Source organism: Pteronotus mesoamericanus, unplaced genomic scaffold, assembly GCF_021234165.1.
Source record: "Pteronotus mesoamericanus isolate MK-2021 breed Mesoamerican mustached bat unplaced genomic scaffold, CSHL_Meso_final contig_78, whole genome shotgun sequence".
NCBI lineage: Eukaryota > Metazoa > Chordata > Mammalia > Chiroptera > Mormoopidae > Pteronotus > Pteronotus mesoamericanus.
The window spans coordinates 4,404,616-4,465,563 of NW_026555258.1; the positions used below are offsets into that span (position 1 = coordinate 4,404,616).

Genomic DNA, 60,948 nt, shown 5'->3' on the forward strand with positions numbered 1-60,948 from the left:
TCTGTCTTGAAGCTCTTTTTCATTTGGAAAGCTGCCACCCTTGATGGCTTGTTCTCATTCTCCGAGGCTTCCAAGGCCCAGAGATCCGGTTACAGGTGGCCCGGCCTTACCTGCCTCCTTCCTCCCACAGGGCAGGGGTTGCACAAAAGGCCATGTCACTGACCACTGCGATTGAGTGACCAGATTGCAGGGGTGACAAGGGGGGCAGGGGTGCCTGTGTAGCTCTCTTGTCTTCCTCTGGGGCGGGGCTTTGATCAGCTGCTCCCCCAGGGCAACCTTTTGTCCCTGGTTTCTCTTTGTGGCCCGGGAGTCAGGGTTGCGGCTGCTGCCTGGCCCTGTGTCCCAGCCCTGGCCACCCCCTCCCCAGCAATCTGGCCCGGAACCCAGATAAAGCTGCCTTTCAGAGCTGAACGCAGGCGGCTTCAGGGGGCCTGGGGAGGAGGGCTGGGGTCCTTAGGGTTGCCAGACAAAGCAGCCTTGTTGGTAAGGCTCCAGGGGAACAGGGACCCGTCCCTGGTGAGACAGGGCCTCTCAGGGCGCATGGGGCAGCTGCTCCCAGAAGCAGGACCATTGGCCTCACCAAGCCCCGGGCACAGGAGGGCGGAGGGGGCGCGGAGGGGCCTGGACCCCTGAGAACAGGACTCCTGGGTTTGGGGGTGATCTGGCTCTTTCCAGCCACAGAGTCACCCATGGCTCCTGATGCTCTTAGACTAAACTCGGCTCATGAGACCCTGGGTGACTTGGCTACACCCACACCCCCAGGCCCCTCTCATTCTCTTTGTGCCCTGCTCCCGCCCCCGCCCGCACTGGGCCAATTCAGCCTCTGCCCTGAGCTTCTCTCAGGGCTGTCCTCCTCACTCCCGTGTCCGCAGCCTCCGCCTCTTACCCCGTTTACTCCCCTCCACGTGGCCTCTAGTATTATACACGGGGACTCGTGGACTTCCTTCACTCAAGTCCCAGTGCCTAGCGCGGCGCTGAGTGCATCAGGCCTGTGCAATAAATAACTGTCCGATGAATGAAGTGTCCCTGTTCCCCAAGGGGCACCACACAGCGAGTGGCGGGACTAGAGCCTACCCGTGTTTAACCCCGGAGCTTTTCTAGGGCCTCCCCCTCTCCCACGGCTGCAGAGCATTTCCCTCAGGCCACGCCCACCTGGGAAAGGGGGCGTGGCCGTGCTCCTCCTCTGCTCAGCACCAACCCCGCAGGCTCCGAGTGGTGCCAAGGGGCTGGGGGCTGCCTCTGTTGGAGCCAGGGCCCAGGACATCTGTCTTCATGAACGGGGCCTGGCAGGGACAGGGCGAGTCCTGGGGAAGACGAATGGGAGGTGGGGCCGGGCCTGTGCGGGTGTAACAGGGACATAAATAAATGATGGCACCAGGCGTAAACAGCCGGCGTGGAGGGGCCTCCAGGTCCACACAGCGATGTCTGGAACCTCGGGCGGGAGCGGGGTCAGCGGGTCCCAGAAGGAAAGGCCTCCCGTTTCACAGCCGCTTCATTACCGTCTTAACTGAGTGGCCGGCTGGGTTCCTGCGAGCCCCAGTGGGCGTGGCTTAAATCGTCATTAGTCACAACCGGTGCCTATAGAATTGCACACCTGAAACCTATGTAATTTTAGTAACCAATATCACCTAATAAATTCAATAAAAATTAAAAGAAAAAAACAGTCAGTGCCAGCCCCCACCCCAGGGTCAGAGTGTGGGGGAGGGACCAGGGAGAAAGTGAGTGTGTGGCGTGCTGGTGGAATCTCAATAGCTAGCAAAAAACAGCAACAACGCTTTTCATTCTTTTTTTAAACATTTATTTATTGATTCCTCTTTTTTTTTTTTTTAGAGAGACAGAGAGAAACATTGATTTATTGTTCCACTTATTTAGGCATTCACTGGTCGATTCTTCTCTGTGCCCTGACCAAGGATTGAACCCACAATGTTGGCATATCAGGATGACCCTCAATCCAACTGAGCTACCCGGCCGGGGCAACCGTTCTCGTTCTTGAGCAGTTACCATGTGACTTGCTTCGTTTTAAGCCCTTTATGCACATGATATATTCCTCAGGACAGGCCCATAAATACTGCTATTGGACCCATTTTACAGATGAAGAAACTGAGGCTCAGGGAGATGAGGCAATTGGCTTCACATCCAGGTCTCCCTGGCTGTTCACCGGAGCCTGCAGCCACTGGGCTCCGCAGTGTCACTGCGGCTCTGCAGCAGCTCTGGTTGCCCTCCCCAGGGCGTCTTGGGAATGTGGCCGGTGTGGCCGCGCCCACACAGTCCTGGTTAAACACGTTGGTCCTCGGCCTGCCCACCTCCCCTGGAGGCGGGTACTGAGCATCCATTGCGGAGCCTGTGTATCAGGCCTCCCTTCCGGGGATGCAGTCAGCCTCCCCCGCTCCAGGCCTGCAGTTTGCTCATTTCAGCGGATGTCAGCATCGCCCAGGCGGCTTGCTAAGTCGGTGCGTTTCTGGGCTCCAGACCCAGGATCCTGCCCTTTTAACGAGAAACACCCCACCCCGTGGCCAACACTGCTCTGCCAGTTCAAGAGTCACAACGGAAGGCAGCCCAGCATCTGCCCAGTTTGGTCTTCCTGAGTCCATTCCAGAACTCAGACACGTGGGTAGGAACCACATCTCAAATTCTATGCCTTGTCCCCAGCGAGTTCTCCAGGGTGTGTCCCGCTGGGACCCTTGGAGCTTCACGAGGATGATGCTGGAGAGGCTTTTGCAGCCTCACGGGCTGTCAAAAGGACATTCGAGGGAGAGAGGAGACCTGGAAGTCATTAAATCCAAGCCCTTTGTCTCACATCTGGGGACACGACGGATGGTAAGTCACCTGCCTAAGGTCACACAGCAAGTTAGAGGTGGAGACAGTTTGGCGACTTTCTATGATGTCACGCTGCTCACAGTAACAGGCGTATGGGGTTCCATTCCTTGAGGGTCAGCACCGACTGCCAAGTTCCCAGAGGCATGTCTGCAGCCGTACAAATAAAGGCCTTCGTGTCAGCTGGGCTGCTGTGTCCCCAGGGCCGGGCCTGGAGCAGCTGCTCAGTGAGGACCATCGAGCTGGGCCCTGAGCGCCCCTCAGGGTGGTGGGAAAGGTGGGCGCAGCCCTGCATCAGGGGGCTCACGGCCCGCTGGACCTCTGTGGGCTGCGAGCCCCGGCAAGGAAGTCTGTGTGGTGGGCCCCGCTTCTCCAGGCGGGTTCTCTCCCTCCCTACCCCATCCTACCTCAGTTTTACTGATCCAGGGTCAGACAGGGGACGGAACCAGTGAAGCTGGCTGAGTGTGAGACCTAAGGGCGGGGTAGGACCTGCGGCAACATTGACGGCATTTGAAATGTAGTGTTTTCGAGAAGCATTGAGCCAACCAGTAGGAAACCCCAACCTACTTAAAGGCCAGGTTTGGCCCACGGCCACGGGTTTGCCACAGCCAGCATTCTGGGTAGCACTGGGCGAGGAGTTTGGAGACGAGACTCTTTTGACTGAGTGTGTGACCTTGGACAAATCACTGGCTTCAGTCTCCCAGTGTGTGCTTCGAAGGACTGGGCCGGGGCCACCTCGGAGGCTTTGGGCCGCGAAGTTGCTGGGAAACTGGGATGGACACCAGCAGGCTGTGGGGCTGCTGTGGCTTTAAAAGTGCCTCGACAGCCCGGGCGGCAGCCGTGAGCCGCGCGGGCCACCTGCGGAGCCCTCCACAGCTGGGGAGATTAGTCTCTTCCACTAGAGAACACCCATTACCCTGTTCCAATAGCCATCACTTCCGCTAGGAGAGCTGCAGATGAGATATCGATTGCGCTGACCCTGGGCGAGCCCTTTCCCCAGCCTGAGAGGCGTGCAGATCAGCTCCGCGCCTGGCCCCACTGCTGGGGCTCCGCAACCTCCCCCCACAGCAGCTGGGTGCCTCCAGGCCCAGGTGACGCTGGCAGTGGCCCCACCAGGTGGGCCGGTTTGGGCCGGCTGAAGCCTGGCCGCTGAATCTTTGCTCTACGTGCTCTTTGATTTCTAGAAGGGCACAGGAGCAAAGGGGTGAAGGCAAGAAAGGACGGTCAGCTTGGAGCCTCCAGAGGGGACATCTGGCTGGGCCACGGCGAGTGGGAACTGCAGCTGGCGGAGGACAGCCTGATGCCAACACTTGGGTGGACAGTGGAAGCTTTGCGGTCAGGAGGTGGCAGATCTGAACGCCACGCTTGCCCCTTGCGACTCTAGTCTCCATCCCAGCAGCCCAGCCCGCTGGCAGCTCCCAAGTTCTGCTCCCCCTCCCTGTATTCAGGCCCCGGAAATGGAAAGGCCTGGCCCTGGGGCAGGTCTGTGTGCACCCCTCCCTGCCCACACCGCCATGCCACCCCCTACCGTGGCACAGGGGCGGGGCCCACGGCCCATGTGTGAGCCGGAAACCTTCATAGGAATCAGCTGAGAGTGGGGGATTGAGGCAGGCGCAGCCTCCTTCGTTCATTCCCTGACTCCGTCACTCAGAGCTCCCCGCCGGGCAGGAAGCAGGCCCCACCCAGAGCTCTCACCAGACAAGCAGGACATCCTCGCTGGCCGCTGCCACCCGTGACATGACAGGGACATCCCAGGAGGCTCTGAGCTATCTTATTTGCCCAACATGCTTCACATGTCTTTTAAAAGAAGGAAGGCATTCCCTTTCCCTTTTTAAACCCTGTGATTTCAAATGGCCTAACCACGTCACCAGGAGCCACTGGGGTCCTGGGCATGCGCCCTGTGTCCATCTGCGTGGTGCTGACACTGGAGGATGCACAGGGGAAAGCTCATCGAGCCGTCCACCTGAGATCTGTGTGCTTCACTGAGTGTGCAAGCGTGTATGTGTGAAGTGTACATACGTGTTTGTGCGCATGTATTTCGTGCCTCAACACAAATCCACTCCACTTCTGCCTTTGAACAGGAATGCCTTGCCTCTCTGAAGGAGGCTGGAGGCACCTGGGGGAGGGGCCATGCTGGCTGGCTGGTGGCTGGGACCCCTCCTCGTCTCCCCAGCCTCAGAAGGCGAGAGGGATCTGGGGTCCTCGTTCAGCCTGTCCTGCCAAAGGCCATCCTCCCGGCACCTGACTTCTCAGGACATCCTCTGCCCCGCCCCAGACAAGAGAAACTCCATCACACAGCCAGCAGCTGGGAAAAGAAGGGGGATTTAGAAACAGTAATAAAATGATAGCCAATATAGGATGAGCCCTTCCATCTTACAGCACAATTGCCTCGAGAGCCTCTTATCGCCAGGCCCCATGCTGAGTGCCACGTGACGCCAACAGTGGGCACAGGACAGTCACCCTCCCGGGCGCCGGCAGCCCATGGGGTAGGCGCACCCATCCCAGGGATGTCCAGGGATGTCCAGGGCTGAGGGTCTAGGCACAGCTGGATGATGTGGCCCTCAGCCTCGAGGGCCAGGAAAATGGCCCTTCTCTTGACCCAGCAATTCAGAGGCAGCAGCCACCAGTAAAGAAAATGCACCCAATCACCAGGCTGGGACTTTATAACAAGAAATCAAATGGTCGCACGGGCCCCAACTCACACGTCAACAGAGCACCTGTCCCCTCGCAGGCTCACTCCCCAGGCTGACAAACCACAGTGGGGGGGGCAGGTGCCCCGAGTCCCCGAGTTGCTGCGCTATACAAGGCCCCTGCCACACGGGCACTATTATTAGCCTGGTTTTAAAGCCAAGGACCCTGAGACCAATGAGAATTCCCGAAGAAGCCACCCCAAGTCACTGGCTAGGAAGTGGCAGAGGTAATATCTGAACTGAGACCTGCACAGCCTCCCCCCCCAAAATGGGGGTCCTCCTTTCCCCTCCTTCCTCCACCGTGATGGCGGTGGGGCTCCCATGGCATAACGTGTGTGGGGGATCGGGGGAGAAAGGGTCCTCTGAACAGAGGGCACATGTGCAGGTTTTTATTTGCCTCGACAGCTTGTGTGAGGCAGGGCCCTTCCTGCGGAGGAGTGCCGGAACTGGACCCAGCTTGTGCCTCGTGTGTCCCTGGCAGGAGGGGCTCGTTATGAGCCCATCTTACAAATGGAGGAACTCAGGCTCAGGGGGGTGAAGTCCTTGCCCAGTTCTCACAGTGAAAAGAAAGTAGCCAGGCTTTAGTAACGGCAGCCTAGGCCAGATCCCCGAGACACTCCCCCCGCCCCCCTCCCCACCTGTGCACCCGTAGCTGCCTTCCGAGGGTCCTTCGCTCCACTCGGACTGGACACCCCACCCCCGCCCCCAGCCTCGCTCCCGCCCAGCGCTTTCCTGGCCCATGCTCTTCTTAAATCCCACTTTAACACTGGCCATAGTCCCCCCATTACATTAGAAAACAGTGATTTATTTTAACAGCTTTATGAAGATATAATTTACGTCTTGGACAAGATTCACCCATTTTAAGTGTACAATTGAAGTTTGTTATGAAGCCGATCGACAATGTGGAAAATTAATTATGCAATTATGCTAAGTGAAAAAATGAAACGAATGTGTGGGTAAACAACATAAACAAACTGCATCACATGCCTGGAAATAAATGTGCATGTGCAAAATCACTGGCTGGAAACATGAAAGTATTAACCAAAACATTTGGTTATATGTTGGATTCAGAAATAATCCTAATTATTTTGCAAAGTTTCTATAATTTTTATTTTTTAAAATTTATTTATTTTAGAGAGGCGGAAGGAAAGGAGAAAGGCAGGGAAAAAATCATTGATGTGGGAGAGAGACATCAGTCAGTTTTTTCTTGTACATGCCCATACTGGGGACCAAACCCACAATCCAGGCATGTGTCCCAACAGGGAATTGAACCAGTGACCTTTTGCTTTGTGAGATGTTCCCCAACCAACTGAACCACATGGTCAGGGCTGGATAAATTTTTTTTTTTTAAAGCAAAACCATGAACATTATTTATTTATTTATTTATTTATTTATTTATGAGAGACATTTGTTGTTCCACTTATTTATGCGTTCATTGGTTGCTTCATATGTGCCCTGACTGGAGATGGAACCTGCAACCTTGGCATAGCGGGCAGATGTTCTAACCAACTGAGCTACCTGGCCAGGGCAAGGCTCCATAATTTTTAATATCACTCTATTAGGTCACTCAGGCCGGTAACAGTGAATGTGAGAGTCCAGCACCTGCATCTACATCCCAATATCTATTTGAATTTCCTAATTAACTTGAGAGCCAAGAACATGCCTAGAAAACTATCTCCAATGTTGGGAGTGACCTGATTAAGACGTACCCAACCTTCCATGCTGGTGTGGAGGCAACCTCATGGAAGTCTTATAGCTTATAGCTGGGGTCTCCAATGACAGAATCTGCCCTGAGAGAAGGTAGAGTCAGTCCTAATGAGCTAACACCTGCCATAGGACCTGAGAGCTGGAAAACATGGTGGTTCTAGTGGTTGAAACCATTGCCAACCTACACCACCTGGCCGCACCTGCATATCCAGGTGGAGCAAGACTGTGTGTATGAAAAACACCCTACCATAGATCCCCTAAGGTGGTAGTTTCCTATTCACTGAGTGGAGTTGGGATTAGTGGTCTGAAGAACAGAGGCAGTGGCATGCCACCATCGTGGGTAGTGGCTGGAATGATGTGACAGGAGTAACAACGAGGTGATTGGAGGCAGGTACTGGGCTATGGTGTGAAGATCAGATTGGAATGGCTCCTGAGTGCCTAGCCGCATTCCTTAGGCTTCTAGAGAAGGGTGGGCCCAGAATTTGGGTCTGTTTCCACCTCTGTCCAATACGGAGTAAAATGGTCTAGAATTATTCTCCCACTGTAAACAGCAGAGCATGGAACAACTATTTTCAGACATTCAACGACATGCAGCACATGGCTGCAAAAAGGGAAACAAACAAGGTGAGCCCCATTATTGCCAGCTTTCTGCCAGGAGGTAATTCCCAAACTGCGGAATGGGAAGGGAAGACCAAGAGTCCAGTTGTCTTGCTGAGCTGAGAAGACAGAGGGGGTTTTAAGGAGGCCAAGGCAGCTAAAGTATGTGGGACTGACCATGATCAGAGGGGAAGGGGCTACAAAGAGGAAGAACGCCAGCCATCCGCACAGATATCCAGCTGAGTCTTGGTGAAGTCAATCTTCTCAAACATAGAGTCATATCCTCAGACTGCACAAGAATCAGTTTTGAGGAAACATTATTGGGAATCACATATAGGATAGGAAATTGTCCAAGTTTCCTTGGGTAGAGTGAAGAGACCATAATGAACACAAGTCATTAAGTAGAAACTCTAGAAAGGCCACACCTTCCAGGTAGAGCTAAATTATCCCAAGAATAAAGGCTAGAGGTACCCTGAAAGAGCTTAAAGACAAATCTTGAAAGAATCAAGCTAATTCACAAGTAACTAAACTGCCATTCAAAAGAAGTCCAGCACTTTAAGGGAATACAAGAAAATCACGGATCCGACAATGAAAGGTTACAATGCCCATTGTTAAATTTTAAAAATAATGAGCCATATGAAGTAGAAAATGTGACCCATAGCTGGGAGAAAAATCAGTCTATAGGAGCACAAAGCAGAGACAGAGATGACAGAATGAGCAGAACGGGACATGAAAGCAGCCATTCGGAATGTGCTCCATGTGCTCAAGGGTGTGAAGGAAACCCTAAGCATGGTGATGAGAGAAACAGGGTATAGAAAAGTGACCCACGTTGTGATGAAAAAACACCTGAACTGGAAAACATACTTGGCAACTGTGTTGACAGCAGATTAGACAGTGCAGAAGAAAAGATCGGCAAACTTGAAGACATAGCGACAGATGTCATATAAAAAAAGCTCAGAGAGAAAACAGACTAAACAAAGAAGAAAGGAACTGACTCTCGGGGGCCTGTGGAACAATTCAGGAAGGAGAGTAGGGGAGACAAACACACTTGAGGGGAAAACTGCCAAAAATGTTCCAAATTTAATTAAAATCACATAAGTAAAGCATAGCAAAGCACACCATAATCATATTACTGAAAATCAGCAATAAAAATAACACCTTAAAAGCGGACAGAAAAAAGAGACATTGCATATAGAGGAATAAAATATGGTAAGTTTTTAGTTATATTGATCAAATTACCAGAGTAAATAATGAAAGAGCGACACTGCTATTAATCCTACAGACATTAAAATAATAATAAAAATACGAAAAGCTTTATGCCAATAAAATTGACAACCTAAATAAAGTGGGCAAAATCCTCAAATGACACAGATTACCCAAAGTTGACCCAAGAGGAAATGGACAACATGAAAAACCTTATATAATCAAAGAAACTGAATTTATACTTTCAAATCATCCCACCAAGAAAATTCCAGGCCCAGATGGCTTCACTGGTGAATTTTATCAACACTTATATAAGAAACATCACCAAATCCTATACAAGGATAAAGATAAAACACATTTTTCTCATTTTTAACCTTTTAAAAATACTTGAGTATCTAAAGCAAATAGTAATGTATTGTGGGTTTGACAGAAATTTTATATATATATATATATATATATATATATAAAAAACAGAAGTACAATGTAAAATGTTCTAAGATTGTAAGATTCTTCTATCACATACAAGGTAGTATTGATGTATTAATTGAAGGTACACTGTGGTAAGCTAAAAATGTTTATTATAAACCCTAGCAAAATCACTAAAAAGGCAAAAAGAAGTGTAGCCAATAAACCAACTACTAAAAATAATAAAATCCAACAAAAGGTAGGAAGATAACTTAGAATGTGGAAAAAAACTAAATCTATGAATGGGAAAAGGTTAAGTAAGGAGGTACCAATACAATGGAATATTATATAGTTGTTAAAAAATGTTTTAAGAAGAATTGGTAATGATGTAGGAAATTGTGTATGATATAATGTTAAAATTTAAGAGCAGGACACAACACCTGCTTTTGAAATAGTCCAGCCTAATAACTCTACAAAACTATTGGTAAGCATAGAAAAATGTGATTGAAAAGAAATATCCCAAGTATAAGCAGTGTCTGTAACTGGGTGGTTCGACGCTGGGTGGTAGTTTTTTCGACAGGATTGTCACTTTTCTAAGGATGATGCAGCCTACCACAACGATTAAGGACATAAATACACAAGATTTGGGGCATCACCTAGCCCAAGATTTGGTTCTTGGCTCTGTCACTTGCTAGCTGAGTGGATGCTGGCAAATCAGCTTCTCAGCATCCCAGTTGCCATGGAGATAAAAGCATCTACCTCACAGGATGGTTGTGAAGATTCAATGAGATCATACGAATAAAGTATACAGCAAAGTGTCTGCCACAAAATTAACACTCATAAGGTAATTCATTTATTACTTTCATAATCAGAGAAAAAGCAGCTTTCAAGGTAAAACTTCTTTTGAAAGAAACCCTCATTGACAAAGGTAGAGGTGTGGAGGTCAGATCCAGGGTAGGGCCCAGAGCAACCAGCACTGCCTGCCCAGTGAAGGTGCTTTTGTCTTTAAGTAGCAGTAACTCTCGCCCAGCTTCAGCCCTCAGTGGTGACTGGCTATGAAAACAGCGGGGTGTCTCAGATAATCCATCTTAAGAAACGCCACCAGCTTCCGTGCCATGTGCCAGGACGAGAACTGGGATTCTAAACCCTAGACCACCCTTCCCTTTTCTTCCCTCTTGCTCCTGTCCTCTTCCTCTCTGCTCGTCCAGGCACGAGGCAGCCCGCCACGCCTACGTTTACGTGTCTCAGCCCGGCCGTGTTTCCTGGTGCAATTCCTGGCCATGAGATTCGGATTGGCCCCGCTCCGCTAGGGGGTCCAGGGTGCTCCAATCAGATATGACCAAGGGGGCGGGCTCACAGTACAAGCATGATTCTGTTGCCATGCGTTTTGTGAAGGAGCAATAGAAGGACGCTTGTAGGCCAGGTGGACACCCAAGGTGCCACCCATTTCTGTGCCTGCTCTAGTCACCCTTCTCCTCGGGCTTCCCTTTTGACTTGGGGTTCTTCCTCCTCCCTAAGCTAGGCTCCTGAAGGCTGCCCGGCCATGGTGGTGAAGACTCATGTGGCCAGTCATGGTCTTCACTGTGAGCAGGACAGCTCTCAAATATGTCACCTAAGCTCTCCTTGGTTTCCCTGGCACATGCTACAGGGCCACAGTTGGTGACAAGCGCCAGGCTGCTGGGCTAGGGTTGGACCCAGGTGGGCACTTCTGCATTCCCTGTTTTTTGCTGGAGGACAGAGGGGCCCATTCTTCCAGATAAACAGATTCTCAGGCAAAAGGTGGCCTTCGGGAGCACTTAGAAAACACAAAGGTTGGTCTAAGAAAAACATGATTGACTACACACGCATGCACACACACTCGCATTCTTAACCCTTGTCTCTGCAGAAATAAAGAAACAAAAGACTAATGCATCTTCTTTTTAATTGTCATTTTATAGCTCCCCACCGTAGCCAGCCCCCAACCTTCCCTTCACTGGCCACTTTTGTAGGCTACAGGGGACCAGGGAACAAAGCTGGGGCCTGGCACCCCTACAACGCTGCCAGCCCCGCCCTGGAGAACAAGTCACAACTACAAATTATCACGACAATTAGCGCTTGTACTTGGGAGATGGACGAAGTGAGGAGGCCCAGCTCCTCATTGTCAGCTGGTCTATTTGCCGGTGACCTTGCTCTGGAGGCGATGATATTCCTTCAGCCTGTAAACCGGGTTCAAAACAAAGAAAAATGTAAATTAACAATAACAACATGCACTCAGTTCAATTAATTCAGGCAGAGCTGGGGTGGCGGGGGCAGCTGTTTGTTAAGATGTGTGCGAAGTTGTCTTTTTTTCCCTCTCTCCATTCCCTCTCCTGCCCTCCAATCAGGATAATGTAATTAATTTATGTTAGGGAGAAAACATTGCTTGTCATTGTGGAAGACAAAGCATGTAACTGGCAATGGGAGAAATGAAGAGGCCATTATAAAACCCAGTGTGTCTGGAGCCATTTAAAAAGGTTTATAGTCATGAAATGCAAACAGAGGGCGAAGGAGACAGGGCAGTGGAAGGAGGTGACTGCCGGGGTGGGGGTGGGGGCGCTGAGGCTGGGGGGCTGGATTCAGAGTCTCTCCCATCTTGGCTCCAGGGACAAGGGACCGGCTCTGGGAGAAGAGGGTGGCTGTGTCCCCAGGGCATGTGTCAGGGAGAGGAGAGACACGCGGGCCTTCTTCCCGACTCCAAGCCCCACTAGAAGCAAGGTGGTGATTAAGAACCCAGAGCAGGACAGACAGCCGTTTCGGACTCAGCTCCACGGCTTCCCAGCTGTGTGACCGTGGCCCAGTTACTTAACCACTCTGGGCCTGTTTCTGGACTTGCAAGTTTGCGTAAGAATTAAATGAGGTGACCCAGGAGTTGCCCTGAAGTGGCTTAGTCTTTGGTAGCTGCTGGCAGTAAGTGGCCCTGCTTGCCCTTGTGCGTGACAGCCCCGGGTCACGCCTACACTGGGCCAGGCGCTGCCGGGCCCCTCCTGCAGGCCGGGCCCCGGGCCCGATGTCCACAAACCCCTATCCGTTCCCTGCACAAGCCCATGCGGGGCTCCCACGTGCCCTGGAGGGCTCTGAGGCCAACTGCTCTGCAGTCGGGGTTTGAACCCCGGTTTGAGTGGCTTCATATGCGTGCCACCCCACTGGGTCGTGGGGATCCACGTGGCTAGGATGGCTCCCAGCTGGACCTGCAGCTCAGGTCGGGTGACATGAAGGCAGGAGCTGGCTGGGTGACCTTCCGAGGGTCCTCTCTACTCTGCCTGGGAAAGGGGCTCCTAGTGGAGCCCCTGCAGCGGGAGAGGGTGCCGGTAAGGGTCGGGGGCAAAGGGCAGGGCCCCAGCACGCGGTGCCCGAGCGCCCGGGACCCTTTTGGCTGTCACAGGTGTGCCTCTGGCCCCGCTGGGAATGGGAGCAGGCTGGGGCCAAAGCAGGCCCGTGGACAGAGGGGCGGGAAGTGGGGAGGCGGCTTGTGTAGGGCAGGGCAGCAGTGAGAGTGGTCGCGGTCCAGGCAGCGTCTGCTCCCCACCCCCGGGGGCCCTGAGGACCCGCCAGAGCCCAGAGCTGCTCACCTCAGGGAGTTGATGTTGATAAAACCGGTGGCATCGATTGGCTCGTAGTCGCCCTGCACGTTCATGCTGCAAGAAGAGAGCAGGAGCCTGTGAGCGCCCACGGCTCCCAGGGGACCTCGGGGACTGGAAGGGCTGCCGCCCAGGCGGGAAGGGCAGGTCCTGGTCCAGCCAGCGCTCACACCGCACGGGTAACCCGGGGACACGCACGGAGCCAGCTCTACCCTCGGGGCCGTAGGGGCTCTGAGGAGTGCCCAGAACAGCTGATGCCGTCCAGGGGCCCGAAGGCCCGGCGGCCAGGGGCTGCCCACGGGACAGCCTTGGGTTTGCGAGCCGCAGGGTGGCCTCCAGCGTTCCCGGCGGGCTTTGCCCACTGTGTTACCTCCCGCCTTGTTTGTCCAACCAGGAGACCCCGTCTCATTCACTCGCACACCCGGACGCCCACCCCCTGCAGGGGACCATGGGAAGTGCCGGGCCAACCGCAGCCATATTCACGGGACAGACATCGTTTCCCTGTCTATGGTTTCCATCTTCCATATTCCACAGTCTCCATCTTTGTGGGTGCTCCCACTTAGCTGCCCCCCGAAACCCTTCCCAGCTGCAGTCATTCAAATCCGACCACCTCTGTTTGCCTCCAGCGCCACCCCCACACCATCGCAGAGCTCAGGGCAGATACCCTCCCTGCCTGCTCTCCCACCTCTGGCCTTGCACTGGAAAACAGGGCTCCACATGAAATGATATCGCGGGCACCTGGCATATTGGAAAGGACTCACTATTGCTCACACCGTCCATTCACTCACTCACTCATTCATTCAGGTATTTATTAAGCACCTACTACCTGCCAGGAGCTGTGTCAGGTACCAAGGAAACAGGAGCAAGAACAGCAACCACGGGGTGGGGTGGGGGAGGGAGCAGACATAAGCAATCAGTCACCCATCTGCTGGTTACGACTGTGATAAGCGTTTTGAGGACAAGTTCAGGGCGCTGTGGTCCCAGATCTGACTCCGCAAGGCCACCCTCCATGCCTCTGGGGGAAAGGGGGACCCTCCCGTTTCTCATGGACCCCTTTACGTCCCGCCCTGAATCAGCCCCTTGTCCTCACGTCTGCCAAACTCCAGCCTCAGGACACAACGTTCCAAGGAGCCTTCTGGGGGAGGGGCGAGGCTGGGGAGGGCAAGGGCAGAGGGGATGCCCCGTTGGTTTTCTTAGCCACCCTGAGGCTGTCTGTGTCTCTGACTGGCTCTTTGTGGACTGTGGACTTTTGTCAACAACAAACAGGGCCTCTGCACCTCCCGTCCCCGCCCCAAACATGGTGGGACTTGGGTTCTGGGGCCCCCCCTCCACGTCCTGCCCTGACCTTCAGGGGCCCTTGAAGCTGGTGCATGGGACTCCCACGCCCCCACCCCTCCTTCCTCTCCACCTCTACTGGCCCCTTCAGGGCTCAGGTGGCTGAAGCCACCAGCAGCTAACCAGCAAGTGCCCTGTAAGGGGACACGATGTCAGACTTTAGAGGGGCTGCCGTTGCACACCCCTTATCGGGCAGAGGAAAAGCCGGACCAGACTAAAGCATCAGCCTACGGACACCCGCCTCGCTCCCGCTGTCTGAACCCCCTGGTCCCCTGGGCAGGGGTCCTCGTGCTCAGTGCCTGGGCGGGGCGGGGTGGGAGAGGATGAGGGGGGAGGTCAGGGACCCCCTCCCCCCTCCCAGCCTGTGCACCTGTCCTTCTACCTCCATCTCTCACCCGTCAAAACAAACGCCCTCCCCTTCCCCCAACGGCCCCCCAGACTGCCCCGCGGCCTTGCAAGGTGAGGCCACGGTCAGGGGCAAACTTGTCCCACGAAGCTGCCGAAATGTTGCCAGAGGTGTTTCTCAGGAACTGAAAAACCTCTTTTTAAAACTGTGGTTTGGGGTTGGGGGGGGGTGTGTGGAAAGAGAGTTTACAATGATTTTTTTTTTCGCCTCCCCTGACGGTCTACAGAAAACCTCTATGCTTTTATTTCTGTTCATTCGAGTGGCGCTGACCTGCTCTATAATTACGTTACTTTCTACCTACTGCGCCGCGGCATTTCCAGCTCTGCTACCTCTCGCGGCTTCCTCGCTGGTCCCTGTGACGCTGTCACTCAAGGGCTTTCAAGTCAGCGATGTAGAAATCAAAAAGAAAAGGGAAATAGTCGGAGACACAGTGAGAATAAATGCTCCTGCTTTTCTCTCTTTTTTTCCCCTTTCCCTTTTTACTTTATTCATTTAATCTCCCTGAGTGAGACTCTAAGGCTTAATGAAGGGTTGGACAGATTATTAGAGGCTGTTGATTTGGAGGGGGAGGGAAGAAAGAGCCAGAGAGAGAAAGAGAGAAGATAATTTGACATTTACCCCGACTGATCTAAACTGATTCGGTTATATTTATGGCTTATAAAGTGTTTAGAAAGATTGAAGGGGGGGAGAAACTCAACACAGCAAAGAGAGGGAAAGAGAAAAATTATATTGACTGCCAAACAAAACTCGCACTGTAATTCTCACCTGTCCCCGGGGGAGGGGGAGAGCCGGCCTCAGCCTGAGCGAAGCTGGCCTGCGACCTGAGTCAGGGGCAGCTGTCTGTCCCTCAGGGGTCTGTCCCATCCTCTCGTCGGGCCAGGGGACCTCCACGCAGGCCCCTCGCTCGTCGGTCAAGACCAGTCTCTCGTTCACGGTGCAAACACAGGCGCCGCTGACGCGCACCCGTGACGCAGCCCGAAGGCCTAGCTCGCCCGCCGCACCGTGAGGGAAGGCTCTCTGCTCAGCTCCTTTCTCACCTCACTGACCCTCCCCCCCAGTCCCTTCTTGGCTTCTGAGGACACTGAGATGCCTACCACTCCCTGGTGGCGTCAACCCACCTTCTGCTCCCGCCCCGCCCCTCCCCCCTGGGCCGGTCTCAAAGAAAACCCACCCTCAAGAGCACGAGCCTTCCTCAAGAATATCCTCAACTCAGCTCTTGCCACCAGGATGCACCCAGCTGCCCGTGTCTAAAAACCGGGGGTGATTCTGGACCTTTCCGTCCCCCTCCACATTCCACCTTCTCAATGTCTGCTAAATCCGTCTGCTTCTCTCTGTTCTCCGAACTGTCAACGTGGTCCAAGCCACCACCGTGGCTCCGGGAGCCCTGGTTTCCACTGTTGCCCTCGCTCACCTTGCTCGGATGCATCCCCGAGCACGGCCAGAAGGACCCTTGAAACACACATCCGATCACGTCCTTCCCCTCAAGACCTGGCTCCAGGGCCCTCGCGCTCCAGCCTCTTGCCCCTTGCATTCTTGTAGTGACTGGGAAGCTCTGGATTCTTCCAAGGCTCAGAGCCTCTGCGCATGACGTCCTCTTAACTTTTTGAGATCAGCTCAAAGATGACTTCCTCAGAGACTTGTCTCCACATCCCTATTACCGCGCCCAGCCAGAGTGGCCCACATGCTCTCCCAGCCTGCAGCCGCCTTTCCTAATTCTATACCCGGGTGACGGTCTCATGGGTGCCTGCCACCCCCTTGACCCTGTGCGTCCCACCAGGGCACGGGTGGTGCTGACGTGCTGCCCGCCCCTCGCCCTGTGCCCCGCACAGCACTGTTGAGAAAGCCAATCAGAAGGGACCCTGGACACCTGAGCATGTGCCAGAGGGTGGCCGATGCAGGGACACCTACCTCACCAGTTCCTCGTTGTACAGGGACAGTGGGGACTCCCGGCCGAGGATGTACACCTGGCCCTTGAACACAGACACCGTGACCTTCCCTTCCACGCGTTCCTGAGACTTGGCGATGCAGTGGCGGACAAATTCACACTCGGGGCTGTGCCAGAAACCTGCGGGGAGGAAGCGGTGTGGGCGCTCGGGGGCCGCCGCACGGCCGGCCTCGGGCTGGGGCAGCCGGCCACCCCCACCGTGGCCTGGGTCTGCCTCCTTCGCTGCCCAGCTCCGGCACCACGTGCACATGCCAATGACCACGTCAGCAGATGAGTCTGCGGGGCCCTGTCCCGTGACTGTGTGGCTCGGGAGTCCTCCCGGGCTTGGGCATGCAGTCACCCCCGAGGGTCAGGAGGAGGAACGCAAACCCGCTGCTTCAGGCCACCCATTCAGGGAGCACCGTGGGCAGGTGGCAGGGACAGAGCAGGGAAGGGACCCTGTCCTTCGCCCACAGGGAGCTCAGTTTTACGAGGGCGACGGAGTTATCAGGCAGGAGACCAGGCGAGACTCAGGCAAGTGCCCCCCAGGCCCAGCGACGGGGGTGCCCAGCAGCCGGGTTGGGGTGTGGAGGCCAAGAAGACGCTGCGTATGCGGCCTTCTCTTCCCTGTGCCTCCACCTGTTGAGGGGCGATGACTCTGCATCTCCCTCCTGGGCCTGGGGGCTTCCTGCATGTGGCGGCCCTGGGCTCAGGAGCTGCTATGGATGCTGGTGTCCCGGTCAAGAGCCAGCCCTGGGGAATCAGTGAGCTTTCTTCTGCCGCCGGTATTTTCATTGCGAATGCAACATCAGCAGCCACTCCGCTCAGCTCTTCACCTGGACTAGCTCTTTGGACCCTCACACACCACCCACGAGAGACCCTCAGCATCTCGCCTTTCTGGGTGGGATGTGAGGGGAGCCAGGCTGTAGCGGGGGCCTGGGCCTGACCTCGGCTGGCCCAAGTGGCCATGACTCTTCCTCCTGGGATGGCCCTGGGGCTTTCCTGTATGGTGCCTGAGAAACGAGCTGCGCCCCCACCCCCCATGCCAGGTCCCCAGGGTCCTAAGACCAGGAAAGGCCTCAGGCTTGGTCCCCGCAGGGGCAGGCTCAGGCCTGTGGGCAGCCGGCTCCTCCTCCGCTAGTTTCTGCGAGGGGCCCCAGGTGGGGTGGCCGGGGTGGGGGGAGGGAGAGGAGAGCTCACAGGACAGCTCAAGGGCTAGGATTTCTCTGAAATGGAGCTGGGAAGGTGAGCCCACCTGGGCAGCTGTGGGGCCAGATGGCTTGTGATCTCCTGCCCTGATAAGGGGCCGGGTCAGCCCAGGGTCTGGGGCTATTGTGGGAGGCCCGGGCCTCCGGGGGCAGCTCGGGAAGGAAAGCAGGCCTTCTCTGCCGGGGCAGGGTGGGAGGATGGGGAGCTTGCCGAGGTGGGGGAGGGCCAAGCACGGAGAGAAGAGGTCGGGTCCTCGCTCTCCGGGGACCTGCCATTTGAATTCACATCCCGGCTCCACCTGGCCAAGCACGGTGATCTCTTTGTGCCTCAGTTGCTCGTTTGCACAATGAGATACTATTACTAAGCACTCTCCCAGCGGTGGTGTGGATTTAACTGGGGAACGCAGGCCACGCTCTAAGTGTTTTGCGTTAGAGGTTTGCACGCGGCCTCTGCCAGCCCTCAATGTATCCAGGGAGACAGATGCCCAGAATGGGAAGGGCTTGTCCGAAGTCCCTCAGCAGGACCCTGAGAGTGCAGGTCCAGCTGAGTGCTCCTAACGCCCGCCCAGGTCCCGGTAGGAGGGGACCCTGAAGGCCCCGCCCCCTGCCATGCCCCACAGTCCCTGGCTCTGCCATCCTCCGAGGAGGTCGGGATGATTCGGCCATTAAGTTGCCAGCCTGGAAGACAGGCAGCAGATAAGAGACAAGAGAGAGGACAGAGATCCCCATGGGGGTGGTGGGCCAGGCTTTATCTCGGGGTCTCCTGTCTTCGTCCCATGGGCGTCTCATGCTCAGGTTTCCTTTCCCAGCAGAGCCAGCCTGGGATGGGGGATAGTGACTTGTCGTGCTGCATGGAGGGGACCCTGCGTGTCCCAGGCCTGTGGATGTGCTGAGGGTGGGGACAGGGCTGGGCCAAGTGCTGTACTAACAGGGATGACAGCCCTCCATCTGAGCCGTGCATTATACCCATTTTACTGCTGAAGAAACTGAGGCGGGGGGAGCTGAACTACGCCCCTCACGTGAGATGGGCCCTGAAGCTGGGGTTCTGCCAGCGTGACCCCGTGGAGCTCTCCGGACAGAGGCGGCCCCTGGAGGCAGAGGGCCTGTACCGGTGCCATACGGGCAGGCCGGGACGTTCGCGGACGGGACAAGGGGAGAGGGAGACAGTGGTCATGGTAGCCAGGGCATGTAGGAGCGGGGCTGAGGCAGAAAGGCTTCCCGTGCCTCAGTTTACCTCTCTGTGCCCCAAGACCACAGGGGCTCTGAGGGAGCTGAGCGCCACAGCCAAGTGGCAGGCTCTGCCACAGGGGCTAGACAGAATTGGGAAGAAACCTAACCTGGTACCCTTCACTTTACTGTAGGGCAAGCTGAGGCTCAGGGCAGAGACAGACCTACCCAAGTTCATGAACCTCCCCAGAGGGGAGGCCTCCACGTCCCGCCTCCACGCCCGGCAGCTGCATCAGGCATCTGTGGCTATTTAACATGCGCTGGGCTAGCTCGTGGTGCCAGGCTCTGCTATGGACGCCTCCTGAGCACCCACGCATTTGGCCCTCCCGGCAGGCCCCCTTGCTATCCCACTCTTCCGATGAGGAAACTGAGGCACAGGGAGGTTAAGCAGCTTGCTCGAGCTAACCCCTGGTGTCTAACGTGTGTGTGGATAATCACATCTATCAGCCCCCACCCCGGCGAGCTGCTGGTGGGACAGGCTGCTGCCTGAGGCCAATCTTGACATCTCTGGGGGCCTGGGCAGCAAAAGCACCTGGGCACAATTAATGTTAATCTTAACGACCCGGGATAAGCCTCCACAGCCCTTGCCTCATCCCCTTCTCCTCCACCCTGAGCGTTTACCTCCTTTGAAACCTCCTAATCGCCGCAACTCATTTTGGGATTTAGAGGGCTCGGCGGGTGACAGCACAAGTACAGCCCAGGTGGCCTGGCGGAGGGGCACCGAGCCCGCAGCCAAGGGCCAAGCTCTGCCGCGGACCCCCGGGGCTCCCCTGCTCATGCCACCGGGCCCCTGGGTCACCCCTGCCGATGGCTCAGCCCACCATCCCTTCGCTCGGCTCTGCTGGAGTGGCCGAGAGCTTGGCCTCTGAAGCCAGCCTGTCCTGGGCTCACTGCCACCTCTTGGCAGCCATGAAACCTTGGACAAGTGTCTTTCCCTGCCTGGGGCTCAGCTTCCTCACCTTGGGGCCACAGAGACCAGGTGACACCGGTCAGTGCCCAGTTCCGGGTCCCACTGCAGGAGGGGCAGTAGTCGTTCCCTCTTGCAGGGGAGGGAGGCCAGCGGCCTGCCCCCACGTGGCCTCCGAGCGCAGCCCTGAGCAGGGGCGGCCGGCCAGGTGTGCCCGCCATCGCAGCCTGCCACGTCTTAATGACTCTTCCGCTTTGTACCCCAAATCCACCTTCCCGCACAGAAACCCACAGAAACCCTGCGGAGCAAGAGAGTCCGCAGGAGACAATGGCATTTAAACACCTGCCTGTACCTGGGGGTGGAGGGGGGGCTCGACTTCAAAGCCGCTGGAAACAAAAGGAGGGAGAAACGACACCAGCCAATAACAGCCAGCCTTCTAAAAATCCCAAAATGAGTTACGGGGATTAGGAGCTGCCAAAGAACCCAGAGCCTCAGGGTGGAGGAGGAGGCCAGCAGAGGCTTCTCCAAGTGGTTGTTATTAATTAGAACTTCCCCCTGTCTGCCTGCCGCCCAGCCCCGGCTGGTGTCAAGACTGGCCTCAGGCAGCAGCCTGTCCCCGCTGCAGCCTGGAAGGGCTGTCCGATGTGATTCCTGAGATATAAATGTCTGGAGCAGATCAGCAAAGTTTTAGGAAAGGGCCAGGTGGAATTCTGGATCTGTGGGCCACACAGACTCTGCTGAAACCACTCAGCTCCTGGGAGCGCGGAGGCAGCCCCAGACAACGTGTAAGCGAATCAGCAGGGCTGTGCCCTGAAAGCTATGCGTGGACCCTGACATGCCTACGCTTTTCACGTGTCATGAAAGAGTGTTATTTAAAGACAAATTTCTCCAACCATTTTAATAAGCAAAACCTAGTCTTAGCCCACAGGATGAACAAAAACGGGTGATGGGCCCGATGTGGGGGCCATGTTACACGTGAGGGCGGGGCTGGGGGTCAGAAGACCTGGGTTCCAGCTCTGTGACAACAGGTAAGGCACAGACACTCAGTCTCCTCACCCGTAAAAGGGAACCCACTCACACTGCGCGCTAACGTCACCCCCGGCCCCTGCACGTGTGGGCTGGGCACGCGGCCGTCCGGGAGCCCTCCCGGTGAATCCGCCTCACGTGGGTGCTGCCCAGGCCTGGGGCCGAGCCCTTGGCCTAGCGGCCTGTCCCTTGCTTGAGGCGGCTCGTGCAGCAGCTCCGGGTCCTGCAGCAGCTCCGGGTCCTGCCTGGAGACAGCCTGACCTGGGGCCAAACCCGACGAGGCCACTTCCTGTTGTGTAACTTTGTGCAAGCCCCTTCCACTCTGAGCCTCAGTTTCCTCATCTGTAAAAGGAGCTGACTGCAGCTCTCCTAGGGAAGTCGGGAGGACCCCCCGGGACAGTCTGTGTCCCCGCACAGTGCCCAGCACTGGCACGTGCTGAATAAAGGCCGATTGCCCTGCGGGGGACACATGATGCATCCTTGGAGTCAGAGATGGCAGGTGGCAGGAGCAGTGGACACCCTGGGGGGACCGGCACCCTTCCCTTCACACCCTGTGAACAGGGCGGAAGCTGGGATCCCCCCGGCTCCCCTGTCCCCTGTCCCCACTTGACCTCCTTCAGCTGGCTTGTTTCAGGCCGCGGACGTGGGCAGGACGGGACCGGAGAAAGCGGCCGTTGGCCAGGGAGGGGAGGCGGCCGCCGCGGGGACTACGCACCGGTGTACACCAGCTCCGCGAATTTCAAGCCCAGGCCTTGTTTGATTTTGCGCACTTCCCGATCCATGGTGAAGGCCTCGATGTCTAAATGAGCGTGGTAAAGGACCGTCCCTGCTGGGGTCTCGTAGATACCTAGCCATTTTTCCAGGCAGGGGGAAAAGGAGAAAAAAGAGAGAAACGCATGAAACCTAAACTGTCAGCAAATGACAAAAAAAAAAAAAAAAAAATAATGACTCGTCTGACAGGAGACAAGCCAGTCGGACCCATTCACTCCCAGCTTGCTGCAAAATGCATCTGTCATTATGTTCATGCTGCGGCCACGACAGTCCACTCTGCGGCTTGCGGAGAAAATGTCTGGATGCCCCCCTTTGAAGAGGCCCGCAGACGCGGGAAAATGACAGGGTTCGGCGCCGCTCCCCCTCCTTCCCAACGCGCGCCCACCGGCCCGCGGCTGAAAACCTGTAATTAAACCAACGACGGTGGAGCCCGGGCCCCAAATACCCCTTCCGCCCTTCCTCCGGGGAGCCTGGGGAGGGGATGGCTTTGCACACGCGTGTCCACGTGTGCGCACATGCAGGCCGCTTTCAGCCAGGGGCTCCTCTGTGGCCGTGTCCCTGCAGAGCCGTGCTGACCTCTGATGGGGACAGCTTGCGATCCCTTGCGCTGACCCTGCTGCTGCACAGGTTGGGGAACTGAGGCCTGAAAAGGGACGTGCCCAATGGGGAGCTGGGGACTGAGCCTGGGCCCCGAGCCCTTGACCAGGGCTGTCTGCCACGCTGGGGGTCAGCTGCTGGTGGGGACGCAAGCCCACCGTCTAGCGAAGGACCCTTCTGTCGTCACCTCAGGCTCAGTAGCTCCATTTACTAAACAACCTGCCTGGAGCAGGTGGGAAGAAGCAGACCTGGGAGGATGTCCGACTAGCGGTGGCGCCATGTAGCACGTGAGGACACCGAGGCACCAGGCGGCAGGACTGTCCCCCCGCATGCGGCCAGGCCTCTCAAATAAAGTTCAGGTGAGCGGGTACAGCTGACCTTGGACAAACTGCCCTGGGTTCACGGTGCCTGCGGAGGAGGGGCAATCACTGCGCCCACCCCACGAATGCTACCCCGGAAGGGGCGTTTCCCCACCGCGTCCTGTTACAGCATTAAAGGGGCCGCTTCTCAGTGATCCTGACAACTCACCACCGTCGCCTTTCCAAACTGGCTGCTTTATATAAAACGGAAAGGATTTGCACACCCTTGTTTACAAGCAGCATTACTCACAACAGCCAAAAGGTGGAAGCCACCACAGTGTTGATCTGTGGATGACGGGCAAACAAAGTGTGGCCCAGCCACGCAGCGGAATGCTATTCAGCAACAAAAAGGCGGGACGTTCTGACACCTGTGCAACATGGGTGAGGCCATGAAAGAAGCCCGTCGCAGAAGGAAAACAAGTGCGCGATTCCACATAAGTGAGATCCCTAGGAGTCAAATTCAGAGAGAGAAAAGCGGGTGCTGGTTGTCGGGGACTGAGGAGTTGGTGTGTGAAGGGGGCAGAGCTTCAGTTCAGGCAGATGAGAAAGTTCTGGAGGCAGACAGAGCTGATGGCGGCACAACAGTGTGAATGTGCCGAGCGTCCCTGGACTCAACACTTAAAACTGATTAACTTCGTAAACTTAATGTTACGTGTATTTTACTGTAATTAAAAAATGCCGAAACCATAAAAGAGATTGTTTTCCACTCTGAAATCCGAAGGGCACATGGGCGGAGTCGCTGTGATTAGCCACACATCCCACTCCCCTACTCCGCCCCGACTGCTCCTCCAGTCCTTGATCTGAAAGCCTGGGAATCACAGAAACGTCTGAGCTCCAAGGCAAGTCCCTTTAGGACGGTCCTGGCACCGTGTTCTCCTAACTGTTAGCTGCAACCCCATGTTCAAACACAGGGCACCACCACCAAGCGGCTCCCAGTGGCCCTAGGGCACCAAGAAAGGCCCTCCCGTTTGGCAGCCTGTTTGCAAGAACAGGCGTGTGCAGAATGTTTGGAAGGATCTGCCTCCCAAATGCCAAAGATCACCGCGGTGTTAGAGGGGTAAGCGTTCCATGATCCCAGGAACTTTATCACCAAGAACAGGGCGATTTCTCAAAAGTCGCCTAAAGCAAGATAATGACAAAGGCCAACTGGTCTTCTCATCCAGGCACAAACTAGGAACTCGATATTCATTGGTTGGAAACAGCTTTCTCATTATTAGTTTTGCCATCTTTTGGAAAATGCCAGAAACTTTCAAAGCCCGCCCTCACCTCGGCCAAGGCTGTTACAACATGCTACCCCCGGCAGGCCAGGGGCGGGGGGCTCACTCTCCATCCCTGGGGAGGCCGGCAGCCTGCGTTTCTGCCCTTGGCTGGGCCAGCTCTGGGGCATGGCACACGCTGTGTTTGCAGGGCCGGGGACCAGAAGTCCCACACCACTTACCCCTTTACAGAGAGGGCTCAGCTTTGCTGGGTGACCCGGGCCTGCTTGGCCCTCATCAGACCCAGGCAACCCATCTGGAAAACGACAAGGTTGCAATTGTCCGCTGCTCTTCCCGCTAACGTCCGCCTGCCTGAAGGTGAGTACCCAGACGCACTGTCCTCCTGCCCCGGGAGTGGCGTGCATGCTGATGGCTTTGTTTCTAGGACGCTGTAGCCAGCTCTCCGGCATCACCTCCCAAAAGGGCAGAGGGGGAACACGGCTGGCGGTGTGCAGGGTTCGAGGAAGACATTGAGGCTTTCCACTTGCCCAAGGGCTCTCCACTGCAGGCGCATCATAGCCGCTTCCCCGCAAAAGGGCAGCGCCACCCGCTCCCGCGCCCTCAGAGCCAGCAGCAGAGAAGCCGTGGCCGCAGACACACCAGCCCAAGGAAGAGCCCTGCGCGCACCTTCTCGGAAGAAGGTGCGGAAGTTCATGGTGACCGATCAGGAAGCTTGGTTTCAGGTTGCTGCCGGGGGTGGGGTGGGGGGTGTGTGTGTGTGGGGTGTGTGTGTGTGTGTGTGTGTGTGTGTGTGTGTGTGTACATGTGCGCAAGTGCACGCGCATTTTAAGATCTCCCTTTGGGGTGAGGGCAGATGATTTCTGTGTATTTCTGCTAGAAAAAAAAATGACTTTAGAAAAAGCTGGTGACAGAAACCTGATGCTAAAAGACTATGGATTTGGGGCTTTTGACAGTCGGCATACAAACCACTGAGCAAAAAGGGGGAGGAAATGACAGCTGAGTCTCAGAGTGGCTGTGGAAGAGACAACAGACGTCGCCAGAGTGACACACACAGCGGCTCCCAGTGTCTATTTTCATCGTCCCATGTTTACAGGAGGAAGACGGAGGTGTCAGCAGTTCTCTGTGGAGCGGCTTCAATCACACCATAATTACTGCCGGGGGCGGGGTGGGGGCGCAAGGAGCTGGGGGGCCAGGGCTGGGGGAGAGTGGACGGAGGAGGAAGAGGTGGGGACCAAAGCAGCTGCTGCCACTTAAATTCTCGTCTGGTCCTGAGGCTGCCAGGTTAGCCCGATTGAGCAATTTGGCAGAAAGGAGTGGGATGGGAACTCAGCCGGAGGTCGGGGTGGGGGTGGGGGTGGGGGTGTGGTGAGGGTGAGGGCACCTGGACCCCAGGCTCCAGTCCTTTGGGAAAGCAGTATCCAGAGGGAGGGATTTGGAGACCCCAGGGGAAGGGAGTTTGGCTGGAGCCCAAGGGCATCTCTGTTAGGTACCAGGGCCAAGGAGAGAGGCGGTTGCCATGGCGACAGGGAGGCAAGTGATAGGGGGATTCTAACCATCCTCTCTGCTCCTGGTGTCCCCCAGGCCCACCCTGGCCATCCCAGGCCTCTGGGAGGGCAAGAGCCTTTGCTTTACAGGACTCCCTCCACTTCCCACCTGGAAGGTTCTATCTGTGCAAAGCTTCTGGTGGGTGGGCAGGCGGGTAAGTGGGCAGGCAGTCCTTGTTCCTTCTTGGCCAAAAGTAGAGGAGTAATGAGGAAGTGAGAGGAAAGGAGAGGAGGAGAGGTGGGTAGGGTGGAGGGAGAAGGGAGAAGAGTGGAAGGGAAAGGGCAGAGGGAAGAGAAAGCGGCAGGGAGGAAGAGGAGGAGGAGGCAGCAGAGAAGCATGGCAGCAGGTGGGGGGGAGGCCCCGGGGGGGGGGGGCAGGCTGGGAGGGGAGCGAAGGTGAGCGAAGGACAAGGACGGAGCTGGCTCCTCCTCCCTTCCCCTGCCGGCTGTGCCCCCCTTCTCCTCCCCACTGATTTCATTTACTTCACTTAATTAGCCCCCCTCCAGAGTTAAAAAGATAATGTGGTAATGACGATGTGAACAGCCACAATGCAGCGAAAGCTACTCCATCTGCGGTTTCCCCAGCCCCCTGCCCCTCTGACCTCATGGCCCCTAGTGCCACGGAGCCGGGCAGCCCAGGGCCACCCCAGACCCCCGGTGCTAGCACTGCCCAACCCCCTAACCCCCAATCCCTGAAACGAAACAAAACAAAACGCGCCCTTAAAGAATTTCAATTATGAGCTTTGTAAAATCAATACAAATGACATTTTCTCCTTGTACACCAAGATAGGGACAATAGTCTTCCTGCTCTGCCCTCAATGTAATTGGCAATTAACAGCTTCTCCCATTACTGCAGGCTTAATAAAAACCTCGCCGTGGGGGAATCCACATGTCCCGGTTTATTGCTGGGCTCTTTCTTTCTCACCAGGAACCGCTGGGAACGGAGAGAGAAAAACACGATATCCCCCGAAACTAGGAAGCAACTTCCTTCTCCCTCTCCACCAACCCAAGTAAGAAAAAGAGGTGAGTCAGAGCTTCCCGAGGGAGATGACGCCGCCGCCCAAGACACCATTGCCTGGGCTGCCCACCTCTGACAGCTGGGTCCCAGAGAGGGACAGCAGCTTGCCCAGGGTCACACAGCAAGCTCTTGGGGTCAGCCCCTCACCGTTTCCCCCAAAGACGGTACAGCTCCGGCGGAATTCTGTGCTTTTTGGGTCAGCCCCAGGGGCGCTCTCGCACTACGTGGTGGGTGGTGGTACCAAAGGAGTCAGAGCTTCCTGCCAGTCTCACAGCTTGGACCTTCGTGGGGGATGGCACCCCCAGTTCTGGGGGAAGGTGGAGCCTACCACTCAGGCACAGCACCTCCTGTGGGCCACGAGACCTCCATATTTGACCCGCACCCAACCTGTTGCACAGGCGAAGCAGCGGAGGCTCAGGGAAGCTCAGTTGCTTTCCCCACGGTGATGAGGCCAGGATGGGGTATGCGAGCCGGGCATGGAAGCCTGGACCCTCTGCGCCAGCCGCCCCCGGGTCTCCAGGGGCTCGATTCCCATCGGACCCTACCCACCACCCAGCTGGCCCTCTGGGGCACCTCTTCCCTTCCCCCCACTCCCAGCGCACCTGCTCTGGTCCCCATTCTACCAGTGGAAGCCTGGTCTCCTGCCACCTCCTCCTCCAGGATGTCCTCCCAGGACAGCCCGGGCCAGGCCTTTATCACCACCTCCTTCACCTCAAGTTTGCTTGGCGTTCCCTGCCCAGCGGGGCACCGTTCCGCGCGTGGCCTCGGGCCAGTCCTTCTCTTTCCAATACGAAATTAGCTGCCAATCCCAATGACTGGTAGCGACTGTGTGAAGCACTGAGACACATGCACAACCAATCAGAGCTGCCTGCCAAGGGCCTGGGGGGCAGGACGACATGTGCCTCAGGGGACACCTGTGAGCCCCGCACACAGCTCCCAGAGGGCACAGGGGCCTGGTCCTCGCGGCACCCTCCTGGCCACAGCCATCAACGGGCCTCCTCCACCGCCCCAGCTCCCCCTGCGACACCCGGCCTGGACCCCGGTGGGGCCGCACTCCAGGCTTAAGCTCTTAGCCTCTCTGGATCTGGGGTGTCCATCCTAGTCCTCCCACCGATGTGCCTGGGACTTTCTCCGTCTCTTGAATGAGGGTGCCGGTCGCTGGCTCCCCAAGGTCCCTCCCAGACCTGCCTTGGACGATTTACATTGTGCAGGCTCCCAAGGGCAGACTCAGACAAAAGCACGTTTAATCTCATGGTAACGCAGGTGAGGAGACAAAGGTGAGAGAGGACGAAAGGCAGCAGCGAGTGGGTGACATTGCCCTCACCACGGCCTTCCGAGAGCTTCAGTGAGGTAGCTTCCAAGACAGCCCAGCCGGGCAGCCCCTGATTCCCCTCTGCCTCCCCACCCCCACTGCCTGGAGAGAAACCCAAACAACTCGGGGCCCTCACGGTGGACTCCCACCCCCACGCCCATCATGGCCCTTGCGGAGACAGGCCCCGGACTGACGGGTCCAAGGTCACAGGGCCAGGCAGGCGAACCTAGGGTACGGCCCGGCACCCTGCCTCCCGCCTCAGCGCCCTCTTCCGGCGGCTGAAACCTGGCCGCCGGCTTGCTCGTCGGATTTTAGAATCTTTGTAAAACGCCTTAAAGGGCAAAGACCATGCTGAGACCTTGGCCTGGGTTTATTCGGTTGTCATCTTTTTGAATTGACCCTAAGCAAAGCGATAGGAACACCTGCCAAAATGGGGGCTCCAACCCCGCCAGCGGTATTTTAAAAATTCAAGAGCCCCACTCAAGGGCTTTAGCTGCTGAAAGCTTGCCCCTTCCGCTTAGAGCTCCCACAGCGTGGCCTATCACAGACCCTCAGGGCGCTGAGATCCCCTTGTGTGGATGGGGAAACTGAGCCCTTAAGGGGCAGGCGTGGTTGAGATGACTCGGTGAGTGACTCGGGGAATCGCAGGGCTCTGATACTGAGAGAAGAAAGAGGTGCCTGCTTTGGAAGGGACCAACCTCCCCTCCCCTCCTGGCTTGGCCAGAGGCAGGTACAGGACGGGCAGCCGAGCCAAGGGGGGAGCCCTGGCCTAGAAAAAGCCCCCGCCCTGAAAAAGTCAGGCCATGCCTGGCCCTGGGACAGGCCCTCAGGCCCTGGCCGCTGGCAGCGCCTGTGCAGCCCACAGCGCTCGCCCCTGGTGGGATCCGTGCCCCCCACCAGGCCAGCCAGCCTCCTCAGTTCAGGCTTAATGGCCACAAAACAACCCTGCTCCGTTCACAAGACGGCCTGGCCTCCACTCTCCTCACAAGCTCTCCCCGCCCCGGGCGCAGCTCTCCTCACAAAACGCCCTTCATCCCCACTTCGCAGGGGGGAAACTGCGTCTGGCGTGGGTGAAAGGGCTTGCCCCAAGTCACCAAGGTAGCGCGCGAGTTGCGATGCCCGAATGGGGCGGAGACCGCCGGGGCGCCGGGTGCCGAGGTGCACCCACAGGGCGGCAAGCAGACCCACCTCGAGACTTCATCCCGATGAAGCGGTTCTCCACGATGTCGATGCGGCCCACGCCATGCTTGCCCCTGTGGGGAGAGCGGGTCCCTCAGAGCCGGGTGCTGCCCGCCACGGGCGTGGCCTCAGGTGCCACCCACCCAGCTGCCGCAGCTGGGGCACACCTGGGCTGTGCCCGCCCCAGAGCCACATGTGGGTGTCAGGCACTGTCTCAGGTGTCCTCGGGCTTAAGGACATCTGACTCAGGTCCCCTGGTTCAACCACCCATTGCACAAGTGGGGAAACGGAGGCCCAGACAAGGAAGAGATGGCTTGGGCCACACAGCGGGTTTAATTTGCAGCTCCCGTTACATCTGTCATGGGTCTTGAGTAGCATCAGCCCTCACAACTGTGATTCTCCCTTCTGTCCTGGTCTCAGGCCCAGCCCTGAGCTTGGGAGCCCCGGATAGCCTGTTCCAAGGGGGCAGTAGCCTCCCTGGGGTTGTTACCTTCCCAGATGGAGGGCCACCAGGACTCAAACCGCAGACACCCCCGGGCTGGGCCAGGGATGCTCGGAGGACATGGCCCGACCTCCCTGGCCCCTAAGCCTGACCGTCAGCCGCAGGGGCCAGGCCAGCGCTGGCCAGACAGCGGCTTCCCGGAGGGGGATGGGGGGTGGGGCGGGGCTGAGACACTCACGCAACTTCATTCAGGTAAGTGAAGAGCTCCAAGGACGTGCGGTGGGTGGTGCCATCCTTGACGTTGGTCACCTTCACAGGGACCCCTGAGGGGGGAGGACAGGGCAGTGGGCCCCTGGGCTGGTGCTCAGCGGAGGAGCCCGCGCCTGCCACCCGCCCGCTCCCTCCGCCCGCAACGCCTTAAATGGATGTGACAGATATGGACTCCAAATGACTCCTTGAAAAGCCCTGTGCAGGTTGAGGCCTGCAGGGGGGGAGAGACGGGGCGCGAAAGCCCCCCAGAATGAAAGGGGAAACGCAATAAAAACGTGCCCCCCCACCCTCCCCATTCTCTCTGCCCCTTTTGCATTTAGGGGCTGTGAAATTGGAACCAGGCCCTGAACTAATTGAATTTCACGCTCCACCATTGTCTTACGCCGGGAGCACCTTCTGTCCCACCAGTTACCCGGGGGCCGCCGGGCCGAGGTGCGGCCGAGCGCGCACACACACACTCACACACACACAGCCCCTGTGTGTCTGTCAGGCGGACCCCCGCGCCCCGGCCCCGCACCCCGGCCCCGCACGCAGCCGTCCCTCCGATGGGTGGGGGTGCAGCGGTGCCCGCTCCCGCAGGCTGGGGGTCGGAGGCGCCCTAAGTCCTGAGAAGTCGGGGCTGGGGTGGCAGGAGGGCAGGAGGGAGCCAGCCGCGCGGGGAGGAATGGACCCCGTCGAGGGGGGTGGGGCGGGGGCAGGGGGTGGGTTCGGGGTTGACTTTGAATAGCAAGGGGCACTTTCTCGAGCGGTGTGAAATGAGCAATAAATGTATTAGGGGACTAACAAGAGAGCTGTAACAGTGACAAAGAAAGGCTGTTCAAAGTTGGCGGCTAATCCCCCACCCATCTGCCCCGCTCATTACCATGATCGGTGCCAATCAGGGCTCAATAGCGCCTTTCGAGTCTTTATTAGGCAGGCGCCGCTTGGAGGGGCTTCGCTCAAGGCGCTGTCAGCCTCCCCATTCTTCACCCCCATTTCCAGGGGTTTTATAACTTGGTTGTAAATTGCTATTAAATGTAAGTCTGCCCAATAATGAACCTTAAGCCCCTCTTGCCACCCCCCGCCTCTCCCCTGCCCCTTTCTCTCCCTGCCCCGTCCCTTTGTCCCCGCCTTCGCCCGGCCGCGGGCGGGGCCGGCCCCAGAAAGGGGCTGACATTGTTGGGGCTGCCGCGGAGAAAGCCTCTTAGCCTTTAAAATAGTTAATAATTAGATTAAAACTTCAAATAAATTAACTAGCGGATGAATGGGGACTGGCCAGGGAGGGTTCCTCCCGTCTATTTTTTTCCAGACAGTCCCCAAATCACTCAAATGGGTCACGTTCCCCCTCCGGCTCCCTCTCACGCTCACGGCTCTCCCGAGCTCCTGGGGGGCCCTTGGCGGGGGCCTACCTGAGTCCGTCCCACCGTGTCCTCAGAGATGATGCCCCAACAGGCCCCACGCCCGTGAGCCAGGTCTGGGACAGGCCGAGGGGACTAAGCAGGACCTAGCGCTCTAGCCGCCTGCAGGGGCCTTAGACCGAGGGCTCTCAAGGCGCCCCGTGGCATGGAATTCGGGCGTTTGACCAGGTGGGGGATGATGACAACGTCCACTGTCTCAGCAAGGAAGAGGTGGACAGTTAAAGTTTGAGCAGCCTCTGTGCCCTCCTGCCCCCTCTCGGGGCCTCAAGCTCCTGCCCAGCACCGCCTCCTCCAGGAAGCCTCCCTGAGCCTTGCCGCTTCCCGGACGGTCCTCTCCTCGCACACCCCGGGCCTTTGCCCTGAGCCCCACCCCGCTCCTCCCATCTCCAGGTACCCCTGCCTCCCCATCATCCCCCAGGGCAGGCGGGGGCTCTGGTGCCAGGCTTGAGGCTGGTCCCCAGGCCGGGCTAGGCCACCAAACGCTTCTTGTTGATAGCAGTGAGGATCAGGACTCGGGCAAGAGGGGGGTTTGCACCCCGGGATGGGGTGAGAGGTGAAGGTCAAGCAGCTACCGGAAGACTAGCTGAGGCTTTCGCTCCAGGGTCCACGAGACCCCTGAGGCCAGCTCTCTACGTGGAATGACTTCCCCAAAGGGTCGAAACAGCGGGCAAGGGGCGGCTGGGACTGGGACACCCTCACTCGGAACCTAGTGCCCTTGAACTGGTGGGTGGTGGCCGAGGGTGCATTCCTCTGGAGGCTGGGTCTTGCTGTCCGGCAGGAGGGTGAGGCTGGGAACCCTCGAAGCTCCTGCCTGAACTCTGACTTCCAGAAATGCAAGCGGGGCTCGTGCACAGGTCTCCGGGCTGGGAAACAGAGCCAGAGCGCTAGGCCCACCTGCTCGGGTCCTGACGGGCGGCCACCTACCTTTCTTGAACTCAATCTCTAGGATGTCAGGGCTGTTGGGACCTTTGGCTGGGTCCTGAGTCTTTGTGTAGAGGCCGGGAGGTGCATGGTTCTGACGAAAGACAGAAAGATGTTGGTGACTGGGGTGCTCAGAGCCACGCCACGCATGCTGGCCCCCGGACACCCTGCACCCCATCTCCTGCGGAGGTCTGCACCCCTCTCCAGCACCAGGGGGCTGTTGGCTCTTGCCGCCCACCCCCCCCAAGCAGAGTCCAGCAGGCTTCCCAGCCCCCAGCCTGGAGCCTCCCCGATTGCCAGGGGCCTGGGAAACAAAGGGCTCAAGAAATCAGACAATTTTTCCCCTCAACTTGATCTCATCTTTTTCTTCGACGCCCCCACAGCTGGAGGTAGAATAGCAGGAGAGGAGCAAGTCAGGCAGGAAAAGTGCGACTCTGGAGGCGCGAGGCGGCATTGGCGGGCTGCCCGGGAGCGGGCGCGCACGCTCTCGCAGACGCCCGGGATTGGGGCTTATTCTGCACTGACCGCAAAGCTAATGACTGCGCGTGACCCCAGCAGGTGCTCCAGCGAGCCGAGCCGTCCCCGGGGTCCCCGAGGTTAATACTCATAGGGAGAAAAGAGAAGAGCAAAGCAAAAACCCATTTGAAAACACATCAACCTTTATGTATATTTTTTCTTGGGCGTGTTGCAAAAGCAATGGAGGGAGGCTGGCTGCCTGGAGCTCTCAAAATCCCCTCCTGGCTCCGAGGCCCTGGCTCCCCGCCTAGGGGCCCCCACCCCCGGCTTTGGCTTGGACCCCTGCCACCGCGGAGACAGGGCCTCCAGGGCCTGGCTGCTCACGTCCCTCCTGTGGGCGCCCCGGGCCCAGCTGTTGTCCACCTGCCGACATCCTGGGAAGCGAGGTCCCTAAGTCTGTGCTTTTAAAACCCAGCGAACATTCATACGCCACTTTCCATATACAGTTTCTTTGAGTTCCCAGCAGCCCCATTTGGTAAGACAGTTAAGTGCTGTTACCTCGTCTACAGATGAAGAGATAGAGGCTGAGGGTGAGGGGCCGTGGCCGCAGCCAGGAGTCCTGTGAGGACGCAGACCACCTGGACCATGAGGTCCTCAACAAGTATGGGCTGGAAGGTGGCCCCCCGAGCCAGGGGTCAGGGCCTCAGGCTGTGCGGCCTTGGGCAAGCCACCTCCCCGCTTTGAGCTTCAGTTTCCTCATGTAGGAAGTGGAAGAAATGATACCTGCCTTTGGTTATCTGACAATTTCAGTGTAGAGATAGTCTCTTCTGGACGTGAAAATCACCCACGAAAATGCCAGAAAGGCCTGGTGCAAGCGGAGCCCTGCTCTGCAGGTCGGGGGCGGGGGGGGCAGCTGGAGCGGACACCCAGTGCTGCCCCCTCCAGGGCAGCTGGGCCACCAGCGGCACCTGCGGCCACTTGGCCTGTTGGTTTTGGGTAAGGGCGACCGGCCATCCCAGCTCTCACACCCCGAGAAGGTCCTCCATCCTGGCACATGGGGACAGCCGATCCTCCTGGCTCTCCTCACCAGCCCAGCCGGGGACTGCACTTGGAGGCCCTAGCACCTCGGAAGTGCCATGTGGCTTGTGGCCCACCGCATCCCTTAACTGTGTCTATTTGCGAGGTAGGAACAAGGACTGAGAACCGACCTCCAAGACAAACTCAAGGAGGAGGAGGGCCCTAAGGACCCCCAGCCTGACACCTCCATGGACCAGACAGAAAACCAAGGACAAAGGAGTGGCTTGTCCAGATCAGACTGCCTGACCCACTGATGCAAGGGCCAGTCCCGTGGGGCCTGGACTCTGCCCAGCGCTCTCTCCATTGCCCCCATAACCTGCGTTGTTCAGGAACCCGCGGGCTGAGAAACAGCCTGAGGGATGTGGACAGAGAGAGCCCGCAAGGTCAGCTATGGGGATGGGCACGGGGGGTTCCAGAGAAATGCTCCCCAGCCCCGCCGCGCCCCACCAACCCCCTCAGTCCCTGGCCATGCACAGGCCTGACGGCCACCTTCAGCCAGAAGGCAAAGTGAACCGGAGCTCGGGACGCCAGGTGACCCACACAACGAGGCAGCCCCTTCTCACCTGCCGGGCTCCTCACTGGCGCCCCAGCCCAGGCCCGGCCCCCCCCACCCCCGCCCGCCACCTTCCCACCCCCACGGGCGCGCTGCGCCCGCCCCTCCCTCAGCAACCTAGCGCTGTCACTTTCTCCCGCCACACTTCTTAATGGGGCCCCAAACAGGATGGGGACAGGACAGCGGAGGCGGAGGCCCGAAGGAGAGCATCCCAGCCCTCAACAGCGGAGGTAGGAGGCCACTGTCAGCGGCTCCCGACACCCCGACGGCGTCAATTAAATAAAATTTAACTAAATAGAAATGAAGCGACATTTGCTTTGCATTCCGGGGTGGCTCACGCCGGCCTTTTTTTACTCCGCCTCCTAAAAGCCCAGTTCAAATGACAAATAGTTTGTTGCTGAGTATCAATACCATCTATTTATCCATCCCAGCGGGAGGACTCACTTCCAATGTCATCTGGGGGTGGGGGTTGGGGGGATGGAAGGGAGTGAAGAAAAGAGAGAGAGAGAGAGAGAGAGAGTGGGCTGGGGTGGGTGGGGGGAGCGGGAAAGAAAGCACGAAACAGGCTGAGGAGGAGAAATTGGAAGCAAATGGCCCATGAACTGAACCATGATGTAGAGGCATGATCGATGCTGCGGATGGTTTATTCATCCGTCAGATATGGCGGCCGGCGCTGAATGAACTCTTTCACTGTGGGCCCTATGAAGTTAAAGCAAGTAAATTTCTATCTTTCTTCGCATTAGCTGCCTCATTGCCCCTCAATCAGCCCTCACGGAGGCAGAAAATGGCTCCACCATCTGCCTTCAAACACTCCCTTCGACAGGTCTTCTAGGGCTTTTTTGGGAGCGGGGGAGGGGGCGCCAGTTCCCTTGAGCTCTGTCCCCCCCCACCCCCCCGGCGGGGGCCGCGGCCACTCGGGCGGGTGCCACATTTCTCCCAGGCCCTGAACTGCTGCCAACTGATTTCGGGGATCTGAGGACAACCACCCCCCACGCACACCAGATCCGGAGGTGCCAAGGAGGACATGGCACACAGCCTGGAGGAGCCCCCGGCCAGCGCAGCCCCTCACCCTGCAGAGGGCAGGCCCAGCATGGCTGGCCGTGGGTTCCTGGGCCGGCCCACGCTTCTCTGCGGGAAGGAGGCCTTCCCCTGGACTCTCGCCCAGCACAGGCTTCCTCCCAGAGGTGCCGGGCTGGCCTGGGGAGGGCGGGGGGGCCCCCAGCTCCGTGCTCCAGGCCTTGTCCGTGCCACCATGTATGCGTTCGAGGGCTTAGTGAAGAGGTGAGGGGAAGGTGCTGTGGTTTCCCACTGTGTGCGAGAGCCATTGGAGGCTCAGAGAGGCTGAGTAACTTGCCCAAGGCTGCAGAGCAATAGAAGCAGACTCAGGATTCAGACCCCGGTTTCTGACCTCCGGGACCCGAGCGTTAACCTTCCCACCTTGACTGGGTGGCAGAGTCCTTAAAATGACGCTGTAGAACTTCCTTACCCATCCCCTGTCCTCATCAGACAGGAGGCCTAGGAGGCAGAGGGCTTATCCCAGCAACTCAGGGACCTGCACCCACCGCCGCTCTGTGGCCGGCTCGCTCCCCCGTCCTGAGGTGAGAGCCCACAGGCTGCTTGGAGGGGGCCGGTGCGGGGGCTTCCCGGCGCGCCTGGGCCCTGCAGGCTGGGGGACACCCCGCCTTGAAGCTGCTCAGCCTCCCCTGCCCCCTTTGGCGCTGAGTGACTGGCTAATTAGGGGTGGCTGGCCTGAGTGTCTCGGGGTCAGCGGAGCATGAACTGGAAAAACCTGTGGCCAGCAGGCAGCAGCCTCATGGGGCCATCAGCCCCCGGGGGGCAAGGGTGCGGCCGTCTTGAGTGACACAGGCTGAGGGGAGAGGGAGGTGGGGATGGGTCGTGGGGAGTCGGGGAGCCACTGGGCCAGAAGGCCAGCGCCTGCAATGGGGTGACCTGGGCACCAGCCACGCTCCCTTGCGGGGCTCCGGCTCCCTCGCCCATAAAATTAGGGTGCTCAAGGCCAGGAACCAAACAAAGCAAGCCAGGAAAACGCTCCAGAAATACCACTGGCACATGCTGTGCCATCACGGCTCAGGCCAAGGGGCCCGGTCCCTGCAAGGCGCCGAGCTGGGATCCCCGGCAGGGGTCCCGCTCGCCCCACCCTCGCCCCACCCACCTGGGCAGCCTCCCCTCCAGCTGGGCTCCTTGGATGCCCCGGGCCCAGCTGCCCAAGCACCCCTGCCCCCACCGCGCAGCACACGCCTTCCCTAACCTCAGGCAAGCAGCCCGCCCCACCCCCAGACTAGCCACCGGGTGTGGGGCTGAGCTGGGGCACGGAGGCGCATTCCCTCAGGGACAAAGAGATTTTTCTCTTCCCAGGATAGATTTCACCCTGCCTCCCCCAGCTCCCACGGTGGGCAGGGGGAGACACAAAGGGAAACCCCCAGGGAGAGAAATCCTAAACTTCAAATGGCTAAGGCCCAGCCGGGGAGGCTGGGGACAGGGATGGGGTGGCCCACTCTGCAGGCACAGGGCGCAAACCCAGACAAGTGGGCCCTGAGGCTCTAAACTAGCGCCCCCCCCCCGCGCCCCCATGATCGCAGTTGAGGCAGCAGGAGCCAGGGAGCTGGTGGGCACAGGCTGGGCCCACCCACAAGTGTCTCATCTGCCTAATTGTTTCTTTATTGTCGCACATTCACACTCTCTCTCTCTGTGCTGCCCTGAAATAGTTCCTTCCCCTATTCATCCAGCAGCAATTAGAAAAAGAGCACAGGATGGGGGGGGGGGTCCTTAAAACGAGCGCAGTGCGGGAGTGGGCAGGTGGGGGGGCCGGGTCGGGAGTGTCGGGAACGCAGGCAGGGCTCGGCCCCAGCCCCACGCCCGCCCCCCATGAAATTTCAAATTAGGCTACAAACACATCTGACAGCATGGGAGGAAACAGAAATTACCTTGGGGTTCTCCAGGATCCCAGCCTCGTAGCTGCAGAAGGAAGGGGGAAGACACTGATTATTAGGGGCGGGACAGACGGACCCAGCTGTACCTTGACACCCCCGACCCAGCAACACAAGTCTGGTCCGCCCTTTTCTCTGCCACAGCAACGGCTGCCAACAGTGCCTGGAACGTTCTGGGCCCACCAGTTGGCTGCGGGAGCTGCAGGTGGCAAGAAAGAGCCTGGGGCATAGCTCTGTCTTCTGGGGCACAGCCCCAGGGCTCCACATCTGGAGGCCTTCGCACATGCTGTTCCCTCTGCTTTCAGTGCTCTTCCCAGCACCCTGGTTGGTCCCCCCTCATCCTTGGACTTTTGATCTCAGGTGCCCTTCCTGAGAGAAGCCCTGCTACCCCAGCGGAGGCTGGGCGCCCGGCATCTCCCCCAGGCACACAGCAGAGCTGTAACCAGAGCTGTGGGTAAGTTGCATATGACGTGGTCCGTCCTCGCCTGAGGCCCCTGCTCGGTTGGAGCAGGGACCGCAAGTGTCCCATCGCCATTACCTCCTGGCCCAGCACAGGCAGGTGCCACAGGCAGACCTGTGGGTGCGCGGGTGTCCTCTCACCTGATGTGCATGAGGTTCTCGTCCATGCTCCAGGGGCTCTTGGGGGTGACCGGGATGGGGATCCCGTGTTGCTGCAGGCAGGAGGGGACAGAGCAGGCATGAGGCAGCTTGAAGTCGACGCAAGGGTCAGACCCAGCTGCCTCAGTTTTCTCTTTTTTTATCCTCCCCCGAGGGCATTTTTTTCATAGCTTTTAGAGAGAGAGGAAGGAAGAGAGGAAGGAGACAAAGGAACATCGGTGCGCGAGAGAAGCATCGATGGCTTGCCTCTCGCACGTGTCTGGACCAGCAGTCGCACGAGCCCCCACCCAGACTGGGGATCGAACCTGCAGCCCTTCAGGGGACAATGCTCTAACCAACTGAGCCACACCGGTCAGGTGCCTTGGTTTTCTCTGAAGGTCTCACACAGCCCCAGACTCTGGCCCCGCTGCAGGCGAGGCCCTGGGTCACCCCATCCGCTCCTCCCCACCGCGGGCTGCCCGGGGACACCGCGGGGCCTGTGCCAGGTGTGCCCATGCAGAAACCGCGAGCCCAGTGTGTGAGGCGTGGCTGAGTGGGCGCCAAGTACGGAGGTTCCTTCCGGAAGATTCTGGGCTTACACTTCGAGGGCCCGGAAGCACCTAGAGTGTGCCAGGCGCTGCGCGGGGGTGTCCCAGCACCACCCGACGCCCCCCTTGGCAACCCTGTGAGCTGGAATGGACCGAACTTCCGCTGGGGTCTCACCACGGCAGCAGTGCCCACCAGGGCTCTAGGCTGCGCCCGGCAAGGAGGGCCATGCCCGCCTCCAGCCCGGGCTCTTGTCCACGACCCCTCTCCCTGAAAAGGAGCGACCCCGGCGGATCCCCCGTCCTCCCACTGGCCCTGGCTGCGTTTTGCTTCCCAAACAGCCCAGTCCCTCCTTCAGGGAGACAGCCCAGCCCCACCAAGATGCCGGGCCTGAGACGCTGCCGGCGGTCGGCGCCCTCGCTCGGCCCTTTGGATGAAAGGCAGGGCTGGCTCCCCGGGTGGCCCCGTGCTCCCCGGCTGACACCAGGGGGGGACCCAGCCTGTGTAGGATGTCCTGGTCCCCCCTCGCACGCACACTGGCACAGAAGCCCGCCCAGAGGCCCCGCCTGGTCCCTTTACAGCAGTGAGACTGGACCTTCGCCTCCCGAGCGCCCTTTCGGCGCCTCGCCCCGGGGGTCCCACAGCCTGAGAGGTGGGGGCCCGCTGGGTCCCCCCAGTGTCTCCACCCACCTCCCCTGCGGGGGCTCTTCCTGGGCTCGGCTGGCACTCGCTGGAAGCAGGGACAGTTGCCCTCATCCCGACTTTAGGATTTCAAAATAAATGAGGCTAAAATGCTCCAGGGCTGGTTTTCACACTTTACTAGGAGACAGCCCACATCCGCTCCAGGATCCATGTGTTCTTCCTTTTAAACCTCATGAGCACATGAGAACACCTCCTTTAGAGGCTGTTCAGTGTTGGGGGGCCACTTATCCCCCCAAAGCTGCCTGGAGTTGAATCCAGATGCTCCTCCTGAGCGCTCTGCAGGTGGAGGGGGCCAGGCTGGGGGCCAGGCAAGGGGACCAGGGGCGGCAGGGCACCGCTGGGGCTCGTGGACTGGGGCCGAGGACCAGCAAGGGTCTGGAGCCTTCGCTCAGGGGTGGTTTGGAAACACTCCTGCCCCCTCTTCTCAGTGGGCCTCTGGCAGAGCAGCGGGAGAAGAAAGCGGGGGGAAGCCAGGATGTGCAGTGTGCATCCCCCCCGCCGGGGAAACACACACAAAGTCAAAAATAGCAACAAGCCTTTACCAAGGGGACTTCGGTTTCCCCTCCCCTCTCAGTCCTAAAGACCCCCCTTTTCTGCCCCTGCCCCCACCCCAGGAATCTCATGGCAATTAAAGACAAGAAATAAACCATCTTCCACGCGCGCACAGGACACTGGCCTGCTTTCCAGCACCGTGCCTTACATGCTGGCTTTACAAACAATAATGATGGTGACCACGATAAAGACGGGGTGATTCTGAGGGCTGTGCCCCTGGACGAGGGGCTTGGGGGAGCTGCGGAGCGGAGCGCACGCAAGCCTCGCGTGAGGCTCCTGCAGCACCTCCAGCCTTGGTGGTGTGCCGGCCGGGAGAGCGGCGGGGCTTTCAAAGCCCCCCGGAGCTCTGTCTAAGCCGCACCAGATCCTGCCTGGTGGTGAATCTGGGACAGAGCCTGGCTGCTGCTCAGTTATTCCGGTCACTTCCTGGGTGCAGAAACACTGCCTCCCTCGTACAGGATGCTGATCCCCTAGAGCTCACGTCTGGCCCCAGCCTCCGAGGGAGGGTGGGTGGAGGAGGGACCCGGACTCGTCTTCGCTGGGCAAACCTCCCTGTGGAAAAGGTTATTCGGGCCAGGACCTGAGCAAAGTGTCGTCTCCCCAGAACAATGACACTCCTGAAATCCACCCTTGCTGGGAAACCCAGGAGCAGCTTTGAGGGTCGTTTGAGGGTGTAACAGACCCAGCGGGCAGGGCCCGGGTCCACCCTGGCCCTCTCTCGAACCTCCGCCACAGGCGTGAGAATGTCTGGGGGGCGGGGGCTCTGGTTCATTATTCCTGAAGATGAAACGTGCTCCATATTCTGTATGATCGGGGAGACGAGGGGGGGGGGAAGCTTCGCCCACCCCGTTCTCTTAATAGCTCTGCTATTTGACAATTTGTTTGGCAACATATGGGCTTGCTCTTGTAAACTCCCCTCTTAATAATAAAACAACAGATGGTACAGAAGATCTTTCCTCTGAGCGCTCCAGGTCTTAATGGGATGCTGGCGGCGGGGCAGGGCTGCGTCCCCGCCGCGTCCCCTGCCACGCGGCACCTTGGCGGCGGCGACAGCTCACAGCCAGCCCCGGTGACTGCTATTTAAAAACCTGAGCAATTTTCTGCTGTGTGCGCGGAGCTGCTTTTGCCTGTCTGATTGATTGAGGCTGTTTGTCAAGGGCTGCCATGGAGTCGCTAAAAAGAAAGGCGCCCTGGGGAGAGGCTAAGGATCTTGAGGCAAAACTTCTAATATGTTTTACTGCAACTTGTACTTCAAAAGGGCTGATTCAACACAAGCCTTCCTCGGCCACGGCTCCTCAGAGCGCCTACCTGTTCCTGGGAGAGCATCGGGGACAATGAGCAGCCAGGCCGTTGAGGGGCAGGAAATGGCCTGGCTCATGCCCCCAGCTGTCCCCTGAGTGACACACAGCAGAGGTGGCAGGAGAGTGGGAGGCAGAGGCGGCCACCTGGAGAGGCCGAGCCCTCTGTGGGGCCAGCCCAGGGGACATGTGCCCAGGGAGGCTGGGCAGCCAGACGTTCCATCCCCCAGGCATGGGGATCAGTCCCAGCCTCGGGCCAATGGCCGAACAGCCCCCGGGAGGGACGCGCGGGGACAGCAGGTGAGGCCTGGGGGGCGGCTCGGGCTCCTACCTTTGCGTACTCCATCAGGTCGCTGCGGCCCTGGAACCGGTTGTAGAACTCAGGCATCCTCCAGGGGGCGATGACCTGCACACGGGGCGAGGGGTCAGCACAGGCGCCCGGCCGCTGGCTTCTCCTGGCCCTAGAGCCGCAGAGCTGGCCCCTGGGAGGGGACAGGGACTCCAGCGGCCACCGGGAGCCTCCTGCTGCTCCCTGCAGAGTCTGCTGTCCGCGGGGAACCCCGTTCGGGTGGGGGGGGTGGCGCCTGCCACATCAGGGATGGCTCTGGAGAGGCCCGAGCTCCGTGGCAGAATGGTCATGCATCCCCAGGTGGGCCCTGCCCCTCTGGGCCTCAGTTTCCCCAACTGAGACCTGAGGGTTTGAACAAGACAAGCCTGAAGTTTCTCACTAGTCTCACTAGTTCCCTTGGTCAGAGGGCCAGCCCCCCCGCTCCAGCCAAATGGGTCCCAGAGCTGCAGCCACCCGGCCTGGCCCTGCTCTGGGGTTGGAGGGCCGAGAGACGACACATGCCACCCCCAACCCACTCCTCTTGCTCCCCCGGGGCTGTTCCGGGTGGGGGAGGGTGGGGAGTCCGAGCCTGACTGGGAGGCCTGGGGCTGGGGACATGGGGGGGCTCAGCACGAAGAGCCCCCACAGCCCCTGGGACCCTGCCTCTGACACAGCCCAGCTGGTGGTGGGGTGTCATCTAGACAGGAGGCTGGTGTGATTTCAGGGCTGTGGAGCCAATGGGGGTGGGGTAGAGCGGGAAAAGGACCCCCGCTCTAGAAACAGCAGCCCTGGACCAGGGCACCCCTCCTCCCGGGGCCCAGAGTCCAGCTGCACCCCTGCCCCCGGCCCCACCCCAGCCCTGCGCTTGGTCCCCGCGGACACAGGCTCAGAAACCAACAGCCATGCCCACCGGCCCGCTGCACGTCAGCAGGAGCTCCTGTCCGAGGGCTTCCCAGCCGCCCGGTGTTTGGGGTCAAAAAGGATCGCGAGAGCTCATGAGCGCACGCCTGCCAGCCACGCTCGCGCCCCAAGCAGCCGCTGGATGGTTAACGCGACATAGAAAGACGGTCCACTTAAGAAAAAAAGTGAAAACCCTTTCGGGCCCCTTGGGGACTCGGGGGAGGGTGGCACGTCTTTCATAGCTTCCAGCCTGAAGTGGCCTCGAAGGAGCTCAGACCTACACCTGTGCCATCCAACAAGGAGGCCAGGAGCCGCTTGCGGCCACTGAGCCCTGACACGTGGCCAGTCCCCACTGTAAGATGGGGACGCGCTGCATGTGTAAAGCACACACTGGATCTTGAAGATCTGGCACAAAAAAAGAATGTAAAACGTCTCAGTAATATTTTTACATCGATGACATGTTGAATGATACCCTTTTGGATATGTAGGGTTCAATACAACCTCTGATTCAAAAGATGTCACCTGTTGCTTTGTGTCTTTTTTTTTTTTTTTTTACAGGCCCACTAGAAAAACTTAAACTACCCAGGGGGCTTGCCTCTGTGTGTGCATTATGTTTCCACCGCTCAGGCTTGGGCGCTGCGTGGGCAGAGCCTGGCCCGAGGCCGGGACTAAGTGAGCACTCAGTGAACACTGGATGGATGGATGGAGGGAGGGAGGGATGGGTGGGTGGGCATATACAGGCCCAGGCCCAGGGCCACAGGTTGAAGGGGGTGTGGCAGGAGCGGCGGGCTGCACAGTTCTGACGTGCGCTGTCACGCCCAGGTGGCATCTGTGGGCAGGTGGCCCCAAGGCCCTTCCCATCCCAGGAAAGGACCCGAGACACTGAGGGTCAGGGCTCAGCAGCGGCGAGGAGCCCAGACGCTGGCCAGGTGTGTCACAGAACCATGCCGGCTGCACCCAGGGCAGCCACACCCCAGCGTGCAAAGGACACCGGCTGAGGGACAGCGACCTATTCAGCCTCCTGGACAGCACTGGGGGTACAAACCGTCCGGGAGAGAGCGCTGGCCCCCGCGGCTGGCATGAGCGGAGGCAGCTCTCCATGGGAAAGAGGGGCGCCTCTCAGGTGCACACTGTCCCTGGACCCTCCCAGGACCCCGCGCCCCGCGGCCTCGGCCCCGGCACCCACCCTGTGAGGAGCAACGTCGTACCTTAATCTGGGGGGCCAGTGAGTAGCAGGTGAGCTCGAACCGGACCTGGTCATTCCCCTGAAACACAGAACAGAGTTGTCAGGAGCCCAGAAGGCGGTGGGGGGTGGGGCAGGGGGCACATGTCATCAGCAGCACGAGGGCTGCTCAGCGCAGGCCGACCCGACGGCTCCCGCTCGGCCTTCTGCAGTGGGCGCTGCTACTCGCCCGTTTTAAAGATGAGATGGCTTTCTCGGAGCCAAAAGGGCCGCCTGCCTGTGGGGAGGGCTGGGGCCCCTGAGTCCAGAGCGGAGCCGTGGCAGTGGCAGGTGAGCAGGACAGGACGCCCTGTGCCTGGCATGTGTGGGCACGTGGCGGAGTGCACGCGAGCAGAAACACAGGCCGGAGCGTGTGCACATGTATGTGTGGGCATGTGGCAAGATGGGAGGTGCGTTTCTGGAAGCGTGGCAGGGAGGCACGCAGGTCATCATGCATGTGCACGTGTCAGGGGATACACACATGTGCAGGGCTGGGGGGCCTGGCCCCGCTGGCAGGAACCCTGTTGTCTCTTTTAGCCCCGGTTTCCGCTTCCACACAATGGCTGGTTGGAGGGAGGGGGCGGCACCAGGTGACCGCTGAGGGCCCTCCGCTCCTCTCTGAACAGAGAGGGACACTGCGGCCCAGGGATGGAACGGACTTGTCCCAGGGCACAGGGCTCGGCCCAGCCCAGGTACTGGGCCTCTGGCCCACCACCCTGCCTCTTTGTGCCTGTGTCCCCTGCAGTGACACGAGAACCACCGGACCCCCCGTGAGCTGACGACGACAGCGGGGCGCAGGCGGCTGCAGCGCTGGCTTTAGCCACATAGCCCGGGTCCCGAGGCACCGTGGCTGCCAGCATCCTGGCTGCCGCCCATCCGCTCGGCCGCCCAGAGGGAGACAGCGCCATGGAAATAACAGAGGGACCTTCCGCCTACTGTGACAACGGCCGGGCGCAGAGAGCCAGCAGCGGGAATAACATGTTATTTTCTAGAATCTTGTCAGGCGACACAGAAATAGAGGTTTCAGCCCCTCTCCGCGGAGCCAGGCGCGGACGGGGGCAGCCCGCTCCTGTCCTTTATCTCCTGGGGCCCTGAGCTGCCCCAACCAGCCAGCTGATCACGCTCCATCCAGTCCCTTTACTGAGCACCTACTACACGCTGGTTGTCATCGGGAGAGCTACCTGGGGCTGGTGGGATTTTTAACCCTGTTTTGCAGATGAGAAACGGGGCTCAGAGAGGTTAAGTCGCTTGCCCAACGTCACACAGCCAGCAAGCAACACGACTCCCAACAGTTCCCATTTGCTCAGTCACTCACACATGAGGAGCTCACTGAGTCCTTACAGCGGCCCTCCAAGGCAGGCTCGCTTATAATGCCCACCTTACAGATGGGAAATAAGGCAGGCGACACCTGCCGCAGGGCCCAGGGCCAGCATGGCTCCCAGAGCGGGGGCAGCCACAGTAAAAGCAGGCTCATTCTGTAAGGCAGGGGGTCTAGTGTTGCATATCCTGGTGATTTCGTTCCCCACGGCTTCACGTTTCCACAGAACAATGGTGGCTTGTGCCTCATCAGACAGGCACCCTGGGCTGGTGTCTGCCCGTCCAGACCCACCGGGGGGACACCCATCTGTTCCAGAGGCAGAGACCCTCCCAGAAGCCGAACAGGTTGCCGTGGTTCACGCTGTGTCCCAGACAAGGGCGAGGCCTGTCTGGCCCTTCCACTCCTGACCCTGGACGCCCAGCACCCGGGCAGCCCAGCAGCACCCTGGGGGGCGGGGGGAGAGGGGTGGTGTGGTCGTCTCACACACACACACACACACACCGTGTGCATCCGTGTGCCGACACACACGCTGATAGATGTGTGTAAGCGTGGGTGCGGTGCCCACTGGGACTGGGCGGGCTGCTGGGAGGGGGGCGGCCCATCTGCTCCCAGGCCAGCCACACAGATGGCGCCATGCACAAAACTGTCCCCGCACCCCTGCCCGCGTCCCAGGCTCAGATTCCCAGGTCCCTTTTCCAAGATGGGTGGGAAGGAGGCCCTGGAAGGGCCACCCCGCTCCTTGGCGGGGAGGGATCAGGGTCTCGGTGGGGCGTAGGGGGTGGGGACCAGCTCGAGTCTGTCCCCAGCGCCACTGGGCTGGGCCCCGGGAGGGAAGCTGCCTCTCGCCTCCGGGCCTCGGCACAGCCTGTTCCTGCAGCCTGGGCTGCCCCTCCCCCTCGGCGGCGCTGGCTAACACTTGCTCGGTGGGGTGTCTCAGTGTCACGTCCCTCACCTCCCGTTAGGTCAGGGCTCCCAAGTTCCCGAGTGTCCCCGTGCGTGGACAGTCAGTGCTGGACAAAGACTGCACAGAGTGAATGAACAAATGCACAAAGGTGGCAACTGTGAGTCTGGGACAAGGACCCCTGAGGCCCTGGTTCCCTCCGTCTGAGAGGGGCCAGCAGCTGACTTGTCCAAGGGCCAGACTCTCAGGACTGGCCTCACCGGATCTCCTCTGTGTCTGTGGGGACCCCCTGCCGTCTGCCCACACCCCGACTCTCTCTCTTCATGGCAAACCCCCTGCAGAAAGTTCTGCCAAGCTGTCCTCCTGGGATGTGCCCCCGGCACTGCCCGCCTCCCGCAGGCCCGGCCCCTGCGGCCCGGGCTCGGCCTTCAGGGGCCACAGGGCCCCCCTCCTGAAGCGTGGCCAGTCCCTGGTGCCCGCGCCCAGCCAGCCAGACCCCCAGCCCCACCCCCCACCCACAACCTTTACAATTTTCTAGACCCCACCCCAGGCTTTCCTGGTCCCCCTACTCAGTTCCAGGAAATTGTCCCCAGAGGCTGCCGGGGACCTGCTCGGGTTCTGTAAACAGGACAGACTGAGCCATAGGAGTGCGCCTCGTCCATTGACCCCCGGATGAAGCGGCAGGCCCTGGGTACCACAAACACCCCGCCCAGGGTCTTCGCCCTGCTGGTTGTCAAGGCCCCGGTGAGGTTTCAAGGCTGCTGTGCCTCTCTGGGACACTGAGTATTAACTGCAGGGACATCCCCAAGTCCCAAGGGGCCACACAACCGCTGCAGAGGGTGTTGTTCTCAGAACCACAGCGCTGTAATACCCGCAAGGGGATCAGAGGACCCTGAGTGGCCACCTCCTCTAGCTGCTTCCTCCAGGGTCAGCCCTGGAAGGTCTCAAATATAAGCCTCTGGTGCCCTCTGGTGACCAAATGGAGCAGTGCACACACTGCAGGTGGCTATTGCCCACAGCATGTGGGTTACTCTGCGGGTCTCTCCTGGGATCCCAAGAGCAACTCAAGCAAGGGCCAGACCCCTCAGCCAGCCACCCACTCACTCTACCAGCCACAAATGCCACCCATTCTCAGTCTGGATGGCACCGCTGGAGGGACCTTCTCCAGGCAGGTGCCCTTCCAGAACCCTGATCTCCTGGCCTCTGCTTGCACACCTCCTGCAACGGGGATCTCGCTGTCAGCGCCCCGGGTCGTGGACAGGCGAGAGGGCCCAGCAGCCTGTCCATGCTGCGCTGGCGTTTATTCTCACTGGCCGCCCGCGGCCTGCAGGGCCCCCGATGCAGGTCTGACCGTCGCACAAGTGGGCGCATCCCTTTCATTGAACGTTCACTTCGTGCCAGGCCTGCGCGGCGTACTTTATGGGAATTACCCTGCTCATGACTTGGCACTGTCCCATGGGCTGGTTTTAGTTTGTCCACATGGGGGGCGGGTAAGCCACACAGCACGAAAGCAGGGGAGCCAGGACCTGACCCCAGCGGCACGGGCCCTGAAGCCCAGGCCCTGGACCCCCGGCCTCTCCGGCACCCTCTCCGACCGCCCTCGAGTGGAAGGCAGCTGGCGCGCCTCTGCCCAGGGGCCCGGGTCCGCCTGGCTCCCTCATCCGATGTCCCGTCATTCCGCTGCAAACCTGCTCACGGTTCGCGTGTTGGTGCGAACCCTCGCCAGTTCCTCTCTCTCACAGGAGCCCGCCATTCCAGTCCAGCCCCACCCCCAACATCCCACTGGGGGGTCGCCGGCCACCTGGGGCCCTCCCCCGCTGTGTCCCTCACAGCGATTGCTCCCCACTCTTGCCCCGTGTCTCTGGGCCTTTGCACAGGCTGCTCCCTGTGCCTGGCACACGCTTCCTGTGCTCTGCTCTCCATCCGCCTCTGCTCGCCCTTCAGGGCCGTGCCCAGTGAGACGGCCTCCCCTCAGCCCCCTGCCTGCTGTCCCCACATCGCCCCGGCACAGACCCTCCAGCGCCTTACCCTGCGACCGTCCTCCCCTCCCTTGCTAGGACACAGGCTCCCTGAGGACAGAGAAGGGGCCCAAGGAGGAGGACACCATTGCCAAGCTTGGCACGCGCCCAGCTCCTTACAGATACCCAGTACAAGCTTGCTGATCCGGTGCCCAAGCAAATGAATGAATGCATGAGCTTTCGAAGACAAGCACCACCGCCGCCCCGGGCCTGGCTGTGTGCAGCACTCTCCCATCCATCCTCCCCATCATAACCCTGGCTGGGGGCGTCCCTGCGTCACAGCAAGCTGGGACCTGCGCCCCCACACTGCCTCAACTGCCCAGGGCAGAGGGGACCAGGGCCAGGTGAGCACATGTACGTGGGCGAGGTAGTGAGCTCCCCGTCACTGGAGGTTCAGCGCCTCCTGACGGTGGGGTGGTTAAGCAGCCAAGCCCTGTTTCAGGCTATTGACACGGTGCCACTGACTCTGAGGGCTCATGGCTCAGACATCTCTACAACAACATCTCCTGAAAGCTGTTCCCATTGTTAGGAATGCTGCTTCCTGAGCGCTGCCCCTCAGGGGCCGCCTTCGGCCCGCACTGGTGCACACGGGGCCAGGAGGAGGGGGGCTGTTACAGGCTGAACTGTGCCCCCACAAAAAATAAGTGGAAGTCCTAGCTCCCAGACCCTGACTCTGCGACCTTATTTGGAAATAGGATCTTTACAGAGACAATCAAGGTAAGAGGGGGCCATGGGGTGGGGGGCCCGATCCAATAGGACTGGTGTCCTTAGAAAAAGGAAAACGTGGACACAAAACCAGATACACACAGAGGGAAGGCGACAGGAAGACAGAGTGTCGAGTGATGCATCTACTCAGGGCGGCTGGAGCGGCCAGGAGCCAGGACAGAGGCCCAGGTCGGTCCCTTCCCGGCACCTGCTGAGGAAGCACAGCCCTGCTGACACCTTGACCTCAGCCTTCCGGCCTCCAGGGCTCTAAGGCAGCACATCTCTGCTGTGTAAGCCGCCCGGCGTGTGGTGCCTTGCGATAGTGGTCCTGGGAAACCAAGACAGAGTCTAATCTCCATTGTGCACGTGAAGAAGCTGAGGCTCAGGCAGCAGAAGGGTTTCGCACAAGGCTACACAGCAAGGCCACGCAGCTGGGATCCAAACCCACTCTGTCAACACAAGGTTTCTGACCCTTCCCACTGCATAGATGGCGACTCACACCCTGTGACCGTGGCCAGCGGCGATGTCCCCGGGGCTCAGCCTCCAGTTTGCCAAATGGGGTGACATCACTCCCATCGCACGTGGACACTGCTCTTGGCACTCGCTGCACGTGGAGCTCAGGGCACAGCTGTCTACACCCTGGATATACACCTGGATGTTCACCACTGTGTACTAATACTATCCCTCTTGTTCAGGCCAGTCTGTCCGCTGTGCACCTGACAGTTACGGGAAACCAGTGCTCGAGGCCCGTGTGTCATTGCCCGCCGCCTGCGCCTCTCTGCGCAGCCCTCGTCTCCTCCTCCCTCCGCCGGCCTCCCCAGCGTCGTCCGCCCTTGGTCTCACCTTTCCCGTGGCGCCATGGGACACATACTTGGCTCCCTCTCGCTGGGCGATCTCCACCTGTTTGCGGGCGATGCAGGGCCTGGCCAGAGAGGTGCCCAGGAGGTAACGGTCCTCGTACAGGGCGCTGGACTGGACGGCGGGCCAGATGAACTCCTCCACGAACTCCTTGCTGACGTCCTCGATGAACACCTGCGGGGGAGCCCGTGGGAGGGAGTCTCAGCAAGGCCGGCCCGTTCAGGAAGCAGGGGACTCACGTGGTCTGCGTCTAAGGCAGACGCTGCTCACGGACCCCGGCAGGCTGCACCTCCACTTTTCCTTCTGCCTTCGGAGCAGACATCGCTAATCGATCCTAGCTATTACTCTCTACCCTGCACTCAAGGCAGACATTGTTCATCGCTCAGGACACACCATCCCACTGAAACGAGCGGCGGTCCTTACATCCATCCCCGCACAGCATTCTGGGCCTGAAATAAAATGGAGCTGCCACCTAAGATCTACAGCAGTAGGTAGATGTCCCCCACGAAAGCCAGCAATGGTTTTATCTCCAGGGGGCAGCTGGCAATACCTGGGGATGTTTTTGGCTTTCACACCGTGGGTGGGGTGAGGGAGCCGGTTCCGACTCGGATGCCGGGGCGCCCCCATGGGCGCCGCTCACACTTGTGTTGTGAGCCCGTGTGAGCAGGGGCCACGGCGGCCCGTTTGCCACTTGGCCCCGCACCCAGCGTGGGGCCTGCCTGCCGCATGATGAGATGCTCAGTCAGCGTGTGAACTCAGGTGGAGTTCACTGATTCTGTTGAACGGACGGTGGGTGAAGGGACACAGACAGAAGAGGGACGGGCAGGGGGATGGATGGACGATGGCCGAGTGGGTGAAAGAGTGGAGGGGCATATGGACAGAGAGAGAGAAAAGGGACGGCCAGGCGGATGGGTGGGCAGATGGGTGAGCGGCTGGGAGGACGGGTGGCTGAGGAAGAGACAGGTGGGTGGGGAGGTGGGGTGCGGGGAGACCGGGTGGGGGAGTGGCTGAGGAGTTGATTTCATACTCTTCCAGTTGAAGAGGATCAACTGGAAGGGATGCGGGGGACAAGGAACCTGGGGACAGGAACACTCACTGCTACCCATCATGTCAAAACCCTACTTCCAACCCCAAACCCTGCCTCAACTTGGTACCTTTTTGGCCCCGAGCTTCAGCGCCTTCTTCCTGGCTTCCTCGAAGTCTTCCTTCTGGCCGATGTTAGCCTGAGGAGCGGAAGCAACTGGTCAAGGGCCAGAAAGAGCGAAGAACGTCAGCCAGGGCTGGGGGTCTCCCTTTGACGTCTGACGTCACAGTAAGGAGACAGGGCACATGCCTGGGTAGGAGAAGCTGGCTTACTTCCAGGAGCTAACGCCGTGGGTGGAAGGACTGGCTGAGCCTGGCCCTGGGTCCCTAGTTGCTGGGCTGCCACCTTTGCTATCACTGCCTTGAAGATCAAAGGCTTCCCTTGAACTGTCTATCCCCCCCACCCCCAAATGCCAGGGCAAAGTCCGGTTTGTCGGGAGCTGTGCAACCCCCAGCTCGCAGCTCACTCCCCTAGCCCAGGGCAGCCACTTGACCATCCCACTAAAGAAGACAGGGGGCAGGGAGGCCTGTGTTCGAGCTCGCAGCTGCCCTGCGCCGCAGCCTGGCCCCCGGTTCCGGGGGGCCCACCTAGACGCCGACATACTTTGTTCTGGCTGTACTCTGGCCCGCTGCCCGGACCTTGGTCCTGCGTTCTGCTCACCAGACGCTGGGATCCTCCCTGAGCCCCACGGCAGGTGCCCCTTGGAGGCCGCCCAGCAGTTCAGCCTGCCCTGTGGCGGCCCGCGGAGCAGACTGTCCCACTGGGCTGCTCACAAGGTCACACCTGGGCTCTCTGCACCCACACGCAGCTGTGGCTCCCACTCACCAGGTGACTGGGCCACATGCTTCCCCTCCCTGGGCTCCTGCACCCCACCTGAATGACGTGGGGTTGGGCTCTGCGAGGGATGGTGAAGTGACTAAGTAAAAACAAACCATTCTGGGCAACGACTGCACTGTCTGCTCCGAGCAGCACCCTCCCCTCCTCTGGGAACAGAACCTTCTTTCCTGGGACTTCTTCTCATAGGGTGGGAGGGGAGCAAATCATGTCTCCTGCCCACTGGAGGGGCAGGCCTATGACCCAAGGCCCGCCAATCAGAGCCCTCCAAGACACTGCTAGTGATCAAGGTATGGCGGGCGGTGGCCCAGGCCAGTGAGCGGACCCCCGGGCCCTGGCGTCGGAGCCTCCGGGCGAAGCTCTCCTGTCCTTGGGAAAACGAGGCTCTGATGACGTGAGCCTCGCCTGCCCTGTGGAAGGACAAGGATCGAGCTAGGTAGAGACGGAGACAGAGCTGGGTGAGAACCTGCATCAAGCCTTGCCTGAAGCCACCCTGCCCCTGGACTTCTGTTACATGAGCCAAAAACTGTCTGGATTTTTTTGGCTTTTGCTTAAGCTGGTTTGAGTTGGGCTTTTAGGATTTGCCGCTGTGAGTCCTGAATAGCACAGCCACGTGGAAAAAGACTCAGAAGCGATGCCCGGGTCCATCAGAAGTGGGGCAGGTCCGATGAGGGACGCCTGCCTGGCACCCTGGGGGGAGACTGGCATCACCTACAACCTACAGCCGACGGCCTGTGACCTCTTTGCCATTCCAGAGCTGGGTGGTCTGCAAGGGCTCTGCCTGTTCGGTTGCTACAGGGTCCCACAGCCTGGGGGCTGGCCGGGACTTTCAGAAAGGGGAAGGCTACATGGCCCTCAGCAGACCGAGCCCAGAGTCCCTCTCCGGGCAGGCGACCCACTGCACTGCCAAGCTCGCGTCTGCTGTCCCCCGTCCCCCACAGGAGAGCCACCTTCCCGGTGCTGGGGGCACACCTCAGACCTGGGGGACACCACGGATGCCCACTTCACAGATGAAGAAAGTGGGCAGGACACGGCGGGGCATTTTCCACCGTCCAAGGCGGGCTTAGAGGGGAAGCGAGGCGTGGGACAGCGACAGCGAGCAGGCGGGCAGGCTGGCCGGGCGGCAGGCGGGAAGACAGACAGACACTCGGGAGCTCCTCACCAGGTAGGCGATGACATCATAGCCTTGCTCCTTCAGCCACACGAGGATGCAGGAGGTGTCCAGGCCACCACTGTAGGCCAGAACCACGGAGCCCTTGCTGGACATGTCTGCAGGGAGTTGAGGAAGGATGTGAATGATGCATCCAGCCCACCCGGCCGGCCAGCCCCTGCAAAGGCTCCCTCCTGGCCTGCCCCCCAGTGCCCCCTCGGCCGTGGGCAGCCTTGTCCCCTGGATGAGCTGCCATTGGGCACTGGGGACAGGATCGTCACCATCATTGGGGCCAGCTCAGGAGCTCCTCCTCCCAAAGCCACACCCCTTCCACCTGCTCCCCCAGCAGCGCCCTGAGGGGACCCTGACCCGCACACGGCCTGGGGGTGCTGACAGCAATTGGGGGCTGGCGGGGGGAGCATCTGGGAGCCAACCCCACTCCAGCCAGAGAAGGCGCCGGCGGCCGAGCTGTTCGGCTGAGGCCAGGATGCAAAGGGCAGCACGCTCAGGAGCCTCCAGCAGCCCGCGTACGCCAATCAGAGCTGCTCCTTGCTAAGCTCAGACAGCGTCAGGCCGGGTCGCTCTGCACCCTGCCTATGACCCCAGGGCGCAGGTGCTATCGTGCCCCTTGGTGAGGCAGAGGTGGGTCTCAGAGAGGTCAGTGGCAGCTGGAGGCCTGGGTGTGTGTCTGTGTCCGGTTCTAGAGCCTGGGTTCTTCCCAGCATGCAGCGCTGCCTCCCAGCTGTAGGGCACCGGGGGCAGAGCCCACCCCCTAACCTTGGACCTCTTCCACCTGTGGCCCCAGTGAACCTTCACGTATTAGCATTTCAGGCTCTTTTCAAACGCAAGCCCCTCTGAGAAGGGAAGCACAGGGGGCTGAGTACCTAAGTCAACCCCACTCTGCAAACTGTGGGGAAGAGCTCAGAGACCAGTCCCCCAGCGTGCAGGCGGAGAAACGGAGGCCCAGAGAGGGCAGGCGATACGCAGAGGCAGAGCGCCTCCCTGGGACCGGCAGCTCCTTCCCGGGAGGTGTGGGCGACAAGGTGTCCCTCTGCAGCAGAGGACAGCGGCACCATTTCCCTCCCTATCCCGCCCCTCCGCTATGGGGTGGCACTTGCGTAAGGTCATCGGCCAGCGGGGGGCAGGGCCCCAGCATCCCACGTCTGCAGGGAGCGCGCTGTGTCTGCTGGGAGCATTTACACTGCCGCGTGACCAAGGTCAGGGTCCTTATGGGACGCTATTGGGAGAGGCCGTGGACACCCCTCCCAGATCCGCGGGAGCCAGCAGGGCCATCAGCGCCATAGGGCAGGAGGCTGTGTGCCGGACTCCCCCGTGCCTGGGCGGTCACAGAGGTGAAGGGCTGGCCCGGCGGCCCTGCCCTGGGCAGCAGAGCCTGGACCCGGAGCCTGGCCGTGTGACCACACACCCTCTGCTGGGCGTTTCCTAACATGCCCCAGGCCCACGCGCCCCTCCTGCCCTTTGGACTTGGAAGAAAACACCCATGGGACAGAGCGGTTGTGGGTGGTTCTGATCGATATCCACAGCCCTCCCCTGTCCTAGCCACTCGGCCGCCTGCCAGGCTGGGCTGCTGGGGACTCAGCAGACCCTGACCCTGGGGCCAGCAGACGGTGCCCATGGCCACCTCAGCCAGGGGACAGGCCACCAAGGACGGAGGGAAATAGGGAGGAGGGAGGCAGGAAGGACAGGGGGTGGGGAGTACCTGGGTTGGCGGTGTGGGTTCCCGGCTTCTGGAATCTGTTGTTCCCGCGTGGAGAACCTCTCTCTGCAGAACCAAAACCAAGAGCAGCTCAGCTTCCAGGCACAGCAGCCCCAGCCGGGGCGGGGCGGAGGGGTCGGGGGTGGGAGAGGAGCGGGAAGGCAGAGACCCTGAACTACTGGATTCCTGCTGGAACCCCCCTGGAGCAGCCCGGCTGAGGGGGGGGGGCGCGTGGGAGGGGTGTGTGGCTGGGGTGGGGTCCGTATCCTGTTGCATATTTTCTGAACAGCTCTCTTAGGTTTAACTGGCATACAAGAAACTGCACATATCAAGGGGGTCCAATGTAGCGCGTTTCAGCGCCCCTGAAACTACCGCCACAAGCAAGAGGATGAATGTGTCTGGTATAAGCCAGATATTCCATTTGTGTCACCTCCCGTCAGAGACAGGGACACTGCGGCCCGCGGGGAGCAGTTCGCGCAAAGCCTCGCCTGGCTGGCAAGTGGCAGAGCCGGGACTGAGGCTCGTCTCAGCTGGGCGTGGAAGGACAAGGCGGCCCCTCTCTGGGAAGGCGCAGGGAGGGGGTCGCTGGGGCAAGGTGCGGTCTGGGGGCTCGCAGGCACCTTAGACACCTGGGGTGGCGGGGGTGGGCTAGCAATGAGGAGACACAATGTGGGCCCAAGAGTCACCAGCTCCTTGAGGCTCCCCGGCTCCGCCACCTCCCAAACGCACCTGGAGCCAAGAGGGTGGGCACCAAAGTGAGGAAGGGGCAGGTCCGTGGGGACAGACAGACCACAGGCCGGTGGCCCGTCTGTCTTGCTCTGCCTCAGTGATCCCACCGTGCCTGGTACTTTGCCCCTCACAGCACATGACATGTTGCAGTCTAACTGCCCCACCCCCACTGTGAGCTCCTCAGGGACAGGGGCCGTCTGGCAGACAATGCCTGGCATGGAGCAGGAGCTCGGGAAGACCCTGCCTGTTCTACTGTCCAGAGGTCAGTCCCTCACCTAGGAAGAGAGAGGGTTAAGATCCTCCCGCGTCTGGGACTCTGTGCTGCTCTCTTTCAGGACCTAGTGAGCCTTCCTGCCTGCCAGGCTGTGCGCATGCGCGGGCACGGGGGCCTTCAGCCTCGGGTCTGACCGGTGTGCAAGAACGTGGGCACCTGGGAGTGTGTATCTGAGAGTGGACATGTGTGCTGCGCCTGTATGAGCACGCATGCACATGCGCGCAGGTGCGTGCACGCAGAGATTAGGTGGGCAGGTGCCCTGGGAAAATGATGCAACCTGACACTGGCGTTGCTCCTGCCCTCCCAGCATCTGAGGAAGTTCCTCGCCCAGCTGGCAAGGTCCCTGCAGCAGAAACTAAGTGCAGCTGAGGCCTCAGCTTGGGGGAGACAGGCGGGGAGGGCAAGAACGACTGGCCACAGTCCAGCGAGTACTCACTCCCGGTAAAGCACAGTGGCTGGGTCCTCCCTGGGCTCAAGTTACTTAGGCTGCTTGTCTGGAAAGCGAGTGAGAACTGCCCATCTCCCATGGGCTTCAGGAATTCAGCGAGAATTCCTGATGCTGGGGAAAGAGCCCAGCGCTGGCCCTTGAGCCTGTGCCCACCGAATTCTCCTACCACTGGGGCAGCTGTCCTCAGGCAAGCTCCTCCCTCGCTGTCCACACAACCTAAAAATGCTTCTGGTTCTGGCACTGGACTGCCCGCCAGTGGGAGGAGTCTAGCGGGTCCTGGCCGGACTCAGCCTCCCCCAATTCCAGCCTTGTCCCATCCCCCCCTTCCTGAAAGGCCCAAGGCAGGTTTCCTCAGCTCCCAGGGCCAGCCCGGACCAGAATGTCTGGCCTGAGTTAGGAAGGCAGGGGCCATTCTCCATGGCCCCTGCCAGAGCCACCCCGCCAGCTTCCAGTGGAAGTGCCAGGCCAGGCTGGGCACTCGCTCAATGCTAAGGAAACGCATGTATTCTAAAGTGTTAGAGCTGGAACGATGACAGGAATAGGTCCTATGTTCAGCACCGCATACATGAAATCCCGTGCATGATTTCAAGGTGGAGAGACTATGATTACCACCTGAGGCTCAGAAAAGTTAAGTGGTTTGCCCAGGTAACAAGCCAGCAAAACAAACCCAGGCTGACCGCAGACTGCCTGCTCTGCGCCCTACACACTGGGGCCTCTGGGAGACCATTGATCTCCCCTCACTTTGCACGGCTTCCAGAAAACAAAATCCCCAACAAACCATCACCAGTCAGTGCTCCCTATGTCTGTACGTCAGGGCCGCAGCGTGAATGTTCTTCTGGAACCCCTGGCTGACACTCTAACTCAGCTGAGCTGGGTTCAGGAGCCTGAAACCCCAGCTCCATGTAGGCCACAAGAATTCTCCTGGACTTTGGGATTTTCTCATTATAGGAGTGCAGCTCCTATTTCTTTGCTGCCCTCATTGGTGTCTGATAGAGCTAGGCTGCAGTTCCACACTTTGACCACGAGGTAGCGCTGTCTGGGTTCAGCCTGAACATTTGCTTGCCAGAACGTTTCATCGGCACAGTCGTGGTGAGACAGGGGGGTTTTCTTCCCAAAGAACAGGTAAGGATGCTGAGGGCAGGAGGCCTGCCCAAAGCTCCATATGGAGCCAACTTGCAGCGGTGATTCCTGAAGCCTGAGAATCCCTCGGGAACACTGGGCTCTCTTGGGTCCGCCAGCACCCCAGAAAGCTTCCTCCCCCCAAAGTTGAGGGTCATTTGGAAGTCTGCCTTGGAGTAGGAAGATGGAGTCTCCAGTTCCTTGAAAATGCCCTGGTGCTGGTGAAAGGGAGACTAAGGAGACTCACCAGGCTCCGTGACAAGACCCTCACCCCCTCTTCCAAGGGCACTTGGCCATGGGGGAAAAGGTGCATTCATTTTTTTGTTTACTCTACTAATCATATTGGTGCTTACTAATAATACCAACTGCATAGGGGGCCTGGCCCATCCCAAGTCTGGGGACGGTGCCTGCCCTAAGGAGGGAGCGAGCGAAGGCCCGGAAGATCCACTTTTCCCTAAGTATTACAGCAGGAGCCAGAGGCCCCGACCCTGAATTCCAGCAGGCCCTCTCCACATAGGCGCCCCCAGGCAAGACCTCCCTTCTGGGGCTTGGTGAAGGTGCCTGGCTGTTTGGCAGCAGCCCAGGGCCCAGGGAAAAGTGCCTGTGCAGCAGATCAGTCTGGGCCTGGGCCCTCTTCCCCCCCCTCCCCGGAGGCCCGCACCAGGGTCCTGGGCCCCGAAAAAGGGGGTTACCATCAGTGCCAACTGAGCCCATAGCGGGCAGGCAGGTAGTTGGGAGGGGTATGCTGAATGGGAGCCTTCCTCCTCCACTCTCCAGAGCCCAGCCTGAGCGCTCAGCAGGCGGGATGCGCCTCTCATTCCCCAGCGCTGAGAAGAGCCAGAACTGCTTCTCAGTAGAGCACACAGGTGGCTCCCCCGAGACAGCTCCATCCCATGCGCCCCTGCCCTGGCTGAGAGGGGGATGAGGGGAGAGGGCATTTTTTAAGGGAGACTCCTCCAGTTTCTAACCGTCACCCAAGTTCCCATCCCTCTGTGGCAGCTTCAGCCTCTACCATCACAACCAAAGGGAGGAGGGCAGGGAACCAGTCCCCTGTTCCTGTCCCCCGCAGGGCACCCACCACCCAGGCACAACGAGTGCATGGACCAGCATGGCCCCCCGCAGCTGTCGGCAGGGACCTTCCCCTGCCCCGAGCCTGTGGTAGCTCTGAGGAGTGGGGAACCTGAGGCTTGGGATGCAGAGAGGCTGACCTGAGGCCTCCAGAACCTGCCCCCTCCTGCCACCAGGCGTGGGCTGGGAGAGAGGGATCAAAGCCCCTGACTATCTGATGCATCCCCGGATAAAGGACAGGTTTGTTCCTGTCCAAAAGTGCGGCCAGACCTCCAGGCTCCGGAGGAGACGCCTCACTTGCAGAGAGGAACGCTGAGGGGGGCCGGGCGGGCACGGGACCTGCTCAGGGGGAGCCCAGGCGGGTTGGGAGAGGACTTTCCTCCGTTTCACCAGGACCCTCCCTTCCTGCAGGGCGCAGACGCCCAAGGCGACAGCCACCCGGATGGCGGAGGTTTCCTGCGGAGCGGCCCCTCCCAGAGGCCAGAGGCCAGAGCCCAGGGCCAGGCGGAAACCGGGCACCGCGGCCGGCCGGGCGAGGCCACCAACCCCACCTGGGCAGGGAACGCAAACCCCTTCTAGAAGGAAGAAGGCGCCAGACGCCCCCTGCTGATGAAGGAGCCCAGTCACACCCCAGGTACTGGCGGGCAGCCCAGGTAGGAAACTGAGGTTGGGGCGGCGCGAGGGGCCGCCGTGCCCAGGCCCGGGGAGGTGAGAGGCAGAGGTGGAGGGAGCTCTGATTTCACCCAGAGAAAAAGAGGGGGGTAGGCAGAGGGCGGACGAGTGCGTCTGGGACCCTCACACCCTCTGACTCGCCAAGTCTCTATTTGGGGGTTCTCGTCATAGAGGAAGCTGGATCAGAGAAGCGAAATTCGGAAAGGACCTCGGCCGGCCAAGGGGACGCATAACCCGACTTGCCTCCACAGACCTGAACTCGCGCCCCAGCCCCATCCCCGCGGCCGAGGAACCCAGGAATCCGGCCGCCAGGCGTTTGAGCCCCAGGAGCCCCGGCATCGGCCCTTCCCCTCCCGCCCAGGTCCGAGCCGGGGGTCCCCTCTGCCTCCTCGGTGGGATACGGAGAGGGTGACCTAGGCTAGGGATCGGGATGGGGGCTCCTTACCGGGGTCCAGGCGGTGGTGGCAGAGCAGGGCCGATTGCACCGCGAATCGTAGGTTATAAGCCCAGGGCCGGGGGCAGGGCGGGGGACCCGGAGCACGTGAGGGAAACGCGCGGGACAGGCCCCGCCCCCGGGCCCGCCCCCTCGAGGCGCCGCTCGGCGTTTCTGGCCACGGACGGTGGGCAGAGCCGCCTTTCCCTTCCTCCTTGGGCCTCCCCTTTTCTCCGCTCCCACCCCTGCCTGCCTCTTGGGGGCCCGCACACCCTCGGAGGGAGCAGGTGGCGTGGGGCTCCCGGCCCTGGTTCCTGGGCAGGTGGCTCCTCCGTGCATCGCAGGGTCTGGAACCCACGAAGCTGGCAGGCTGGATACAGCCGCTCATTTAGAGACGTGCCACCGGGCCCCCGACTGTGGGGAGAGTACAAGCGCTTCAAGGTGGGAGTGGGGATAAAAGTCCCTTAGGTGCGGGGAAGTTCAGGCTCGCTTCTGGGTGCTGGCCTTTCTGCAGACCTTACCGCCGCTCCCTTATTCCCACACTGGCCTCAGGGAGCCACACTCATTGTCCAGGAGACAAGACCAAGGCAGAAGTGGAGGCAGCAGTAGAAAGTCCGGGTGTCATCCCTGTCCGGGATGGGGTCCTGGCTGTCTCCCCAGGGCCTGGCACCTGACTAAACTCCCAAGGGCGCCCAGTAAATAGTGACTGAAGACTGGCTGACTGCTCACCCATTGGGCAGCGGGGAACGTTTAGGTTCCCAGAAGTGAAGCTTCTTGTTGTAAAAAGAAGCAGGGAGCTGTGACCTGGGTCTGGCCTTCCGAGGTTCCCGAAGGTTCCCAGCTGGTTTACAGGCCCCGACGTGCCCATCACTGCGATGCACCAGTCACTGCAACCAAAACCCCGTAAAAACGCGGGTCCTGATCTGTCTGAGGCAGCACCATCCTTACGACCAGGCTCCCCTTCAGCTTCCAAGTCCTCCCAGCCCCCACTAGAGGTTAGTGCCTGAAGGTCGCCCTGCTGGGCTTGCCATTGAGCCATCTTGGAAAAAACGTGGGGGGACACGTGTGATGTGAAGGAGGGAGCCCTGTCCTAGGCCCTTTCCCGCAACCGAGGAGCCGCTGGAAATCGGCGACCCTCAGCAGAGAGGGGCCAGGAAGTTGCTGCTATCACCCCATTTTACAGACAAGACCTGCAGCACAGAGAGAGGGCGCATTTTCCCTGAAGCGGGACAGGCCCAGGCCCCAGTGCCTGAAGCTCAGGCCCAAGCCCTCCGCTCTGGCTGAGGCTCCAGCTGAGTTGGAGGAGCCAGGGTCTCAGTCCCAGGGCCACGGGCTCTGGGACATTGACTCCTCGCAGTTCCGCACAATGGCTCCAGCCCAGGGCACTGTCCCTTCCTGACACACAGGCGCTGATGACACGGGGGACAGGCGGTTAGATCACAGCTCTGCGGAGAGGCAAACAGGGGCCCAGCTGCCAGCAGGGGCCCTGCCCACTGGGCCCCAGGGTGGATTTTGCCCGGAGGCGGAGATCAAGGTGAGAGTAGACTGGCCGGCCCCTGGGTGAGCCGCTTCTCACCTCCCCCCTCCATGTGCCTCCAGGTGGACACGCACAGCCTGTCCCAGCCCCCACCCTGCCGAGCGGTTCCCGGGTCCAGGGCTGGGGCCTGACCGGAGGGGATCCCCCACCTGGGGCTCAGCCGCCATGGCCTTGCCTTTCACGCACATGCAGGTCAGGGTTCCTCAGGGAGCCTCCCAGGTAAGCGGCGGTGGGCGGCACCTCTGAAAGCGCAGCAGCACTGAGGCCTGCCCAGGTGGAGAAACTGAGGCAGCGGAGTCTGAGATGTGCGTGTCTTCCAAATACATCCACGTCTGCCCCGCTCCCCCACCTCCACCTCCTCCGCACTGGTTCTCCTTGCTCAGACCTTGCGACAGCCTCCTGGTATTTCTCTGCTTCCCCCACTTCCCCTCGATCCTTTCTCCATCTGACGGCCAGAGGGTTCTTAAAACCATGTGTCGACATAAGTCACTACCTCTTAAAACCCTTTGAGGGGTCATTTCCTGCCCCCCAGATCAGTTCCCAGTTGTTCTAGCAACATTAGTTAAAGACTTTCCTTTTGCCATTGAATTACGTTGGCACCTTTGTTGAAAATTAATTGACCATATAAACGTGGATCCATTTCCAGTTCCCCTCTTCTGTTCCACAGATCAATTTATTTATCCAAATGCCAACACCACGCTGTCTTAATTACTGTAGCTTTACAATAAGTCTTGATGTCAGTGTATATCTCCCAATTTCATTCTGCTTCAAACTCTTTTGGCTATTCTAGGTTCTTTGCATTTCCAAATAAATAGTAGAAACAGTGTGTAAA

General features: G+C 59.4%; 1 protein-coding gene across 1 annotated transcript; it reads right to left on the bottom strand.

The window, feature by feature from the left end:
* Positions 1 to 11,320: 11,320 nt before the first annotated feature.
* On the bottom strand, positions 11,321 to 58,716 carry ASS1 (argininosuccinate synthase 1). The gene is made up of 16 exons (XM_054584225.1): positions 58,592 to 58,716; positions 53,840 to 53,902; positions 52,132 to 52,238; positions 50,206 to 50,274; positions 49,037 to 49,225; positions 43,238 to 43,294; positions 41,133 to 41,207; positions 37,707 to 37,777; positions 37,104 to 37,134; positions 32,076 to 32,166; positions 29,723 to 29,807; positions 29,052 to 29,116; positions 21,761 to 21,892; positions 16,662 to 16,818; positions 13,004 to 13,069; positions 11,321 to 11,611 (listed from the first exon to the last, which is right to left on the bottom strand). Exons 3-16 carry the CDS (start codon positions 52,234 to 52,236, stop codon positions 11,566 to 11,568), a joined length of 1,239 nt encoding a protein of 412 aa, XP_054440200.1. The 5' UTR covers positions 52,237 to 52,238; positions 53,840 to 53,902; positions 58,592 to 58,716; the 3' UTR covers positions 11,321 to 11,565.
* Positions 58,717 to 60,948: the final 2,232 nt, after the last annotated feature.

What these genes read in the sequence shown, in the direction of transcription:
- ASS1 (XM_054584225.1), bottom strand. Translation starts at nt 52,236, where the DNA reads ATGTCCAGCAAGGGCTCCGTGGTTCTGGCCTACAGTGGTGGCCTGGAC. An exon ending in CGCGGAGCTGGTGTACACCG is followed by an intron (nt 16,819 to 21,760) that starts GTGCGTAGTCCC and finishes TCCTCCCCGCAG; the next exon opens with GTTTCTGGCACAGCCCCGAG. An exon ending in ATCAACATCAACTCCCTGAG is followed by an intron (nt 11,612 to 13,003) that starts GTGAGCAGCTCT and finishes CCCGGTTTACAG; the next exon opens with GCTGAAGGAATATCATCGCC.